The sequence below is a fragment of the Pelmatolapia mariae genome, linkage group LG4 (assembly GCF_036321145.2).
Source record: "Pelmatolapia mariae isolate MD_Pm_ZW linkage group LG4, Pm_UMD_F_2, whole genome shotgun sequence".
NCBI lineage: Eukaryota > Metazoa > Chordata > Actinopteri > Cichliformes > Cichlidae > Pelmatolapia > Pelmatolapia mariae.
This window is the reverse complement of record NC_086230.1, coordinates 6,183,085-6,255,173: the sequence shown is the minus strand read 5'-3', so window position 1 is coordinate 6,255,173 and position 72,089 is coordinate 6,183,085. Positions and strand designations below refer to the sequence as shown.

Sequence of the window (72,089 nt, the reverse complement as noted above, 5' to 3'; positions counted from 1 at the left end):
TCAGGCCTATGCAGAACAGCAGTGGGGACAGAGCATCTCCTTGGTAGATCCCGCACTTGATGGTGACTTGTGCTATGGGCTTGGAGTTGGCCTCTAGTGTTGTACGCCACATCCCCATTGAGTTCCTGATGAAGGCTCTTAGGGTCCAGTTGATCTTGTACAATTCTAGGCATTCCAGTATCCAGCTGTGGGGCATTGAGTCATAGGCCTTCTTGTAATCAATCCAGGCAGTGCACAGGTTGGTCAGCCTGGTCTTGCAGTCTCGACTGACTGTTCTGTCTACCAGTAGCTGGTGTTTTGCGCCTCTGGTATTCTTTGCGCCTCTGGTATTCTTGCCAATCAATATATATATATATATATATATATATATATACACACACACACATATATATATATAATACAATATGACAGAAATGAAATAAATACCACAGAATGTACTTAAGGAACAGCAGTTGGAGTCTAGCAGTGTGAGCACAGTGGTAGTTCAACTGTTTAGAGGGAAATGGTGAGGGGAAAGAAACTTCCTATGTCGGGTGGTCCTGGTCTGCAGTCTTCTGCACCGTCTGAAAGGTCAAAAAGTCTGTGTCCAGGGTGTGAAAGGTCTGTCTGATTTTCTGTTAGGTCTGCACTCGCAGGCCCCGCTGGTTCAGAGACTTAATCCCGGTGAAAAAAGCAAGACAATTCCTCTCAGTCAGTTTTTACTTTCTGCGCAAGGGAAGCCTGGTCAGCTCTTGGAGCGTGTGTGCGTGACTTCCTGCTGATCACAAAAGGGTCATCTCCCCTCACCCCTGTATATGGCTCAACTCCTTTAACGGTCCACCATATACAAGCACAGGTGAGCCCATAAATGGCAGGAAGTAAACATTTCCTTACCAAATAAGGAAACCAGAACCTCACATAGAATGTACCTGCAGTTAAACACTATAGCTAATAGCATCCCCCACCATCCTAGATGTGTAGGGGAGGAACAGAAAAATATCTGAACATGCACTTCAGGACAAGGTTTACAATTTTAAGTACAACAATGACATCTTTTATCACAATCACCCTAACATTTTCGCTGCCAGTTTCCTGGTTCTTGAGGGATACAGGTGCTGGATGGAGGGCAGGAGGGTGCCGATGACCTTTTCTGCTGCTCGTACAGTCTGCTGCAGTCTTCTTCTGTCCTGTTTAGTGGCTGTACCATACCAGACTGTGATGGAGGAGCACAGGACAGACTCAATGACTGCAGTGTAGAACTGGATCAGCAGCTCCTGTGGAAGACTGTACTTCCCCAGTTGTCTCAGGAAGTACATCCTCTGCTGGGTCTTTTTGAGGATGGAGGAGATGTTGGTCTCCCACTTCAGGTCCTGGGAGATGGTAATACCCAGGAACTTGAAGATCTCCACAGTCGACACCGGGCTGTCTGATATGGTGAGGGGCAGCAGTGTTGAGGGATGTCTCCTGAAGTCCACTGTCATCTGCACCAGAGTACCAGCCTCTCAACTTCCTGCTGGTATGCAGACTCATCACAAACACAGTCATAGTGATTGTGGGCAAGAGTCCGTATGCAAGTGGGGGTGGGGCAGTCAGTGAAAAGGCAATAGCGGGGGAGTTCAGAAGGAAGAGGTGAATGCAGGTTTGGAGTTTGTGTGTGAGAGCAGGGAGTGAATTCAGCATCCTGACAACCTGATGGACGAAGCTGTCTCCTAGTCTGCTGGTTCTAGCCCAGTCTCCTTCCCGATGGCAGCTGTGGGGAGACAACGTCAGTCTCTCTCCGATTCTTTTTGTCGTGGTAAAGATCACGCAGAGATGTTTCCACGTTTCACACAGTCCATTTATTACCCATTTCCTTACAATTGCATCTGGAGATCAGCACACTGCATCCTATGCAGTCCTATTCTAAAGGCTGATCTAAAGAATTCCACACAACAGTTACAGTTATTACCTCTGGTCTCCTACCCCCTACAGTAAACACCCCCACAATGGAAATACACTGGTACAGTGGCCAGGGGTGCAACACTCTGACCCCCATCTCCTTTTAAGGTAGTGTCCATTGGCAATTGTCTGCCCCTCACCCTCAGGAACTCTTGCTACTGTCCTGGGGGTGGGGGTTAGTTGTCCTCCTGCTCTGCACCCCAGTTCCTTGTTCACATTCCAGGCCTATTTTCTATTTGTATTCTTACACCCATTAACCGCCATATTGTAATACTGCAAGCAATCCCAAACTATATTCTCTTTAACTCTGATGTATATTAAGCAATCTATTATTCTCAATACAGCGAACTGAAATACGCTGTTGGACGGATGAGTGGAGTCACCTGTAATGCAGATTGCTTTCCGGATGAGGCGTGTGCAGTAGATGTCCTGGAGGGAGGGAAGAGAGGTACCCACGATCCTCTCCGCTGCTCTCACTACCCATTGTAACTTTATGCGGCAGGACCCAGTGCAGGAGCCAATCGGCACAGCGATGCAGCTGGTGAGGATACTCGGTGCCTCTGTAGAAGATGCTCATAATGGGGGTTGAGGCAGAGGAAGTAACCCATGACTACGGCACATGATTTTGCCTTAGTGATCTCGTTTTATGTGACATCGTTTGGTGATTAATAAATGAATATTACTCCCTTCATGTGTTACTGTTAAGGCTTGAAACGGTTTGATGTTTGAAGGCTTGCAGTGACGAAATAATAACTCGACCCAAATGCCTTAAACCAAAAGTAACAGCATGTTTTGAAAATGTAAGAAGTAGAACTACTTAAGTAAAATACAGATACCTGAAAATTCTACTTAAATACACTAACAAAGTATTCGTACTTCGTTACTTCCCACCTCTCCAATGTGGTGTACCTCTTTACTGTGGCGTGTCCAGCGGGGTGTCCTGGGGGGGCACAGGCCACTCCCCCAACCAGACTGGCCACCCCGAAGCTAAAACAATAAAATTCAATCAAATATCAAATGTACGATTATGTTTTCACAGTGAAGCTCAGGGATTCGAGTGTAAGTGAATGCAGCATCGGCTTCTGCGCTATGCAAGAGCACCTGGCTGCAGCCACTGGGGAGCGCCATATTGCGACCTCCACACTAACCGGAAACACGTGACCTCCACACTAACCGGAAACACGTAACTTCATTTAGATCGACTTTGACAGCGAAAACTAAATTGTATTTTTGTTACCATTGATGCTGCTGATAAATAAATTTGATTCTAAGTGTTTTAACCCAGATTGTTAAAGAAGCTTAGAATTTATTTATCAGCACTTTTCGCGGACTCGCTGTTTCGCTGATCTTTTTTTTTACTTAACAGCACATTGTTTTGTGCGTTCTGATTGCTGTAGACCATTGTCAATCAATCTAGTGCCGTGTCTTCTGCACAGCAGCGGTCCCCAACACCCGGGCCCGTTTGGTACCAGGCCGCGAGAGTTGAGGCTCGTGTGTGAAGTGTATGGTTTTCAGGGTTTTTAATCGTTAAGTCGGGTTCCCTGGGTCTTTTCCCGTGTTGTAGTCGTGTGTCTTATTTTGAAAGAACTATTTACGCGTTACCATAGAGACCAGAGAGCCTCAAGAAGCAGAGAGGAGGATGTTACTCTCAATGTTGTTGGTGCATTTCAGGAGGACACTACTAATAAAGTTACACAATTACACAGCTGAATTCGTGTTTATTATTATATTTACAAAATACCACCGTTTTTGTCTTTGTCTGTATCATTTTATTTTGTTGTATTTATCCGCGACACCTTAAAGGCCGGTCCGTGAAAATATTTTCTGACATTAAACTGGTCTGTGGTGCAAAAAAGGTTGGAGACCGCTGCTGTACAGTACATAATGAGTTTAGTTTGTCGAATTTCTATAAATCTTCGATCGGTAGCAGTGTAACTCTGAAGTGCTGCAGTGTATGTTTGTAAGTTTTCTCCCCGACAAACACAACAATGCCGACGAAACGTTTTCCATGGTTTCATTTTATAATGGACTTGTGTTTCTACGAAGGTTTGAACTTTAAGAGTGTTTAAACAAAAGAAAAAAAGTGTGAAAATGTTCGCGCCTGTCTGAGGAAAGTGTATAAAGCATGTAGTGAGGGGTTTTACAGCCTTAAAACAGCTACGATAATTGTAAAAAATAAAGTTGGCTACTTCGCAGATCCGCGGGTTATTTTTTAGAACGTAACTCCTGCGATAAACGAGGGACCACTGTATCATTAATAGTAGAGTCTGGGGCATCTAATTGATTAACATCAACATTGATTATTATGCACTATTATTTTTGTTCAAGGACAGCAAAAAATATGTGATGTGTCATAATTTTTTCCAGTCTATCATGCAAATACATATTTGCTTTGCAATGTCATGCACAAACACACACAACTATTAGATCCTTAAGATCAAACCTGTGTCATTCTTTTGGTCCACTGCAATTTTTACTATTAGTATGGACATGGAAACAAGTGAACAACGTTTTATAATAAGCTTAACTGGAATTCTGTACACTGAAAAACAAACAACACATAAAAAACACAAACAAACAGCCAGGGCCTTCATCTGTCCATTAAATGTCAAACATCGCATTGACCCGTAGTCCCTGCTCGTCAGCACATGCTTTTAAAAAGAGCTCCATGTCCTCTGCAAACTGAAAAACAAAGAGGAAGAAGTCCCTCTACACAAAAACACTGCAGATGACAGGCCAGGGAAACATCTATTGATCTGCTTGAATGCCTCCTCATCATGTGAGCCTTGAAGTTTTTTTTGTAAGAAGACTAAGACCACAGTGAGGGCATTTCATTTTCATGGACTTTCCACAAGCCACAGTTTCATTTAGCGCAGAGGGTAGAGCACATGAATGTTCTACCGAAGATTCAGAAAATGGTCTAGATGCTGGAGACAAGACATGGAGAGGGAGATGGGGCTCCACGGAGAGTGCAGCGGGAGAGAGGCGGGGCTCTGCTGAGAGTTCAGTGGGGAGCAGACATGACAACAATTGCCTTGCCATATCCTCACGCTGTATGACTGTCATGTTACAGACAGTGCAGTGAAAGTGCACCGGCATATCATTTTGTCTGTAAGAGAGAGAAAAAAAAGAAAAACAACAACAACAACATGTAATTTAAATGTAGTTGTATAGAATGCAATCAGTTTATCTAACAATCAGATTGTACATATTAACAAAAATATCCAAGCCATGCTCAATAATGAAAGCAAAATGGTATGGATCACAAGAGCTGTCAAGAAATGTGGTGAACAGGAAAAAATATTTAATGAAAACACACTTTATTCTCTTGCTGATAAATGCACTGAACTGTACAATGTGAAAAGCAACTTTTAAGTCAACAGAGAGACTGCAGAAGTGCTGAAAAGAAGTGGATATTTATAACTTTAACTATGAGGTATATTTAATACCAACATACCTTTGAAAGGCAAAGCATTTTTAATGTGTCCATTTGTATGCTCCTCAATCTTTGCCCTGACAGTAGAGCTGAAAGTGGGCAGTGAGCCCACATGTCAGCCAACATGTTGTGCATTCCTGCAATTCTGGCTTGGAGGCAGAATTCCAATTTGATATGTGCATCTAAAACAGAGAGAAAAACATATAAACACCATATACACATTTAAGTTCAGGTTTTAGCAGAAATAACACGTTACAGTTAGCATGTAAGAGATTTGGGTAGAAAGTTCTTTACAAAAACATAATTTACAAGACACTTATTTGTGACATACGTATATATTGACATATAACAGACAATTCAACAAAGGCTAACTAAAATCTGGGCAATAAAAAAGCAGAACAGAATGGAATAGAGAATAATAGTATTTATAAATGTATATATCTCTTTGTGAAAAACTTTACAATGTTGATGCAGGTGGAATGAGAGACATGAATAAAGCAGAATATGTAGTAAATGGAACAATGTGCATTGATGTCAGATAGTGAAAAGCAGTGAAGTGAATTTGTTCATAACAAGCAAAAATCAAATATGTCCGAAACTGACCACTAAATGCTAACCAGAGGTGTCAAAAGTACACACATTCCTTACTAAAGTTTAGATACCTGGGGGGTATGACAGTTGTTGTAACACTAACAAAGTGCCAACGTAATCAGTGTAAGCAAAGTACATGATTCCTAGAGTTATATAATTATTAACAGCGAATTTATACATGGAAGACTCTGTACCAACCTTTACGATCGATTTGCAAGGTTAATGATCCATGCAGGAACGAGAAAAAAAAAGAAAAAAAGATCCATGCAGGAATGTATTTCCGACTACTGTGGAGGTCACGTGTTTCCGGTTACTGTGGCGGTCCCAATATGGCGCTCCCCAGTGGCTGCAGCCAGACCCTTCTCGCGCTATGAGCATGACGTTAGCAAAGGAAGGAGAGCCAAGCACGAAAGATTGCACCGCAGAAAACAATTTTTCGGTGAAAGAAAATGAGGAGAGAATAAATGTCCCGGTAAGTAATATTAAGTTTGTTGAGTTTAGTAAACTTCGGTGAAATTAGAATACCAAGGAAAAAATAACACTTAAAAAATTATTGCAACCGTCGAATATTTCAGACAATAGGCTACTGGGGGGAGCTAGCATAAGAGTTATGAGTTATAAGATATAATCCAAGTTGTAACATAGACATAGACATATCTGTATGGAGCTGCAGATTTGGTTGCAGGTTAATACTGGCAGTGTCACCATGCCAGCTGACTGTACTTCATCATCAGCCAGTGTTGTTCTTTATACATCAATATTACCAAAGTTTACCATAAGGCAGCACTTACACTACACTGTGCGGCCTAGCTAATTTCTCTCATTGCTTTTCCTATCTGCCAGCTCCATGCTATGAATAGAGTGTAAATCACCCCATGAAATGGCTGTGCCATGTTCAATGCAAGGATGTGCAGTTCTGGTTCTCAAGGCTCCTGTCCTCCCAGTTTCAGATGTTTCCATACTTCAACACAGCTGATTTAAAGAATCATTTACAGACTTGTGCATAACTAGGTGTTTGGGGATTATTAGGGCCCGAGCACTGAGAGTGCGAAGGCCCTATTGTATCTGCTCCATTTATTATTATTATTATTATTATTATTAGGGCCCGAGCACTGAGAGTGCGAAGGCCCTATTGTATCTGCTCCGTTTCTTCTTCTTCTTCTTCTTCTTCTTCTTCTTCTTCTTATTATTACGGCAAATGAATCGGCCTTTTGAGGGCCTAAACATGCTCAAAAACTCATGAAATTTTGCACACGCGTCAGGTCTGGTGAAAATTTACGTATTTTAATGTCCTCAGAAATATCAAGGGAAAATTGGCTCAGTAGCGCCACCTAGAAAAATGAAAAACGCGAGCCCCCGGTGTGGATATGACCTACATGTATGAAACTCGGAACACACATCTAATGTAAGGAGACGCACAAAAAAGTCTGTTATGGCCATGTCCTAAACCCAACAGGAAGTCCGCCATTTGGAAGTGAAGGTGACATTTTGGCTCTAATTTTGCCATTTCCATGCCTCGAACTTTTTCGAACTCCTCCTTGGGATTTGGTCGTATAAGCTTCATCTTTGGTCAGTTTCAACTACACACCTGGGCCATGTTAAATTGCGGAGCTTTTGAGTTTTCGCGATACGGTGAGCCCGTGGCGCCATGGCGAATTTCGATGACTCGCCATGAAAATCTTATTGTCTCTCATTCTGTCATATATGGTCTGACCTGGACCAAAGCGCACAGATATGATAAGGCTCCACCCCTGAACATATTTCAACTGCCATATTTGACACCAGGGACAGCGCCACCTAGTGGGAACAGGAAATGTCATGTTTTACACTTTGGTGTACAGTATTGTGATGGGTGACATCTGCAGCCTCAAATTTTTCCAGGAAAGCCTTAAGGAGTTGGTCTTGGGTTACAGTGAAAACTGTGAGTTTTCGCGAAAGGGTGTGACCCCAGCAGCATGGCGAACATTGATGTCTCACCATGAAGAAACAAATTAGTGTAACTCAATGAAATCCAATCTGATCAGTACCAGACTTTACAGGCATGATGTCAGACCCGCCCTGAACACATTGATGTGCCCATTGTCAGGAATACCTAGAGCGCCACCTAGTGGCAACAGGAAATGTCATGTCTTATATTTTGTTGCACTGATTTTCACAGGTTCATTGTGGCCACTTCAAAAGCGGTGAATATCACCATCAGTCCCTCATGATGCTTCAGTGTGAAAATTGTGACTTTAAACTGAACGGCGCACCCTGGTGGCAACGCGGTTCACCATGAATAATGAAGTGGCTTTTGAGGGGCTTGGAAAGTTTAAAAAGTCTTGAAATTTGGCGCACCCCTCCAATGTGATGAGCGCTTTCTTGTTATTTTACCATCTTCATTGAATAGCGCAAAATGGCTCCACAGCGCCCCCTACAAAATTTCAAAACATCAGCCCCTGCTCTATGTTTTATGTATGAGTCTGAAACCTGGTAAGCTTATAGGAGATATCAAGATGTACAAAAAAGTCTCTTGGAGCAATATCCCAAATCCAACAGGAAGTCAGCCATTTTAAAATTAATGTGTAATTTTGGCGACATTTTCCTCTCCTTTAAGGCCTCATACTTTGACGAACTCCTCCAAGGGATTTCATCATATTGAACCAATCTCCAGTGCGTGTAATCTAAAGACCTTTGTGATGTTAAATTGCGAAGCCTTTTACGTTCAGGGAAACGGGGTGGTCATGGCGGCACGTGGCGTTTCAATCACTCGCCAAAAAGCAGTAATCTGCTATCACTCAAGGACACAATGTCCAATCTCTCATAAAGGTCGCAGGTGTGATGAGACTCGAGCTTGGAAATGTTTGTTGTGTATGTATGTTTGTCAGTAATGGTTAGAGCGCCACCTAGTGGGACGACTATAATCATGATTGAATGAGATGAAATGTTAGCTGGTGGTTAAATGCATGAATTCCATCGATGTGACATCAGATCGGACGTGCTGGTTGTAGGAGTTGGGCGTGGCTCGACGCGCCGGGGGTGCGAGGGCCCTCATATCGCTGCTTGCAGCTTTAATTAGGGCCCGAGCACCGAGAGTGCGAAGGCCCTATTGTATCTGCTCCGTTTCTTATTAGGGCCCGAGCACCGAGAGTGCGAAGGCCCTATTGTATCTGCTCCGTTTCTTCTTCTTCTTCTTCTTCTTCTTCTTCTTCTGCTTATTATTATTATTATTATTATTATTCAGGCAAAACAAGGGCCTTTTTGAGGGCCTAAACATGCTCAAAAACTCATGAAATTTTGCACACATGCCAGGTCTGGTGAAAAATTTTGTATTTTAATGCTTTTACACATGAGCACTTGGAAATGGCTCTGTAGCGCCACCTAGGTGTTGTTAAATGCAGCCCTACGAACACATCGTTGTAGCTGCATGTATGAAATTTGGCACACATGTGTATCATGCGAAGACCAACAAAAAAGCCTGTGGGCCCATTGACGCAAACCCAACAGGAAGTCCGCCATTTTGGATTGAAGGTGACATTTTGGCTCTAATTTTGCCATTTCCATGCCTCGAACTTTTTCGAACTCCTCCTTGGGATTTGGTCGTATAAGCTTCATATTTGGTCAGTGTCAACTACACAGCTGGGCCATGTTAAATTGCGGAGCTTTTGAGTTTTCGCGACACGGTGTAGCGGTGGCGCCACGGCGAATTTCAATGACTCGCCAAGAAAATCTTATTGCCTCTCATTCTGTCATACATGGGCCGACCTGGACCAAAGAGCACACATATGATAAGGCTCCACCCCTGAACATATTTCAACTGCCATATGTGAAAATAAGGACAGCGCCACCTAGTGGGAACAGGAAATGTCATGTTTTACACTTCGGGGTACAGTATTGTGATCGATGACATCTGCGGCCTCAAATTTCTTCCAGGAAAGCCTTAAGGAGTTGGTCTTGGGTTACCGTGAAAACTGTGACTTTTCGTCAGAGGGTGTGACCCCTGCAGAATGGCGAACATTGATGTCTTGCCATGAAGAAACAAATTAATATAACTCAATGAAATCCAGTCTGATTAGTACCAGACTTTACAGGGATGATGTCAGACCCGCCCTGAACTGATTGATGTGCCTATTGTCAGGAATACGTAGAGCGCCACCTAGTGGGAAGAGGAAATGTCATGTCTTACATTTTGTTGTACTGATTTTCACAGGTACATCGTAGCCACCTCAAAAGCGGTGAATATCACGATCAGTCCCTCGTGATGCTTCAGTGAGAAAATTGTGACTTTAAACTGAACGGCGCACCCTGGTGACAACGCGGTTCACCATGAACAATGAAGTGGCTTTTGAGGGGCTTGGAAAGTTTAAAATGTCGTGAAATTTGGCGCACCCCTCCAATGTGATGAGCGCTTTCTTGTTATTTTACCATTTTCATTGAATAGCGCAAAATGGCTCCACAGCGCCCCCTACAAAATTTCAAAACAACAGCCCCTGCTCTGTGTTTTATGTATGAGTCTGAAACCTGGTAAGCTTATGGGAGATATCAAGATGTACAAAAAAGTCTCTTGGAGCAATATCCCAAATCCAACAGGAAGTCAGCCATTTTGAAATTAATGTCTAATTTTCGCGACATTTTCCCCTCTTTTCAGGCGTCATACTTTGACGAACTCCTCCAAGGGGATTCATTAGATTTACGCGATCTCCAGTGCGTGGAATCCAAAGACCTTTGTGATGTTAAATTGCGAAGCCTTTTACGTTCAGGGAAACGGGGTGGTCATGGCGGCACGTGGCGTTTCAATCACTCGCCAAAAAGCAGTAATCTGCTGTCACTCAAAAACACAATGTCCAATCTCTCCCAAAGGTCGCAGGCGTGATGAGACTCGACCTCGGAAATGTTTGTTATGCCATTTGTCATTAATGGTTAGAGCGCCACCTAGTGGGACGACTATAATAATGGTTGAATTAGATGAAATGTTAGCTGGTGGTTAAATGCATGAATTCCATCAATGTCACATCAGATTGGACGCAGTGGTTTTAGGTGTTGGGCTTGGCTCAACGTGCTGGGGTGCGAGGGCCCTCATATCGCTGCTTGCAGCTTTAATTAGGGCCCGAGCACCGAGAGTGCGAAGGCCCTATTGTATCTGCTCCGTTTCTTCTTCTTCTTCTTCTTCTTCTTCTTCTTCTTCTTCTTATTATTATTATTCAGGCAAAACAAGGGCCTTTTTGAGGGCCTAAACATGCTCAAAAACTCTTGAAATTTTGCTCATATGCCAGGTCTGGTGAAAAATTTTGTATTTTAATGGTTTTACATATGAGCACTGGGAAATGGCTCTGTAGCGCCACCTATGCCTTGTTAAATGCAGCCCTACAAACACATCGTTTGAGCTACATGTATGAAATTTGGCACACATGTGTATCATGTGAAGACGAACAAAAAAGTCAGTGGGACCATTGTCGCAAACCCAACAGGAAGTCCGCAATTTAGAGGTGAAGGTGACATTTTGGCTCTAATTTTGCCATTTCCATGCCTCGAACTTTTTCGAACTCCTCCTTGGGATTTGGTCGTATAAGCTTCATATTTGGTCAGTGTCAACTACACACCTGGGCCATGTTAAATTGCGGAGCTTTTGAGTTTTCGCGATACGGTGAAGCGGCGGCGCCACGGCGAATTTCGATGACTCGCCATGAAAATCTTATTGCCTCTCATTCTGTCATACATTGTCCGACCTGGACCAAAGAGCACACATATGATAAGGCTCCACCCCTGAACAGATTTCAACTGCCATATTTGACACCAGGGACAGCTCCACCTAGTGGGAACAGGAAATGTCATGTTTTACACTTTGGGGTACAGTATAGTGATGGGTTACATCTGCAGCCTCAAATTTCTCCAGGAAAGCCTTAAGGAGTTGGTCTTGGGTTACAGTGAAAACTGTGAGTTTTCGCAGAAGGGTGTGACCCCTGCAGCATGGCGAACATTGATGTCTCGCCATGAAGAAACAGATTAGTGTAACTGAATGAAATCCAGTCTGATAAGTACCAGACTTTAAAGGCATGATGTCAGACCCGCCCTGAACAGCTTGATGTGCCCATTGTCAGGACTAGGTAGAGCGCCACCTAGTGGGAACAGGAAATGTCATGTCTTATATTTTGTTGCACTGATTTTCACAGGTTCATCGTGGCCACCTCAAAAGCCGTGAATATCACCATCAGTCCCTCATGATGCTTCAGTGAGAAAATTGTGACTTTAAACTGAATGGCGCACCCTGGTGGCAATGCGGTTCACCATGAACAATGAAGTGGCTTTTGAGGGGCTTCAAAAGTTTAAAATGTCTTGAAATGTGGCGCACACCTCCAATGTGATGAGCGCTTTCTTGTTATTTTACCATTTTCATTGAATAGCACAAAATGGCGCCACAGCGCCCCCTACATAATTTCAAAACAACAGCCCCTGCTCTGTGTTTTATGTATGAGTCTGAAACCTGGTAGGCTTATGGAAGATATCAAGATGTACAAAAAAGTCTCTTGGAGCAATATCCCAAATCCAACAGGAAGTCAGCCATTTTGAAATTAATGTGTAATTTTGGCGACAATTTCCCTTCTTTTCAGCCACCGTTCTTTGATGAACTCCTCAATGGGATTTCATCATATTGACCCAATCTCCAGCGCGTGTAATCTAAAGACCTTTGTGATGCTAAATTGCGAAGCTTTTTACGTTCAGGGAAATGGGGTGGTCATGGCGGCACGTGGCGTTTCAATCACTCGCCAAAAAGCAGTAATCTGCTGTCACTCAAAAACACGATGTCCAATCTCTCCCTAAGGTCACAGGCGTGATGAGACTCGAGCTCGGAAATGTTTGTTATGACATTTGTCAGTAATGGTTAGAGCGCCACCTAGTGGGACGACTATAACAAATGGTTGAATTAGATGAAATGTTAGCTGGTGGTTAAATGCATGAATTCCATCAATGTGCCATCAGATCGTACGCACTGGTTTTAGGTGTTGGGCTTGGCTCGACATCCTGGGGTGCGAGGGCCCTCATATCGCTGCTTGCAGCTTTAATTATTAGGGCCCGAGCACCGAGAGTGCGAAGGCCCTATTGTATCTGCTCCGTTTCTTCTTCTTCTTATTATTATTATTATTAGGGCCCGAGCACCGAGAGTGCGAAGGCCCTATTGTATCTGCTCCGTTTCTTCTTCTTCTTATTATTATTATTATTATTCAGGCAAAACAAGGGCCTTTTTGAGGGCCTAAACATGCTCAAAAACTCATGAAATTTTGCACACATGCCAGGTCTGGTGAAAAATTTTGTATTTTAATGGTTTTACACATGAGCACTTGGAAATGGCTCTGTAGCGCCACCTATGCCTTGTTAAATGCAGCCCTACGAACACATCGTTTGAGCTACATGTATGAAATTTGGCACACATGTGTATCATGCCAAGACGAACAAAAAAGTCACTGGGCCCATTGACGCAAACCCAACAGGAAGTCCGCAATTTAGAAGTGAAGGTGACATTTTGACTCTAATTTTGCCATTTCCATGCCTCGAACTTTTTCGAACTCCTCCTTGGGATTTGGATGTATAAGCTTCATATTTGGTCAGTGTCAACTACACACCTGGGCGATGTTAAATTGCGGAGCTTTTGAGTTTTCGTGATACGGTGAGCCCGTGGCGCCATGGCGAATTTCGATGACTCGCCATGAAAATCTTATTGCCTCTCAAACTGTCATACATGGTCCGACCTGGACCAAAGAGCAGATATATGATAAGGCTCCACCCCTGAACATATTTCAACTGCCATATTTGACACAAGGGACAGCGCCACCTAGTGGGAACAGGAAATGTCATGTTTTACACTTTGGTGTACAGTATTGTTATGGGTGACATCTGAAGCCTGAAATTTCTCCAGGAAAGCCTTAAGGAGTTGGTCTTGGTTTACAGTGAAAACTGTGAGTTTTCGCGAAAGGGTGTGACCCCAGCAGCATTGTGAACATTGATGTCTCGCCATGAAGAAACAAATTAGTGTAACTCAATGAAATCCAATCTGATCAGAACCAGACTTTACAGGCATGATGTCAGACCCGCCCTGAACAGATTGATGTGCCCATTGTCAGGAATACGTAGAGCGCCACCTAGTGGCAACAGGAAATGTCATGTCTTTCATTTTGTTGTACTGATTTTCACAGGTTCATCGTGGCCACCTGAAAAGTGGTGAATATCACCATCAGCCCCTCTTGATGCTTCAGTGAGAAAATTGTGACTTTAAACTGAACGGCGCACCCTGGTGGCAACGCTGTTCACCATGACCATTGAAGTGGCTTTTGAGAGGCTTGGAAAGTTTGAAAAGTCTTCAAATTTGGCGCACACCTCCAATGTGATGAGCGCTTTCTTGTTATTTTACCATTTTCATTGAATAGCCCAAAATGGCTCCACTGCGCCCCCTACAAAATTTCAAAACAACAGCCCCTGCTCTGTGTTTTATGTATGAGTCTGAAACCTGGTAAGCTTATGGGAGATATCAAGATGTACAAAAAAGTCTCTTGGAGCAATATCCCAAATCCAACAGGAAGTCAGCCATTTTGATATTAGTGTCTAATTTTGGCCACATTTTCCCCTCTTTTCAGGCCTCATACTTTGACGAACTCCTCCAAGGGGTTTCATTAGATTTACGCGATCTCCTATGCGTGGAATCCAAAGACCTTTGTGATGTTAAATTGCGAAGCTTTTTACGTTCAGGGAAAAGGGGTGGTCATGGCGGCACGTGGAGTTTCAATCGCTCGCCAAAAAGCAGTAATCTGCTGTCACTCAAAAACACAATGTTCAATCTCTCCCAAAGGTCGTAGGCATGATGGGACTCGAGCTCGGAAATGTTTGTTATGCCATTTGTCAGTAATGATTAGAGCGCCACCTAGTGGGAGGACTATAATGACGATTGAATGAGATGAAATGTTAGCTGGTGGTTAAATGCATGAATTCCATCAATGTGACATCAGATCGGGACGTGCTGGTTTTAGGTGTAAGGCGTGGCTCGATGCGCTAGGGGTGCGAGGGCCCTCATAATGCTGCTTGCAGCTTTAATTAGGGCCCGAGCACCGAGAGTGCGAAGGCCCTATTGTATCTGCTCCGTTTCTTATTATTATTATTATTATTATTATTATTATTATTATTATTATTATTATTATTATTCAGGCAAAACAAGGGCCTTTTTGAGGGCCTAAACATGCTCAAAAACTCATGAAATTTTGCACACATGCCAGGTCTGGTGAAAAATTTTGTATTTTAATGGTTTTACATATGAGCACTGGGAAATGGCTCTAGAGCGCCACCTATGCCTTGTTAAATGCAGCCCTACGAGCACATCGTTTGAGCTACATGTATGAAATTTGGCACACATGTGTATCATGCCAAGACGAACAAAAAAGTCAATGGGCCCATTGACGCAATCCCAACAGGAAGTCCGCCATTTAGAAGTGAAGGTGACATTTTGGCTCTAATTTTGCCATTTCCATGCCTCGAACTTTTTCGAACTCCTCCTTGGGATTTGGTCGTGTAAGCTTCATATTTGGTCAGTGTCAACTACACACCTGGGCCATGTTAAATTGCGGAGCTTTTGAGTTTTCGCGATACGGTGAGGCCGTGGCGCCATGGCGAATTTTGATGACTCGCCATGAAAATCTTATTGCCTCTCATTCTGTCATACATTGTCCGACCTGGACCAAAGAGCACACATATGATAAGGCTCCACCCCTGAACATATTTCAACTGCCATATTTGACACCAGGGACAGCGCCACCTAGTGGGAACAGGAAATGTCATGTTTTACACTTTGGGGTCCAGTATTGTAATGGGTGACATCTGCAGCCTGAAATTTCTCCAGGAAAGCCTTAAGGAGTTGTTCTTTTGTTACAGTGAAAACTGTGAGTTTTCGCAGAAGGGTGTGACCCCAGCAGCATGGCGAACATTGATGTCTCGCCATGAAGAAACAAATGAGTGTAACTCAATGAAATCCAGTCTGATCAGAACCAGACTTTACAGGGATGATGTCAGACCCGCCCTGAACAGATTGATATGCCCATTGTCAGGAATACGCAGAGCGCCACCTAGTGGGAACAGGAAATGTCATGTCTTATATTTTCTTGCACTGATTTTCACAGGTTCATTGTGACCACTTAAAAAGCGGTGAATATCACCATCAGTCCCTCATGATGCTTCAGTGAGAAAATTGTGACTTTAAACTGAACGGCGCACCCTGGTGGCAACGCAGTTCACCATGAACAATGAAGTGGCTTTTGAGGGGCTTGGAAAGTTTAAAAAGTCTTGAAATTTGGCGCACACCTCCAATGTCATGAAGGCTTTGTAGTTATGTTATCATTTTCCTTGAATAGTGCAAAATGGCTCCACAGCGCCCCCTACAAAATTTCAAAACAACAGCCCCTGCTCTGTGTTTTATGTATGAGTCTGAAACCTGGTAAGCTTATAGCAGATATCAAGATGTACAAAAAAGTCTCTTGGAGCAATATCCCAAATCCCACAGGAAGTCAGCCATTTTAAAATTAATGTGTAATTTTGGCGACATTTTCCCCTCTTTTCAGGCCTCATACTTTGACGAACTCCTCCAAGGGATTTTATCACATTGCCGCGATCTCCTGTGTGTGGAATCTAAAGACCTCTGTGATGTTAAATTGCGAAGCTTTTTACGTTCAGGGAAACGGGGTAGTCATGGCGGCACGTGGAGTTTCAATCACTCGCCAAAAAGCAGTAATCTGCTATCACTCAAAAACACAATGTCCAATCTCTCCCAAAGGTTGTAGTTATGATGAGACTCGAGCTCGGAAATGTTTGTTATGCCTTTTGTCAGTAATGGTTAGAGCGCCACCTAGTGGGACGACTATAATCATGATTGAATGAGATGAAATTTTAGCTGGTGGTTAAATGCATGAATTCCATCAACGTGACATCAGATCGGACGTGCTGGTTTTAGGTGTTGGGCGTGGTTCGACGTGATGGGGTGCGAGGGCCCTCATAACGCTGCTTGCAGCTTTAATTATTATTATTATTATTATTATTATTCAGGCAAAACAAGGGCCTTTTTGAGGGCTTTAACATGCTCAAAAACTCTTGAAATTTTGCACACATGCCAGGTCTGGTGAAAAATTTTGTATTTTAATGGTTTTACATATGAGCACTGGGAAATGGCTCTAGAGCGCCACCTATGCCTTGTTAAATGCAGCCCTACGAACACATCGTTTGAGCTACATGTATGAAATCTGGCACACATGTGTATCATGCCAAGACGAACAAAAAAGTCACTGGGCCCATTGTCACAAACCCAACAGGAAGTCCGCCATTTGCAAGTGAAGGTGACATTTTGGCTCTAATTTTGCCATTTCCATGCCTCGAACTTTTTCGAACTCCTCCTTGGGATTTGGTCGTATAAGCTTCATCTTTGGTCAGTTTCAACTACACACCTGGGCCATGTTAAATTGCGGAGCTTTTGAGTTTTTGCGATACGGTGAGCCCGTGGCGCCACGGCGAATTTCGATGACTCGCCATGAAAATCTTATTGCCTCTCAAACTGTCATACATGGTCCGACCTGGACCAAAGAGCACACATATGATAAGGCTCCACCCCTGAACAGATTTCAACTGCCATATTTGACATGAGGGACAGCGCCACCTAGTGGGAACAGGAAATGTCATGTTTCACACTTTGGTGTACAGTATTGTTATGGGTGACATCTGAAGCCTGAAATTTCTCCAGGAAAGCCTTAAGGAGTTGGTCTTGGTTTACAGTGAAAACTGTGAGTTTTCGCGAAAGGGTGTGACCCCAGCAGCATGGCGAACATTGATGTCTTGCCATGAAGAAACAAATTAGTATAACTCAATGAAATCCAATCTGATCAGAACCAGACTTTACAGGGATGATGTCAGACCCGCCCTGAACAGATTGATGTGCCCATTGTCAAGAACACATAGAGCGCCACCTAGTGGCAACAGGAAATGTCATGTCTTTCATTTTGTTGTACTGATTTTCACAGGTTCATCGTGGCCACCTGAAAAGTGGTGAATATCACCATCAGCCCCTCTTGATGCTTCAGTGAGAAAATTGTGACTTTAAACTGAACGGCGCACCCTGGTGGCAACGCTGTTCACCATGACCATTGAAGTGGCTTTTGAGAGGCTTGGAAAGTTTGAAAAGTCTTCAAATTTGGCGCACACCTCCAATGTGATGAGCGCTTTCTTGTTATTTTACCATTTTCATTGAATAGCCCAAAATGGCTCCACTGCGCCCCCTACAAAATTTCAAAACAACAGCCCCTGCTCTGTGTTTAATGTATGAGTCTGAAACCTGGTAAGCTTATGGAAGATATCAAGATGTACAAAAAAGTCTCTTGGAGCAATATCACAAATCCAACAGGAAGTCAGCCATTTTGAAATTAATGTGTAATTTTGGCGACAATTTTCCTTCTTTTCATTGACCGTTCTTTGACAAACTCCTCCAAGGGATTTCATCATATTGACCCAATCTCCAGTGTGTAGAATCTAAAGACCTTTGTGATGTTAAATTGCGAAGCTTTTTACGTTCAGGGAAACGGGGTGGTCATGGCGGCACGTGGCGTTTCAATCACTCGCCAAAAAGCAGTAATCTGCTATCACTCAAAAATACAATGTCCAATCTCGCCCAAAGGTCGCTGTTATGATGAGACTCGAGCTCGAAAATGTTTGTTATGCTATTTGTCAGTAATGGTTAGAGCGCCACCTAGTGGGATGACTATAATAATTGTTGAATGAGATGAAATTTTAGCTGGTGGTTAAATTCAAATGCATGAATTCCATCAATGTGACATCAGATCGGAAGCGCTGGTTTTAGGTGTTGGGCTTGGCTCGACGTGCTGGGGTGCGAGGGCCCTCATATCGCTGCTTGCAGCTTTAATTTGATTTGAATTGGCTATGTTGGTATAGGTAACATCTAAAACGTGCAGGATAGGGGCCCATGAGGGCCAGAATTTGACATCCCTGACTTCTAGTCAAGGTCATACATCAGGAAAGTTGTTGTTTGTGACATAAGTTTTTGCTTTATTACTTCAGGGCCAACCAGCAGAGATAAAAGAATAGAAGAGATCTCAAAATATTGAGAATTTCTTCCTTAAGAAGGCTAAAATACAACCAGAAGCAGAGAGCTTCTTTTTTCCTGTTTCAAAATCAAACACCAGTTTGTGAGAAGATTATCTTCTTTTTTTTAATAGGCAGATAAAGTTTTGCATTGGCATTGGCTAATTTGCCAACTGTATGTTAAAAATGTTCGTATTTTAATATTCAAAAATGTCTTTGCCCAAAACATATGTGCACTATATGTCAGTAAAAATACTATGCAAATATTGCTGTCCTTGAATGCCGAATAAATACTGACAACGCACTGATTGTATCTCTTGTACTTTATCAACACAGTATCTAAAAATTTTGCACTGTTGTGGTTAAAATCTCATTCTAATAAGAGTTATAAGCGTATTCGGTTATTAGGTTTATAGGGTTATTGAATTATGGTTAACGGTTGGTAGAATTCTTTTTTTTAACATTATCTGCCAATTACATCTGCCACCCTTCTCCAAATCTGTGCCCCTACCTGGCCCCCCCCAACAAAAATTTTCTAGCCTCTTTAAGCAGCTGGCCAAAGCTATAATATTTGTTTGGCAGTTTCCAAGGCCTCAAGTATGGCCAGCTTGCTGTTGTCGTGGTCCTGGGTCATTTTGACCCAGCAATTTGAGTTTCCTGTGTTTTGGTCATTTTTGTATTTTGTTTAGTCTATTTGGTTATGTTAACGATTATTCTATAATACCTGAATTGTTCTGTTCAATATTGTTTAGTAGATTTCTACTTGTATCTTTGCGCCTCTGTGTCCTCCCCTGGGTGTCTGTGTTTATACAGTGTTGTGAGTCCTTGTGTTTTGTTTCCCTCTTTGTGTTTTATTCCTTCATGTTTCCCCAGCCGATCATGTCTGCTCTCTCTCCCCCCCTCATGTTTCCACGCTCCATCTCGGCTGCCTCTCCTCCCTTATCATGTTTCCTGTTTTACTCTGATAGTCTCCCATGTGTCATGTTGTGTTTGCTATTCCTCTATCTCATTATGGCTATTTGTGTCAGCTGTGCTCTCCATGTCTTCTCAGTTCCCTCACGATCCTTCTGTGTATTTATGTTCGAAATTCCCTCATGGCTGTTTCCACGAGTGTATTATTATTAGTTTAGTTTTGTATCACCTTTCATCCAGCAAATAAAGTTGTAATTTTTTTAGTTCACGTTTCGTCTCAGTGAGTTTGTGTTTAGGTCGTTTTCCTGCCTGCACACAGCTGTTTCATGACACCTGTACTTCTTAGGCATCTCTTTCTTCATCACACCTTTCTGAAGCGCCGATAGTTGGCTAACATTCACCTTCTTAAATCACAAATTAATATGAATTATGATTAGCCGCATTTTTGGAAAGCTGAGTTCAGTTTCGCTCGCTACACACAGGACACGATTACTGTCAGATCTGCTGAATCAAGAAATAACTTTTTCAGCTCTGACAAACACACTCTATGATACCTGCAGGTGGATGGTTTTACACGTAATGTTCTAGCAACAGAATTTGCTTGTTTATTAAGCCATTTAATATTGATCTATGAATCCTTTCACTCCTCGCTGCACTGCACAGAATACTTTACTTTCCTGAGTTTTGTCCTTTGCGGTGAACCACTTTTTGTCTGCAGCTGTGGCTGGGTTTGAAGTGCACTGTGATCCCGTCCTTGGGAAAAAGTACTCCCAAGTTTCTCAGACAAACCTGCTACATAAGGAATGCCAATGTTGCTGTTATTCTGCTTCTTCCTAGTTGCTGTCTGACCTTCTTTCTGTGCATCCTCCTTTATTTGATGAAGGTTCAGTTGGGATAATCAAGTTTTGAGAGCTTTCTTGACATGTTTATGCTCCTCTTCATTCCTTTCTGGCTTAGAGAGAAAGTTTTCTGCCTGACAGCACAACGCAAAGTTGAAAACCAGCTCAGTGATTCTATTTTAGAAACACGAGCAGGAGGAAAGAGAGGAAGCACTGTGACTGCTCATCACTGCCTTTGTTACCTGCTGAAGTTCAGGGTCTGGCTGTGGGGCTGGAGTTAACATTCATTGAGTTTTATCATCACTCTGGCTTCTTCTCTAACTTTGTGTTAGCCTGCGATCTCTGCAGATCCTTTGCAAGGGGTCAAGGTTGTGTTAGCAGTATAATGTGGTTGTTTCTGCCTGGACATTTTTCACTGTACCATCGTGCTGTTGCCGTTTTGTGCAATAAAAATAACAGTAATGTCCATATTGCCACTGCTGAAAAGCTGTATCACTGCACCAATCCACAATTGTCGTCCACACAAACTAAAAGGAGCTGTTTGTTTTAGTTTTTTCTTTTTATATACGCCCGGCATTCAGAAAACTGAAGAGCCTTTGTAACAAGTAACATAAGTGTAATGTTATTACTGAATCTAGTACAGTAAGGTGTTACTTTATTGCATTACTAAAAAAAATTATTTGATTACACCCAACACTGATGAGACTGAAGTGCTAATCAGTGAAATCATGAACACAGAAAAGTAGTGTCAGATTGAGATCCACCATTTGGAAAGTGTCTGATTGGCAACAGCTTCATTTCATTTATTAACATGATATCTGGATTGCAAAAGAAAACACACACACAGACACACACACACACAATGGAACACCATTAACAACAAACAAAGCAAGACCAAATTTCCTGTCATTTAATGCATGTGACATGGAGTGTCTTTGTTAGAAGGCCGATTTCTTTTTAGTCTTTATTTTGATAAGTTTATTTGCCACATAATGCTTTGGACATGTCAGACCTGTGTTGAGAGGACTCAGAAGTACAATACAAAAGCAAAGTTTTTAAAGCCGAAAAGGTCCTTTATTTGCAAAAACCAGGCACCAAAAAGACATCTGTGAAATGAAGATCTGGAAAGAAAAATGCAAGTGCAAGGGATAGTGATACGTTGTAGGTTAATTTATATTAACGTCTCGCTGAAGCATTCTTCCACAAATACCATGAGAACACACTGATTATTTAACTCAGCAATTCAACACAGTGTTTTTTACCTGGCAAATTTATATATTTTTTCACATTATACAAAATACAGACAATACCAAAAAAAGGACTGAAGTAGACAAGCAGAGGTCACCATTAGCTTAGCTGCTCAGGCTCCTGTTAACGACATGAAATATTGCCACAATATCTTCCTTCCACAAGCAGGTCCTCCCAGTGTCCAATGCTGGTATTATAATGTATGTCAGACAACAAAGATATATATATATATATATATATATATATATAGAGAGAGAGAGAGAGAGAGAGAGAGATACATATACATATATAGATAGATGATAGATAGATACATATATATCGATAGACAGATAGATATATAGTGATAAATACACCAATACACTTCACCTTCAAAGGCACTGGTGCGAAACAGACAAAACCAGTCTAGTACAGTCAGTGAAAATGTGACATGCAGATGGTAAAACTGTGTAGATGATTCTTTTAATGTGACTGTCTTCATTTAAAGAAGTGTTTTTCACTTTTATTTCTTTCTTATTTATTTGTTGGTTTTAAATATAGCGTTTTATAAACTTTAAAAGTCTGGCCTACTTAGCATCAGTTTGGACCGTCAGTTTGCGGCTCCTGTGCTCAGATATGTTCACCAGGTCCGTTGTGCCAGTTGTGCCAACCAATGACGTTATTATCCCCTTACATTTTTTCCTTTTCCTCTTTTCAGTCATTTTTGTTCCACACCAAGGAGTATGTACGGCAATCATAGATGCTTGTCTAAACTCACATCTACACATTCAAAAAAAATACTCCCACTCAGTCTGTCACAAACACAATAAATAAACTGGTTGGCTTAAAAAAAATATATAAAAAATTAATTTATACATATACAAAAACTAAAATGTATTCCACAAATCCATCAAAAGGCAAACACTCAAAACACAGAACCATGTCTACATTCTTCCATATGTGAGGGACAGTCAAGATATTATTTTGGGTTACTTACATAAATGTGCAAGTGAAATAACGTGACACTATGAAAATGAAAAAGGGCAGAGGAGACAGTTCTTTTCACATCTGTTTGTTTTTGCGGTGATTTGTGAATATAATAAATGCATTGTGGTAGGGAATTTTCTATTTATGCTTCCATGAAACATAAACACAGTAGAAATGCATGTGTGAAGATTCTATGGTGAGAACTTCTCTAGAACAACTGTTCACAGATAAGATCACATTTTAGGGGTAAAGCTAGCACAGCTGGCTTTAATTTAGAAAAGGTAAAAAGATCAATTCTCTTACGGTGGCTTAGCTAAATGTGCATTATGCAATTAAAAAGAAAATAATATTTCAATTATTTTTAGGCACCTTTAGCTTTTCCCTTGAAACTTTATCACAATATACTTAATATATACATGGAAAAGAAAACTAGCTACCGAACTTTTTTCCAAATATGTACACATAAACAAAGAGAATTACTCCATCAGCTATATAAACATTACAACTTTTTTTTGCAGTCACACCAAATATAGTTTTCTGCACACTTCTACAACACTTTAACACACTTTATACGTTCACAGACCACATGGGTAATCTGTGTTTTTGTGTCTCAAATTATTCTTAATATGACCAAAAAGACCCAACTCTTTATTGCCTGTGTTAAAACAGACTCCCTCATCAGCAACAACATTCTTAATGTAACTAGCCCGGTGTAGTTCTTCTGGCAAGACCTTGGTCACTTAAAACCAGCACAGCAGTAAAACATTTTACATGAGGCGGAAAGTTTATTGCTTGGACGTGGTGCTGGGGTAATCCACAAAACCTTCTTGATTTGTGACTGCAGAGCAGTTACATGAATAGGCATGCTGCGGCTTGTTCGGTCTCACTCTTCTTCACATTCTTCACAAGTTTATCCTCCTTTGGGCTCAGAAGCATTCACAGACCACCTTTACTTCATCTGGAGTGTTAACAAGCTGTGTAGAGCAGATCCCCGTACCCAGATTCTGCGATGGCCAAATTTAGAAAAGATTTTCTCATCAGTCCAGAACTTCTAAAGATGTGTTCTGTGTGGGCAAGGGCTTTCAATTATGGTGGTTTCAGGTGAATTTATGATGATGGAACTTTCAGGTGTCTGTATGATAAAGAGAAAGAGAGAAGTGTTTAGTCTGTGCATTACCAAGTCAAGTGTTTGCTTGACTCGTGAAACAAACAAACTGAGACTGGACACTTGTCGATGGACAAGGGGGGTGACGGCTAAGCTGGGTTAGAACAGATCTAAACCAGACAGCTGAAAAATCAAGCCACTGTTGCAGTCCCTAATCTGCAGTTGCTCTAATCAGGTCCCTTGAGCATGTTTACAGCCTGTTGGAGAAAATGCCCAGGGTCTCTGTGGCAGAATGAATGGCTGTAATAAGCTCTTATCAGTCCCAAAGTTATAGCTGAGTAGTCCATATCTTTGGGTAAGTTTTCAAATGAAGCGTTGTAAAGCTGGCTTTACATCCTGGGCTGTGTATTTGAACTGTGATCTTTTCCAAAACCTAAGTAGTTTTGTTGCTTAGACCTCCATGTATCAGACAATACAATAGAAATAGAGGTAGTCAGTAAGTGAAAGTACATTTAAAATCCATGCGTCAAACAAAATGTCTGTGTTGAAAGTCATGTGGCCTAAATCTTTTTTTGCATCGTTGTGGAAATTTGGGGCTTTTAATGATTTCTTGGGACTGTTATAAAAGCATACATCTTTTATAACTTTACGAAAACAAGAATTTGGTGCAAAAGTTTGAATTTTGGATTTTCTCTAATCTGCACCGTGTCAGAATTATACATGCATGCTCCAACATATAGATCAACCCAACCCTATTAATATTAATGTAAATGTCCTTTAGCCCTTTGCATATCAACCAGGTGCTTTTCATAGCCAAGAACCGTCTTATGGCTGGATATTTGAACCCTCTTCTTGGCTGAACTGGTAGAGAGTCATTCGTCTCAAATTCTGTAGAATTTTAGCTTTAAATATCACACATATTTACATACTACATACTGACATTTTCAGTGGCCTTTCTTACCATCAAAATAAACCAGGATCTGTAATTTGGGACAGGTATATTAAAAAAATGTCTGCGTGCTGACAAGTTAAAAATATATTTTTTTAAAAACTGTCCCATATTTGAATAGACACTAGTAAAAAACTTGCAAAAGTCAGCTAGTGATCATTTCTGAATGGTGTATTACTGAATTTCACAATGCAAAAACATGTAGATTACTTTTCAACATAAAATTGTTAGCCACAAAAAAAAAGAAAAGAAAATGCTACTTTTGTTTAACTTTTATCACTTTTCTTTTCAGCTCCTCGCAAAAGAAACGTAACCCAGTGAACAGTGCGTTTCTTCCCAGCAGTGAGAAGTCCAGTATCGAGCACATAAACAGACCTGGATTTTTTTTTTTCTAGAGCTGTTGGAAAAGAACATTTTAGTAGCTACAACTTGATGCCTTCTGGCAAAAAAGCAAGCTTATTATTAAATCAGTCAAGGAAACCACATGTGTGAAACATTAAGTCTTTTAAAGGCACCATTTACGAAAGTAGTAGTACAGTAAAAATTACCATTAATAAAATGGAACCCTCTCCAATGTCGCTGTGAAATGTGTTACGCTAAAAAGAGAAGAAAATAATACTGTTAAAGTACAAACACTCTGACCAGAGTTTGACACAAAATGGACTCTCCACAAATGTTAAGAAATAGACAAATCACTTCTGTTGTTCTTATCACTGAAATTCATTAGCAAGTAAGACTATAATAAAGAATTAAGAATCAGTCACAAATAGCTGAGTTGAAAACATTTCAAAGTATATTAAGAATTATATTAAAAAAGAGACAATGTCCTAAGTAAACACGAGCTGTTACACTGTGGTTGGAAGGTTTGTCACTGAAATCTGAGTTTTTTTGCACCTTTTGTTCCCATTATCTGCATTTGTCATTCAAAATCTAGTTTAAACTTCATTCCATCTAGCACAGGTATATGATGTGATATTCAGATCCCCCCCCCCCCTTATAATAGAGGAGACATGCATGAGCCCACCCCTCTCACTTCATGCTATCAAATAACTGCAACTTTAATTGGATCCTAATTCTCCGAGCTTCAGTCACAGTGAGTTAGCATCCACAGTCTACAAAAATATCTGTACCACTGTCATTGTCTCTTCTTCTGTTCTTTGGAATCAGAATCAAAAAATGAGACAAAAGCCAAAGTCAAAGTTAATTTCCTCATCAAAGTGACAAATTTGTGCTATTACTTAAAGTTTAACACATACTCTGTCATACTCATGTTCTCACAGAAATTATACAGGAATTGATCTTCTGATTCTGATGATTAACAATATGTCTGGGTACATGCTGCTATACCCTTGTATTCTTTAAGCCACAGGTATCACACACATGGAGAAGTTTCAGATTTCTGACGTTTCACTGTATTGTCATAGCTTTTCACAGTTTTTTATACTGATAAAGACCTTGCTATCATAATACACAAAACAAAGTAATTAAATAACAACCATTAAAAAAAACATCAAATTTCCTCCTTTTCAGTATTACTGTAAATTTCAATTCCACAAAGGAAGACAGGTTATTTGAAAAACAGGAATTTTTTGTGAATTTATGGGAATTACTCTCCTTTTTTCTGTAATTTTACACATTTATTTATCCATGCTGGAAGATTTCTTTCATGTACTACAGCAACATTTGTTTATGATTTAGAAAAACTGAGAGAATACTGTTGAAACTGCACTACCTTTCTATATTAAATATGGATTAAATGTGTAGTTGAACTTCCTTACATCACTGCTTTAAGCAACAATTACATCTGAGTTCCCACTCACCTCGTTACTCCTTTGAAGTCTCTGCGTGTACATGTAAAAAGCCACCGCCCAAAGGAAGTTGGTGAAGATAAGGACACCTATTATAATCTGTAAGTCTGTTTAAGAAGAGATTGAATATCTATTATGTTCAAAATAACAGTCCCTTGATAACACATATTTATGCATGAATACAAATTGTTGGGCTATTAAGAAACTTGTGCTCTAACAGAAAAGGCTCCAAAAAGGGCCCAGAAAACTTTTTATATTTAACTATACTATATCTATATTTAATAGATATAGTACACACTGTACAGTTGTGCTTTTTTAAAGCTTTAAAATATGGTGCAAAATGTCCAAAAGTTGATTCTGTTCATCTGGACGTAGCGTTTGTGGGAGAAACGTTTCGTCACTTATCCAAGTGACTTCTTCAGTCTCAGCTGACTGCAGGTTTCCCCAATCTTATAAACAGTACATTTGCATAATGACTGAAACCAGCCCAGTGAAGGAACAATGGGCTGGGAGGTCAGTTCCTTAATCTTAATTATGCAAATTCTCATGACCATTGATCAACAACGACTGATCAATGGCCATGAGTACCATTCACAGAGAGTTGGGGAATGGCTGCAATCACAACATTGTAAGATGGTGAAAGATGTACCCTTAGGCCCCCTCCTTGATTCAGAGATGGTCTTTCCCTTTTCACGTAAATGGCCTCCTTGACTCCGCGCTCAAATCAGCGTTCCTCCTTGTCCAGGATGTGTACATCCTCATTATTGAAAGAGTGTCCACTGGCCTGTAGGTGTAAATAGACTGCAGAGTCCTGGCCTGACGAGGTAGCTCTTCTGTGTTGTGCCATCCGCTTTGCCAGAGGTTGTTTGGTTTCCCAGATGTATAAATCCTGGCAATCCTCCTGGCACTTAACAGCGTACACTATGTTACTCTGTTTGTGTCGGGGGACCCGATCCTTGGGGTGGACCAATTTTTGGCGCAGCATATTTTGGGGTTTAAAAGCCACAGAGACCCGGTGTTTAGAAAACTGCTCCGATACTCCTGACATGTACGAGATCACTACAGGTTTTCGCTTAGGCAGGACGCTACGTCCAGATGAACAGAATAAACTTTTGGTGATTTACTTACCTGGATGATTGAGCATGCATCAAGTGCAAAATTCTGTAATTAGTTTTATTATTTAAAAACTTATTTTTAGTTTAAGAATTTGAATTTTTTTTTTCAAACATTGGGGCATGGCTTGGGCCCTTTTTGAATTCACCAGTTTCATTAAAGCATGTTTGGTACTACAACAAAATTGTCCATATACATTTTACTGAAGTAAGAAAAAAGTTTATGAATAAAACAAGCTTACTTCTCACTTTTTCGGAATCTATGGAAGAAAGGAAAGACTGTATGAGAACAATGCAATTGAACACATTACATCAGAGCAAAAACAAACAAAAAGTCAGGAAAAACTATACTAGTAATATAGTATAACTATAAGCTACATTCTTTGTTTATTTCAGTATCAAAAGTATTTTTTAAAAAAACTTACTTGTGCCCTTGAATTGATCTGTGGAAGAAAGGAAAGACTGTATAAGTACAATAGCAAAAAACCCTTTTTAGTCTGAGTACAGCATCAAGACAGTTAAACTTGTGGGACATTGTTGTGGTCAGGAAAGTAGCAGAGGAGGTTGTTAGTCATTTTCAGCTGCTTTGGAGTTAATGAAATCAACAATGCACTAGAGGGGCAACAATGAGACAACCCCCAAAATGGAATGGTTTTACAGCTGGAAGATACTGACATTTTTCCCTCCTTATCTTTTCTGACTGTTTTTCGCTAGTTTTGCATTTGGCTAGGACCAGTGTCATTACTGGTAGCGTGATGGGATGCCTGAACCCTACAGAGGTCACACAGATAGTCCAGAAGGTTTACTGTCTCTACCAGCACAGTTTCAAGAGCATAGAGGAGATTCTAGGACAGGTAGTCACTCTGAGAGAGCTTGACAGGATTTTGGAAGGTCCTTAACCAATCAGTGTGACCGGTATCTACTCCTTTGTGCAAGGAGGAACAAGATGATCACTGCCAGGCTACAAAATGATCTCGAGCAGGCCACTGGTGTGAATGTCTCTGACCAAACAATCAGAAACAGACTTCATGGTCTGAGGGCCTGAATTTGCCATATTATACCAGAACTGGCAGGTTCACCACTGGCACCCTGTATTTTTCACCAATGAGAGCAGGTTTTAGGGTCTTGTTCACAAGTGAGTGGAGAGGAAACTGAGAGATTGACAAACGCATTGGGGTGGTGTCCACAGTGATGCAGACGCTGTACCAGTCTGTCATGGTGAGAGACAACAGAGAGCTGAGCACAAAAACGAAGCTGTCAATTTACCCGCCAATCTACGTTCCCACCCTCACCTCCAGTCACGAGCTCTGGGTAGTGACCGTAAGAACTAAACTGCAGATACAAGTGGCAGAAATGGCCTTTCTCTGGAGGGTGGCTGGCCACTCAGTGTAGAGCCACTATTCCTCCATGTCGAAAGGAGCCAGTAGAGATGGTTTGGGTATCTGATTAGGATGCCTCCTGGGTGCCTCCTGGGTGAGGTATTCCAGGCATGTCCCACTGGAAGTAGGCCCCGGGGCAGACCCAGGACACACTGCAGAGATTATTTCTCTTGGTGGCCTGGTAACACCTCTGTGTTCCCTGGATAAAACGGAGGAGGTGACTGTGGAGAGGGATGTCTGGGGCTCTCTCCATAGGCTGTTGTCCCTGTGACTGGCACCTACACTGGTGCAGTGGGCCTGGGTTCTTCCTGATGCAAAACAATACCTGCCTTTGTCAGGTATGTTACTGTATACTCCTTAGTACCATTTTGAGGTGCTGAAATGAAATTTCAGCAAAATGGACTGCTGTATCATATTTTACTTTGATTTTCAGGCCTACTTTGAATTCAGCTCTCTGTAAGTTGTTAATTTTTTGTGTGGCATCCATTCATTCCTGACACATTATTCAGTTCTTGTCAGTATAAATTTCCAACAAAAATTTTCCCCTTTGTGATCTTAAGGAAAAAATCATATATTGCTAAAGTTTTTTCAGCAGTGTATGATAGTCAGAATTTTTAGTTGTTGTTGTTTTTAAACTTTGAGACATTCTAACAGTCAAGAAAGACAACACAATAGATTGGTGCAGCATAGAGTTTTGCATAGCAGATTTCTGGTGCTGCCAGGGGCAGTGTGAACAAAAAAAAGTGCAACAAAGTGCTTTTAACTCGCATTCATTGCAATGGCCAAGAGCATAAGGTATGAAACTGCTGGTCTTTCAAATTAAAGAGACTTTCCAATAAAAGTAATTTCATTAGCAAAATTCTGGAAAATATTTTTTTATAATGAAGAACAAAGCATTATGGGTATCCTAACTAGTAGTGCGATATCTTTTCACAAAAGTAAAAATGCAGGCTCATGCATCTATGAGTTATTGGTGGGGACAACAATAGATCCATATATGTTTTCTCACAATTTAAGCATTATTGCACTATTTCAAGAGGGAGACTCAGTGGAGGTAAAGTGAGTGGAGAAAACATGTTGGTTAGACTCAAAGTTTTTATTATAATTACCCTTACCAGGACATTAGCTATACATGCTATGTAATTCTATTTACTGGATGGGTGGGTGATTCAGCTGCAGCTGAATACGTTGTCAGAATGATCATTAATCACTGACGTAACTTACCATCCTTCTGTTGTAAATTCAATGGGGATGATAGAGTTGTTATTGAAACTGCTGCTGATACTTGTGGTTTTTTTGTTGTTGCTTCTGTGGTTGTTGCTGTTGTTGCAAAAGGTCTTGATGTTGTCTCTTTTTTGTTGTTGTTTCTGTGGTTGTTGTTGTTGTAGAAGGTGTCGATGTTGTCTTTTTTTGTTGTTGCAGGTCTCGATGTTGTCTTTTTTTTGTTGCTTCTGTGGTTGTTGCTGTTGCTGCAGAAGGTCTCGATGTTGTCCTATTTTTGTTGCAGAAAGTCTCGATGTTGTCTTTTTTTTGTTGCAGAAGGTCTCGATGTTGTCTTATTTGGTTTTTTTTGTGGTTGTTGTTGTAGAAGGTCTCGATGTTGTCCTTTTTTTTGTTGCTTCTGTGGTTGTTATTGTTGCTGCAGAAAGTCTCGATGTTGTCTTTTTTTTGTTGCTTCTGTGGTTGTTGTTGTTGCTGCAGAAGGAATCGATGTTGTCTTTTTTTTGTTGCTTCTGCAGCAACAGCGATAAACACAGAAAGTCTTGATGTTGTCTTTTTTTTGTTGCTTCTGTGGTTGTTGTTGTTGCTGCAGAAGGTCTCAATGTTGTCTTTTTTTTGTTGCTTCTGCAGCAACAGCGATAAACACAGAAAGTCTTGATGTTGTCTTTTTTTTTGTTGCTTCTGTGGTTGGTGTTGTTGTTGCAGAAGGTCTCGATGTTGTCTTATTTGTTGTTGCTGTGGTTGGTGTTGTTGTTGCAGAAGGTCTCGATGTTGTCTTATTTGTTGCTTTTGTGGTTGCTGTTGCTGCAGAAGGTCTCGATGTTGTCTTTTTTTTGTTGCTTCTGTGGTTGTTGTTGTTGCTGCAGAAGGTCTCGATGTTGTCTTTTTTTTGTTGCTTCTGCAGCAACAGCGATAAACACAGAAAGTCTTGATGTTGTATTTTTTTTTGTTGCTGTGGTTGGTGTTGTTGTTGCAGAAGGTTTCGATGTTGTCTTATTTGTTGTTGCTTCTGTGGTTGGTGTTGTTGTTGCAGAAGGTCTCGATGTTGTCTTATTTGTTGCTTCTGTGGTTGTTGTTGCTTCAGAAGGTCTCGATGTTGTCTTTTTTTGTTGCTTCTGTGGTTGTTGTTGTTGCTGCAGAAAGTCTTGATGTTGTCTTTTTTTTGTTGCTTTTGTGGTTGTTGCTGTTGCTGCAGAAGGTCTCGAAGTTGTCTTTTTTTTTGTTGCTTCTGCAGCAACAGCGATAAACACAGAAAGTCTTGATGTTGTCTTTTTTTTTGTTGCTGTGGTTGGTGTTGTTGTTGCAGAAGGTCTCGATGTTGTCTTATTTGTTGTTGCTGTGGTTGGTGTTGTTGTTGCAGAAGGTCTCGATGTTGTCTTATTTGTTGCTTCTGTGGTTGTTGTTGTTGCTTCAAAAGGTCTTGATGTTGTCTTTTTTTGTTGCTTCTGTGGTTGTTGTTGTTGCTGCAGAAGGTCTCGATGTTGTCTTTTTTTTTGTTGCTTCTGTGATTTTCACTGTTGCTGCAGAAGGAATCGATGTTGTCTTTTTTTTTGTTGCTTCTGTGATTTTCACTGTTGCTGCAGAAGGTCTCGATGTTGTCTTTTTTTTTGTTGCTTCTGCAGCAACAGCGATAAACACAGAAAGTCTTGATGTTGTCTTTTTTTTGTTGCTGTGGTTGGTGTTGTTGTTGCAGAAGGTCTCGATGTTGTCTTATTTGTTGCTTCTGTGGTTGTTGTTGTTGCTTCAGAAGGTCTCGATGTTGTCTTTTTTTGTTGCTTCTGTGGTTGTTGTTGTTGCTGCAGAAAGTCTTGATGTTGTCTTTTTTTTGTTGCTTTTGTGGTTGTTGCTGTTGCTGCAGAAGGTCTCGATGTTGTCTTATTTGTTGTTGCTGTGGTTGGTGTTGTTGTTGCAGAAGGTCTCGATGTTGTCTTATTTGTTGCTTCTGTGGTTGTTGTTGTTGCTTCAGAAGGTCTCGATGTTGTCTTTTTTTTTGTTGCTTCTGTGGTTGTTGTTGTTGCTGCAGAAAGTCTTGATGTTGTCTTTTTTTGTTGCTTTTGTGGTTGTTGTTGTTGCTGCAGAAGGTCTCAATGTTGTCTTTTCTTTTGTTGCTTCTGTGATTTTCGCTGTTGCTGCAGAAGGTCTCGATGTTGGCTTTTTTTGTTGCTTCTGCAGCAACAGCGATAAACACAGAAAGTCTTGATGTTGTCTTTTTTGTTGTTGCTTCTGCAGTAACAGCGATAAACACAGAAGGTCGCGATGTTGTCTTTTTTTTGTTGCTTCTGTGGTTGTTGTTGTTGTTGTAGAAGGTCTCGATGTTGTCTTTTTTTTTTGTTGCTTCTGTGGTTGTTGTTGTAGAAGGTCTCGATGTTGTCTTATTTGTTGTTGCTTCTGTGGTTGGTGTTGTTGTTGTAGAAGGTCTCGATGTTGTCTTATTTGTTGTTGCTTCTGTGGTTGGTGTTGTTGTTGTAGGTCTTGATGTTGTATTATTTGTTGTTGCTGTGCTTGGTGTTGTTGCTGCAGAAGGTCTCGATGTTGTCTTATTTGTTGTTGCTGTGGTTGGTGGTGTTGTTGCAGAAGGTCTCGATGTTGTCTTTTTTTTGTTGCTTCTGTGGTTGGTGTTGTTGCTGCAGAAGGTCTCAATGTTGTCTTTTCTTTTGTTGCTTCTGTGATTTTCGCTGTTGCTGCAGAAGGAATCGATGTTGTCTTATTTGTTGTTGCTGTGGTTGGTGGTGTTGTTGCAGAAGGTCTCGATGTTGTCTTATTTGTTGTTGCTGTGGTTGGTGTTGTTGTTGCAGAAGGTCTCGATGTTGTCTTTTTTTTGTTGCTTCTGTGGTTGTTGTTGTTGCTGCAGAAGGTCTCGATGTTGTCTTTTTTTTGTTGCTTCTGTGGTTGTTGTTGTTGCTGCAGAAGGTCTCGATGTTGTCTTTTTTTTGTTGCTTCTGTGGTTGTTGTTGCTGCAGAAGGTCTCGATGTTGTCTTTTCTTTTGTTGCTTCTGTGATTTTCGCTGTTGCTGCAGAAGGTCTCGATGTTGTCTTATTTGTTGTTTTTTGTGGTTGTTGTTGTTGTTGTTGTAGAAGGTCTCGATGTTGTCTTTTTTATTGTTGCTTCTGCAGCAACAGCGATAAACACAGAAAGTCTTGATGTTGTCTTTTTTTTTGTTGCTTCTGCAGCAACAGCGATAAACACAGAAGGTCTTGATGTTGTCTTTTTTTTTGTTGCTTCTGCAGCAACAGCGATAAACACAGAAAGTCTTGATGTTGTCTTTTGTTTTGTTGCTTTTGCAGCAACAGCGATAAACACAGAAGGTCTCGATGTTGTCTTTTTTTTTGTTGCTCCTGTGGTTGTTGTTGTTGTAGAAGGTCTCGATGTTGTCTTATTTGTTGTTGCTGTGCTTGGTGTTGTTGCTGCAGAAGGTCTCGATGTTGTCTTATTTGTTGTTGCTGTGGTTGGTGTTGTTGTTGCAGAAGGTCTCGATGTTGTCTTATTTGTTGTTGCTGTAGTTGGTGTTGTTGTTGCAGAAGGTCTCGATGTTGTCTTATTTGTTGTTGCTTCTGTGGTTGTTGTTGTTGCAGAAGGTGTCGATGTTGTCTTATTTGTTGTTGCTGTGGTTGGTGTTGTAGTAGTACAAGCTGTTGATGTTGTCGTTTTTGCTGCTGATGTTGGCGGAGGTGGATTGAGTAAACATAAAGGTGGTTTAATAAATGTAATTACAGGGATTTTAAAGGTACAGAAAACTTAAGTATTTAGAGTTTTTCATGCGTTAATTATGTTAGCGGTCATAAAAATAAATTTTTGGGAAAATTCCAGACTGTTTCCAAATTAATTATTAAAATTCTAAATCACAGGGTAATTTAACAGGTTGGTGTGAGAACTTCAGAAACGGCTGACCTCCTGAGATTTTCCTGTATACCCGTCTGTAGGGACCACACAGAGGACCTTTCTGTGAAGGGCTGCACACTGACCAGTACATTTAAAACATGACACTGTTTTGCAAATGACTATTCTGCACTTGTAAAGACCAGAGTCTTGACTTAAAAAACTAGAATTTTCTGTAACAAAATGTTTATTTAGCTATTTGACAACAGTTTGGTGTTCTCTAGTGCAACACAAAGAAAAGCTTACTTGCAAAATATTGAAATGTGTCAAAATGTTAATCTTAACAGATAATACTTAGTAAATGTGATCAAATGTATTTTGTATTCTTAAAGTTTCTTTAAAGTCAGGATTTTTACACAAAAACAAAAACAAAACAAAAAACAAACAAAAAACCTTGGAGGTTTCTTTAAACATTTTTTCTTGAATATACCTCCATTGGATGGAGTCTGACTGCTTTTAATCTCATTTTTGGGCAAAGAATAGAAAGACAGCCCCACCTGCCAAGCATTGAAAAAAATGTCATTTTTTTCCACACTGTAAAATCTAATATTGTGTTTAATTAAAAATATTAAGTAGGCTGAACTCAATTTTTATCAATTTGTTATTAGAACTCAATTTAAGTAAGTTACCAGTATTTTTTATGCAAAAACGCTGATCAACTCAATTTATTTGAGTTGTCTTAACTTAGAAAAACTAAGTAAGCTGGAAATTTTGTTTCTCAGTGTGGAAGGATGAAAGATGTGTTTTGAAAATGCCGCGTCACTACCGTCCTCCTCCCTAGCACGGATCAGTCCGCATGTTCATGGTGCTGTGGAGGTAAGCACAGACGACACGAGAGCTCTCGATTAACACTCCTCGTTTATTCTCATCACCACACAACTGAATACTTTTCCCTCCAAAACACAGCAACAACACTTCCTGAGAAGTGGGTGTGAGTGGAGCCCTCCAGTGGTCCACCACACATGCCCCCCCCCCCCCGAACACCCAGTAGGGTCATCCCCTAGTCCAGAACCCTTGCTTTAACCCTTTAAGACCTACCATAGAATCAAGTCCGCCAGAGCTTATATTATATTTTTACATGCTGTAGTGCCATTTTTGGGAGCATTTCAAGTTGATATACATCAATACAACCATTATAGCCCAAATTTTAATAATATGTATGCATTAAGTGCATAGTAAGTACATAAATTGCAAAAAAGTTCAATAAACTACAAAAAATTTGAAAATCGTTTTTGTTTTTTTAACATATATTTCTAGTTAGAGAAATTTAAGAGGCTTATCCCTCAAAACTGTAAATACAAAAAAGTTGCACAAACTAGTTTCCCACCACAGGAAATTTATTTTAAGTGTCTTCATAGTTTTATTTTTGAAATACACCAATTTACATATACTGCAGGAAAAACGAAAATAAATATTATAATGCAAATTTGCAAAAAAGCAGCATATGCATCAAAATAAAGTATTTCCAGCAGTGCAATATGAGTCCTAAGCATCCCAGAAACGACACAGAAAGTCATAAAGTCAAACATAACTTTTAAAAACACCAGTATAGGCTCATGAGGCCCTGGTGGTAAAAAACTACATTTCCGCAAAATGACGTCACTTCCGGTTCCGGGCAGGTCATGGCGGACATGCGAGAGTTCACGCTGATGGACGTAGGAAGTGTTACGAACAGCTGATCGGATCGGCAAAGCATGTTTCTGGAATATTATGTTTTTGTTGCTGCAAGCGCTTTTTATGCAGTTTTTGCAAAGCTATATGTGGAAGGAAACTGTGACCTAGGACAAGCTGATGGCATAAGATGTAAGTACAACTCCTCCGGTTTCATATGCAAAAAAAAATATCGCGCTAGCTTACGTGGTTGCAGTGCTACAGGGATTTAAAAATAGTTACGCAAAATGGAGCGTGTCCGCTCCGACCGGCTTTAATCGTTAATCAAACGTCCAGAACGGCTGAACCGGGGAGGTGGGGAGCTGGCTGAGGGGAAACAAGCCTGAGGACCAGGCTGGCATGAGCGGTCAGGAAAAGCTGAAGATAGCTCGGGTACCGCCAGGTGGGGGGCGCTCCCAGAGGAAGAAGCAGGGTTGTCCAGTCCAGTGGAAGGCGGGCGGCCATGGCGGGGGGCCTGAGCCGGCACCACCTGATCATCCAGAAGCACATGTGCCGGTTTAAGTCTGTCAATAGAAACAGCCTCCTGCCGACCCCCAAAGTCCAAAAGGAAATGCTTCCGGCCTGGTTGAATAACCCTAAAGGGGCCATCATACAGTGGACGCAGCGGAGGCCTATGAGCGTCATGCCTGACGAAAACAAACTGCGAAGAGTCCAACGACCTCGGAACAAAGGTGTCGGGCAGACAATGGTGCACTGGGCCAGGAAGAGAAAACGAGTCTCTTGGGGGACGGAGAGACAGCACAGAGGGAGCGAAGCACGGGGGTGGGCTCTCGGGCAAGAATTCCCCGGGAACCCGGAGGGGCTGACCGAGGACAAGTTCAGCCGGGGAAACCCCAAGGTCTTCTTTAACCGCGTAGCGCAACCCCAGTAAAACCCATGGAAGGCGGTCAACCCAGTTGCCATCTGTGAGAGAAGCACGGAATGCGGCCTTAAGCGACCGGTGGAAACGCTCACACATCCCGTTGGCCTGCGGGTGGTACGCAGTGGCTCGGTGGACCTTGACCTTGACCCCCAGACCGTCAGCCATGGCAGACCAAAGCTCGGAAACGAACTGGGGGCCCCTGTCTGAGGTGATGTCAGCGGGGGGACCAAAACGCGAAACCCACGTTGACAAAAATGCCCTGGCCACTGCTGCTGCTGTAGTGGACGCCAGAGGCACTGCCTCGGGCCAGCGGGTTGTACGGTCCACTACAGTCAAAAGGTGCGTGAAACCTTGTGACTGCGGCAGAGGACCAACCAGATCCACATGCACATGATCAAAACGCCTCCCTGGAACGCGGAAGGATTCGAGGGGCGCCTGTGTGTGCCTATGGATCTTAGCGTGTTGGCATGGAATGCACGCCGCTGCCCAGTCTTTCACCGATTTACGAAGGCCTGGCCAAACGAACCTAGAGCTGACCAGCTTGACCGAGGCCCGGACGCCTGGATGAGAGAGGGCGTGTACGGAGTCGAAAATGCGGCGACGCCACAAAAGGGGAACTACAGGGCGTGGACGGCCGGTGGAAACATCACAAAGCAGGCTAGGCCCGCCATTCCACACGGGTCTGTCCTCCAGTACAAGGCCCGTTTGGCTCTTCTGGGAGCCGGAGTCGACCAGGAAACGTCTCCCGGAGCGCGAGTCTTCTATGAAGAGCAGTTTTTCTTTGTCGCCAGCGGTCGCGGCCGCTGCCAGGGTCGGAAAAGCGCAAGGCAGCAGGCAGCGGCGCGCTCCGGGGCCAAAACACTGATGGTAGAAACAGAGGTCCCGTCCGCGATGTCGCTGTGCCGCGATCTTTGCCATCAGCGAAGGATCGGATACGTCGGGGCAGGTCAGCGGGGAAGTCGAAGGCGCCGCCGGCGAGGCTGGAACTAGGTTGTGATCGTGGAAAGCGCGGGTAGCCAAGAGAATACGATCTGCTTCCTCAGCCAGGGAGCGATAATCCTTCGTGCCCAGAAGCGGAGAGTTGGCGAGGCCGGCTCTCACGGCCGCCGGCAGCTGTCGGAGGAAGATGTGGGCGAAGAGGAATCCCCCGTCGTCCGGTCCGAGAACGGATAGCATGTGCTCCATCAGTTCAAGAGCTGTACCGCCACCCAGGCCTGAGAGGGAGAGGAGCTTCTCGGCTCGCTCTGCGTCGGAGAGGGCATAGCGCCGAAGAAGCAGCTCCTTAAGGGCGGCGTACTTCCCTCGGGTGGGTGGGTCCCGGAGGAGAGTCAACGCACGACGGGTGGCTAGCGGGTTGAGAGAGGCCACCACATGGTGATATTTCATGTCGTCAGCCGAGATGCCACGAAGGGCGAACTGAGCCTCCATGTGCACGAACCACGACGGGGGATCGTGAAGCCAAAAGTCCGGCAGCTCAAGCGCCACAGCAAACGCAGCTGCAGCCGGAGGCAGAGGGCTGGCGGCTGCTGATGCATCCAGGGCAGAGTCGGTGCCACCATCGGACTGCAGCATGTTCGAGTCAGGGGTCACCAATGTGGAGGTAAACACAGACGACACGAGAGCTCTCGGTTAACACTCCTCGTTTATTCTCATCACCACACAACTGAATACTTTTCCCTCCAAAACACAGCAACAACACTTCATGAGAACTGGGTGTGAGTGGAGCCCTCCAGTGGTCCACCACAGTGCCAGCATTTTTTTCTGGAATATGTTGAGCAAACCCGGAGAAGCTTCAGCTCAAGATATTATTGTTGTCATTGCTGTGGATCTTTACCTGATACGCTGACTTGGTGAGTAAATGTTTACTTTCATTCAAACTGATTTTGTGGCTTCTCTTAGTTTAGCACCAGGTTTATAATCTTGCTAGCTAGTTAGTGTTAGCCTAGCGTTGCTGCTGCCACTGGGCTCATGTTACTTAAAAATTAACACCACAGCCTTAAAAACCCTATATAAAAATATGTCTGTGAAATTTTCTGTTGATTGTTTGAAATAAAAAAGTGAGATAAGAGCCCAGAAAAAATTTTTCGGGAGGTGCAGCCATTAGGGGTGGGGTGTGGGGGGTATTTTCAATTCATAGCCATAACTAACGAACTATATATAGCATGTTTAACCTGAGTAGCAAAAGACCGCAGGGGGGTTGAAAATGATACGCCAGGAGTTAGCTGTGCTCGCCAGCTCTATCGAGCCTTGACCTCCCGGTCAGCAATCGCGCTGGTGGATAACAGAGCTCTCCGAAAATGTCGAAGCACTTTTGCAAATATGTGATATTTTGATAAATTAAGTAGATATTTGAGCATTACACAGCTACATTCTTGCCCGAAAATATCTTAAAAGTTTATTTTGTGACCCAGAAATGGTAATCTGGGGAAAAGGAGGATCGCATTTGTCGGCCGCAGTTGTCGGAGCCTATGTATGCTTACTTGTGTGTACTTGTGGTCTCGTGGACTTGTGATACGTCAGAGACCAAGTACTGTTCCAATTCAAAGTACACATGAAGCCAAGAACTCGAAAAATTCCGGGATGTGTTTTTGCTCCTCCGGTTTTATCGAGCATGTATCGGTGGTGACTTGTGTGGACTTCAAGGTACTTGGTACAGCTAAATATCCCAGAATGCATTTCGTCCAAAACTCAAACGCGGCAATGGCGGAGGAGGGCAGCTAACAAACTTTTAAATATTACTTTTTCTGGGTCACAAAATAAACTTTTAAGATATTTTCAGGCAAGAATGTAGCTGTGTAAAGTTCAAATATCTACTCGATTTATCAAGACATCACATATTTGCAAAACTGCTCCGATGTTTTCGGAGACGTCTATGTTTTTTTAATGCAGCTTTTGAAGATCTGTGGCATCTATTAATGTTAAATCTAGCCTTTCTTTAACAACATAAGCAAACTGCTTTTATATTTAACCGACTTTTCTGTTTAATTACATTTTAAATAATAATAATAATAACAATAGTATTTGTTTTGTTAAAAAATGTGTTTAAAAACAAGCCACTAATCTGGAAAGCCACTAATCTGGAAAGCTATAATGCAGATTAGTGGCTTGTTAAATGGTTAAAGTCTAGGTTGGCTTTTTAATTGAGAATAAAGTAATATAGCTTGTCCTTCTAAAGAATTAAGTTAAATTCCACAGTTAAATCATAAGAAACATTATGTTACATATAAACCCTGACATATGTTAGATCTGGTCATTTTGCTTATTAGAAACTTTATATATTGGAAGTTAGCTTTTAACAAGCATGTAATGATTATATTTAAATTAGGTGGTCTTTTTTGTAAACACATATCTCTTTAGGCCTAAACTGACAGTGCCAATACCACACATTCAGACACAGTAGTAGATGGTGTTTTTAATACTATATATGTTAGTCTAATTTGGTTGTATGGGGTCTACATTGACCTTCTGTGTTGTAAGTTATAATGATTGCACAGCCATTAAGGATCAAATCAGCTTCTAAAACATTTTCTGTTTTTTCTCCCTCTGCTTGCTTCTTACTGTCTTTGAGACTCGGGACCAGCACTCCTGCTGTTGGACAGAAAGACATCAACTCAGTGGTAAGTATTTTGGTTTTTCAATATATTAGCAATTGTCAGTGACATTTATATTAATCAGGCTGAACTTTAATCATACTTTAGATCAGCCTGTTTTACTTCTTGTTTTCTTCTGTTATTAGACTTGAGATATGACTGCACTATGCTGTTGCTGGTGACTCCAGTTAATTCTACAAGACATGCTGTGTAAGTAAACAAACAACAACAGTTTGGTCTGCATTTCTTGAAAGATCACATCCCCCAAACTTAGTTTAGAGGGTCTACACTGTATATAGTGAAGTCTGCAAGTTTTCTAACAACAAAATTTGTTTTGTGCCCAAATCATTTTGCACATCATTAGAATGAAAGTTATTGACCATGTTTGCATAGCCTTTTTTAAAATGATGCTTTCATGACATTATTGTATGTTGGGTGGTGGTCAGGGCTATCCAGACTGACAAGTGGGACATTGAATGTCACCTCTCCGGTGGGGAGGGGGCCTGAGATTGTCTAAATTGGAGTCTGTTCTATACCAAATGCAGAAAAAAATATTTTAAGAAAGCAATTAAGTTCATGTTCCAAAAAATATGACTGTTTGCTTGCAGGACACCAGGAGAGATGAGTCCTCTGTCACAGATGGTGTGGTCAGTGAAGATGGTTGCCTGCAGGTTCAAGTTCATTGCATCTCCAACCCACATCCACTGCCACTGTACTTAAGGGAAGTTAAAGACTTTCTTCTGCACTTGGATCACCTCGATCCATGACAGTCATTCAGGCAGTAATGCCTGGACTGGAAACAAGCCATCCTTAAAATATTACAACATTCCAGCTCCTGTGTTGGAATGAAAAACAAATGTGTTGTTTAAATTAGAGACTGCACTTGTGACAGAACAATAAATATATTTTATTTTGATTATATAAGTAATGTAAGTACAAAACAAACTTGTGGTAGACCTAAACTTATTTTCAGAATAATTAAATCTGAGACTTTGTTTCATTGTAAGATTATAACAGTGATGGCAATATAATTGTTTGTTGTTCAAGAGAACAGTGTCCAGTATGTTGGCTGTTATACTGTTGTGCATTTGAAAATAAAAGTTGGGCTCATTTTAACATCATTACAAAAATTGTTGTTAATTATTTTTAATCATATTCAGGTTACCACAAATTGTTTTTTCATTTAGTTGAACTTGAAATGTTTGTCAGTAGGTAAACAATTAGTATTGTCCTGTCAGAAATATCAAGTTATTCTTAATACTGCATACTTGCAATGAATAAGTTGTCCTAACATTCATCTTAAGTAAGCTTTACTTAGTTTTTTTGAGTCAACAAGTTTGCATAGTTTTTTTTTAGTTCTAGAAACTAAATAGGTTTTTACTCTGTACTCAAAGTGAATAAGTTGCCTTAACTTTGTCATCTTAAGTAAACTTTACTCAAATTTTTTGAGGCAACGAGTTTGCATAGTTTTTTTGAGTTCAGGGAACTAACGAGGTTGTACAGTGTACTCAAAATAAGTAAGTTGCCCTAACTTAATTATCTTAAGTAAACTTTACTCAATTTTTTGAGTTCTGGGAACTAATGAGGCTGTACAGTGTACTCAGAATGGGTAAGTTGCCCTAGCTTAATCATCTTAAGTAAAACTTTACTCAATTTTTTTGAGGCAACGAGTTTGCATAGCTTTTTTGAGTTCTGTGAACTAATTCGATTTTACAGTGCATCTGCTAAACAGCAATTTCTAAAGAGAAAAAAAATATTTGTCTTTTGCAATAAAATGGAAAATATAAGTCGCACTGTATGTGTGTGCATCCTCTTTTAGAAGTGAAAAGAAATTTCTTGTTCAGTCAAACATGAAGAACCCGCTTTGTTGTTGTTGTTTTTCTGCTTTTAATGGCTAATCTTGATCAAATATAAAGTTTATGGCTGTTTGATGGTCAACTGGGTTTTTTTAAGGATTTTTTTTAAAGTAAATTGCCCTGACTCCCTTCAGAAAACATCTCTCTACATATCTGCATAACGGTTCTAAATCTTCTTCCCTGTACCTTTAAAGTGATATTTACCTGAAAAGCTGCAAAAAGAACAGCAGTCTGTCCATAACGCATGAAGTAACAAAAAATGTTTAGTGAAAGCCTGATTCAAACAAGTGGGGAAATAAATATTAATAAAAATGGTAATTAAATGAAAAGAGCTGGAGTAGCTTTTAAGATGGTGAACAGCAGCAGTGCAGCAGTCAGTGTGATTTCTAGGATCTGACATCAGCTAGAAGCAAAACACACACATGCACTGTTTCAGAATTAATAAATAAAATGTGTTTCCTACCTGGGTTGGGAGAATCTCGCTTACACACTTTTTCTAAAGAAAAAAGAAAAAAAGAGAAAAATATGGAGACAAGCAAGGTTGTGAATTTTAAAGTCAACACACTGTAAAACATCCCAGTCACACATTGTTTAAAACCGAAACAAAACAACAGAAAATGTGGATGTAGGTTTCAGTACCTGTACATACATCTCCACACTGACAGACACAATAGCAGCATGGATACACATGCTTACAATGACGTAAACACAAAGCGCCGACCCAACGCATCAGAATCTGTCAGATGTCGGCTTTCTCATCCGACAGCATGAACGCAGACACGCTGTCGGGGCTGAAAGCCGACATGTCACAGATTCTGATGCTGTAGGTTTTGTCTCTCTGCAACCAAAATTCACTGAACCAGCAGCAAAAGAAGATCAAAACTATGCTTCACATTTGGTAAACATCGTCATTATTCCCTCTGACTTTTTTGCTTCCACAATAAAAATCACACTTCCTGCACAGCTCTCTCTCTCTCTCTCTCTCTCTCTCTCTCAGTGTACTTCAATGACAGTTTCCCATCTCAAATCTCTGTTTTCTGCATTATTCACTTGCTTATTATGCACTAGTCTACTGTTGTGTACAGCACTGCACTGCTGTTTTGTTTTGTTTGTTTGTTTTTCCAAAAATTACCTTTGACAAGAAAGTCTCATTTCTGCAGTTCAATACCGAAGAAATTTAAACTTTTTAAAATTATACCAAATTGCAAAATGCTTAGCTGTGTCTCTGATAAAACCTCTGTAACTTTGCTCTGCTTCAGCAGCATCAGGTAATGTTCATATGCTGATTTCAGTTTTTGATCTACTGCAGAATATTTTTAAGGTTATCTGCTATAAAATGCCAGGTCAGGAAAATCTCCTTCATGATTTTCTGTGTTTTATCCTCAGTTACTTTGACACAAAGGCATCTGCTGTGATGCTCACAATTCTGATGAAGTCTCACAAGTGTCAGTACTGATAAATGATCAAAATTATAATATTTCTGACTGTGTGAGGCAAAATTTCCCCGAATCGAATCAAATCGGGACCTTGTGAATCGGAATTGAATCGATTATAAAAATCAGTGACGTTACCCAGACCTGTGTGTGTGTACTTACCATACACGTTACAGACTTCTTCTGCAGTTAGGTTTGGTTGTCTTCCTTTTGTTTTGTCTTTGGTGAAAAAGAAGAAAAACGTTAGCAGTAAGAACCAGAAGTTAATTTTAGGTTTATTGTAGGAGATCCACATTTGAGAACATCATCAGAATGTTTTACGGTTTGAAAAAGACCTGCTCCTTTACTTTCTCTGAATTTCTAAAATGTCTAAGCTCATTACAACAGTCGGTGTCACAGTGTTGCTTCTCACAAAGACATTCAAGCAGCAAGTCTTTAAACTAACCACAGCTGAATGTTAGACAAGTATCAAAATGAGGTGATACCTCGTAGACCCTTGGCTATATCTGTCAAGCACATGAAGTGGTAGAAAGGGACACTGATGTTCTTATCCGTCTCGTTACATGGCGGTTCATAGTCCTGCAGGACAAACAACATGTTTATCAGATATAATCCTTGTTTAACCTGACCAGGAGTAGAAAACAACAAACAAAACTTCGAGGAGATGAGATTTTTGTTTCCTTGCCTCAAAACACTCCCGTAGAAAACAGGTTTCTTCTTTGTTTTCACAGTCTTTGCCTTTCATTAAACTACATACAACGATGTCCTGCAATGAAAGAAGGGCACATTTACCATTAACCAAATATAAGTCACTCCAACATAAATTTAAATACATTTTCACATTTTCTAGTTTTTAAACAATGTTTCACAAAGTTACCTCAGACTTGTTCATTATTTTGACAGGAATATTCTCTGGGAGCTTGTCTATTGTAGTTTTCTTCTAAACATAGAGAAATGGTAAAGAAGCAAAAGACATCATTGGTTATGTTTATTTTTAGTGAGTGATCATCACAACTGAAACTGCAACATGTCCAAAGAGAGTCAAATATACTGGCTGCTAGAACACAAATCTGCTGGGGTTGGAAGCTCCCAGAGGGCTGCAGGTTGTCTAAAACCTGATCCCAACACCCAAATCTGATTGTTTGGTTTGTCTGTCATTTCATTGTTTTAAAAAAAACTTGAAATGTAATCATTCAGAATTACAAGAAAATAGAAACAAAAAAATGTCACCAAAGGCACCAGGAAATTTTTGTATTATATATCTTTACTTTCAAAAAAAAAGAAAGAAGTTAAGTTAATGTACAATTTATGATGACACTGATCCCTTGTTGTTTTACACTCTCAACACATTGCATGCAAAGCTTACAATTTCTGACCTTGAGCCCACTACAAGTCCTTAAAAATGTCTTTTTTCCATCACTGACAACAAGTAAAAACTGTTAACTTGGAGCTCACACGTGTGTTACACACTGAAATAGACACAGACTTCCACACTTGACACTTTCTTTACAGACCATTTCAATATGGGGCAACTTTTAAAGTAGCCTATTAGCTTCTAAGATGTAGATAACAGCATAATGCAGTTAAACAGAAGAAAACACTCATTACAGTCACTGAATATTTGTTGTTTTGGGGCCTGATTTATATCATCCCTCATATTACCTTTTATCTTAGCAGCCTTGTCATCCAGCATTAGAGATCAGCCTATTAAGAAATTTAATAATAAGGGAAAAGAACATATTTTTTCTTACCCAGTCTGCTTTTTTGAAGTGGTTCATACAACCTGCTTCTGATGGCTCGATCAGGATTACCTGGTAGACAAAAGGTTGTTTAATTAGATGGACAAAATTACCACCATATGATGAACATAACATGTATAATACTATATAAACTACACTAATGCAGATCTAAATTTAAGAAGGACAGGCTACCAAAAAAATTACAAATGAGTACTTTGGGTCTCATAGCTTTTTAATAAAATCGGAAGTTACAGTAATCAACAAAACATTACATCTAAAAATATTCGAGCTCCTCTTGAAACTAGCACTAGCAAATCAAGTAAAACTGCAAAGGAACACTCACGCTTAAAAGCAACAGGCAGAGATAACAGCCGTGTGACGTCATGATGCCCTCTGTGATCTTTGCAAACTACAGTGAAATTAAAAAAGCAGGAGAAAGGTATATTATGGACACATAGACACACAGAAGATTTAAAAAGATTTAAATATTAATAAAACAAAACCCATAAAATTTGTTTCCCTGGCCAGTGCTGGCCAATGCACACGTTCACATTTTAAACATCATCTTGATGACATTTTAAGGCTTTAGGGTTAGATCAGTGTTGCAACGACTTCCATTTAGAAAGTTGTTGAGAGAAGAAGTAGGATTTGATGTGCCATACGAAGGCCATTATGAAAACTAGCTGTCTTTGAGGATGCTGATTTCATGAAAGTAAAATGTCAGCAGTTAATAGACAAAAGCTCAGATGACACGATCAACAGGCAGGTCAGCAATATCTGACACCTTCTCCCTCTCCCACCATCCCATCGCAGGGGGGATCTCCGCTGGTCTTGCACATGATAAATATTGTTTATTAAAAGAAGCGCTTTGACCAAGTAGCTACAATAACACTGAATATAATCTCTAAATATGTCCCATGATGTTATCACCACAGCTTTTCTCCAAATTGCTTTCTCTTTTTGTGAACAGCAAGTGACCCTGAGTGCTCTGCAAGAGCATCTTTTAAGTATACACTGTGATAGCTATGCACTGCAGACATTTCTTGTTTTAGCGCAGACAGCTGACTGTCACACTCTGAGAATGGCTTAAAGATAAGTGTAGTCAGCTCCACAAATCATGAAAAATAGCATTTACATTTATCTGCAAGAAGGGGAGAGAAACAATCAGTTCATGTGTATCATTTCACGTTGTATTGGGCTGTAGTATAGGCTGAAACCTGCGGTTAACATCCAAAACTAAATCATATAATCATTTAATCATACAAGACATAAAACACGTTCAATCTGAATTCATCATGGTGGAGGGCGGCATCACGGGCATCGGCAAAAAAACCCCCAAAAAAGTTGCTCATACTCATGCTGCCCTGACATCATGCCAGCGCATTTTGGGGATGGCATGATGGTTTCCTATAGCTCATTTGCAGGGAGTAAGGGCGCCCTCCGTTTGCGAGGTGCGCCTGCTGCACAGGGAGGAGAGGGCGGGGCGGCGGGGGATCCACCGGGTGGCTGGAGCAGCATCTAATAACCAACCCGCAAAATAAAACAAAATAAAAACAAAACAACAAACACGAAAACACCAGAAATTATGATACAGACTTATAATTTGCACCGATGTTTTTTCGAAATTCTGTACGCGAAAAGCGAGCGCGAGAGCCCTCGGTGCGCCTGCTCGCTGCTGAAGTCAAAGTAAACTTTATTGTCATCTCCGCTACATACAGTCCAGTATATAGAGACACGAGATGACGAGGCTCCAGTTACAGCAGTGCAAGTAAACAAACAATAAATATAAGAAGAGTAAGAAAATAAATATACACTTTAGGACTTGGGGTAAAGGGATCAATAACAATTTAAAATTTATAATTTACAGTTTGATGATTTAAAGTCTCACACACAACCCGTCGAAACGGGAGGGAGACCTGCTGCTTCCAAATAGAGCACATTTGATTCATAATATTGTCAATCCAAGTCCGTTATGTATTCATGATTTGAATCCTGGGTTGTGTGAAATCCCAGAAATAAACCCTAGACAAAGCGAATCTGTGAACTAAGGTGTAGGTCTATTAGGTTATGTTGTGGTGATCCTTGAGTTGGGGGATGGGTGTTCATACTGGAGTGCAAAATTAAAAACAATGGAAGACGGACAAGAAAAGTTCAAAGCCATCAGGTCCTCAGTTTAGAAAAAAGAGAAAAGAAGAGGAGGAGAAACGAGCAAAAGATACAGGTAAGCAGATGTGTCACTGGATAATGGCAGGTCATCCTGAAACAATCAGAATCAGAATACTTTATTAATCCCTAAAGAAATTATGTGGGTTACAGTTGGTCCAAGAAGAAATTGTAAAAATAGTAACAGTAACAGACTAAAGTCCAAACAATACATTATGTTACAGATTTTTGACATTTAAGAAATAGCACTAATATATACACATCACTCAGTTATGAATATCAAGGATTAACAGAGGTGATTATAAATAATTATCAAGAATATTGACAAGAATATGAAAGAGTAGAAAAGGAGGGATGGAGTGTTCACCCAGGGTGCCAAACAGGCAAGGACCGCCACTGACTGTAATGTCAGCAGTTAATAAACATGAGAGATTAAAAACAAGCTAAGATGACACAGTCAATATCTGAGGCCTTCTTACCCTCCCAGCATACCATCTCAGGGCAGATCTAGCTACAATAACACTGACTATGAATTCTAAATATGTCCCATAGGCTGTGTCCCAATTCAGGGGCCGCAGCATTCGCAGTCTACATGGGCCGGGTTGTCCAAAGACCGAGAGGGCTGGAAGTGCGAGGCTGTGAAATGGGACTGTTCAGCCTTCAGATTCGGTGGAGTTTATTAAACGTAGCCATCTGCTCCTTGCTCCCTAAAATATAACAGGACATTGGAGTCCATCTCACACTTCAGTTCAATCAGTTTTCTGTTTGACGTTTATTCAGCTGTGTAAAAACTATAACTTTAATCTTAGCCAAACCGATTTACTCAGTTTTATTTACTTACAAATTAAAACACAGAAAAAAGCCAAACAATAACATTTTTGTTACTTATATATCGTGCTTAACCCGAGTAGTGAAAGACCACGGAGGTCTGAAAACAATGTGCCAGGAGTCTGGTGTTCTCAGCGGCTCTAGTGAGCCTTAAACCCCGGGTCAGCTATCGAGCTGCCCAGCCAACATGTATATATGGGCCCCACCTGGTTTTTGCTCGGGCTGGATGGGTACCATGTGGGCATGGGTTCAAACTGGGCTTTTTGTATGGGGCCTACATGGGTTTTTCACATTAAACCCATATGCGCAAAACCAAGTGGGCACTTTTAGTAGGTCCTAGCTGGGTCAAACATGGGAAACACTTAACTTGGTCCAAAATGGGAAACACACGTAGGACCCACTTGGGTTTTCTACCTGGAATAGACATGGGCAAACACAGTCATGTAAGGATAGGCTGTTGTTGTGTGCCCCAAGTGGGGCAAAGTGAGGTAATCAATATATGTTTTAATATCGATGACACAGGTGGGGACCACCTGGTCAAACTATATGGGTCGCACATGGGTAAATGCAAGTCAGACCCTGAAAACATGTCTATGTGGGCCCCATATGGGTTATGTTAAGTTAATATGGGCATATATTTTATGTGGGCTCAAGATTGTTTAGTATATATGGGACCCAATTGGGTTTCTCACATTAAAGCCGACTTTCATATATTGTTTTAGTAAGTATCCAAAACATACAAGTTTCATTTATATAATTTTTCAAGGGATCTTATATCTGTTTTCACTCTTGTATTCTTTTAATACAAGTTTCACACAAGACAGATACAAACTTTATAAGATTTATATATATCTTTTCCGTATGGGTAAATCTGCAAAAAAAAAAACTGCAGCTACAAGTTGTGGAACTATTTCAGACAAACGTTTCCATCTCATCATCTGCAATACATCTAATCGAAACACTCAGCCAATTTCGACATTATATGCAGGGGTGCACATAAGTGGTCCGCAGATGCGCATGCGCTGTCAAAATAAAAGACGCGCACCAGATAAGAAGTTGCAACGCGCGTTTGTGTACATAAGATTTTCTGGAGGAGGACAGACATTTATTTAGAACTCTTAAAGATGTCGAAGAAGCAAGCTCCTTTAAGCAATTACTTTGGTGTTCCTCCACCTCCAAAGAAATGTCAGAAGAAGTCCGAAAGGCAAAAGAAGTGCGTATTCTCGGAAAAGTGGTTGCAGGAGGTGAGCTGGCTTCAAACAAATGATGAACGCACAGAGATGTGGTGCAGAATATGCCGTGAAAATCCCACTCTAGCGGACAAAAACAGTGCCTTTTATATGTACACAAACACGCATTGCAACTTCTTATCTGGTGCGCATCTTTTATTTTGGCAGCGAATGCGCACCTGCGGACCACTTATGTGCACCCCTGATTATAGACTTGTTTTTAATGGAAAAGTCTGAAAGTTAGTTGATCCTGTAATGGAAATCAGTGCATGGACTCGGCACCACACTTCGAGAGATCACTATCTGTGAACACTGTTCACTGTGTGATCCGCATCTGCACTGAGGATGTTTCTCTGAGCCAAAGTTCATTTAAAATGAAAAATCTAAATTTGAAATTTCTTTTCTTTTAACTTCAAGACATGTTGATGATGTCATTTAGCCATTTAAATCAGCTGTGTTGGATCAAGATATATCTAAAACCCTGCAGGACCCCAGCCATGAGGCCTGGAGCTTCCCAACCCTGTTTTAAAGCAACATCTGCTCCCATCCAGATGACACCTCTTGAATATAGCACAAAAATAGCAAGACGATACTAAAACACACACTGTAGTAGAAGAAAAGCCTGCCTGCCATGCAGACCTTTTATCAACTCAAACATTTAAAGTGTCATGAAACAAAAAAAGGAAAAAGTAGACCCGGACTGCTGAGCAGATAGAATCCTCCAGGATAACACTCCTCTCCAAACTTGACACTATCCAGATGGTTTTGAGACATGCTGTAGTTATCAACATTATTATTAAACAACAACATGTCTGTTGTGTAAATCAGATCAGTAACAGGCAAAGATTAGTCCCAACTTTGGTTTGAGGGTTTTAATCGATCATCACACAAACTTTTGTTCCTAAACAAGCAACAGATCAGCTGAAGAATCCTTATTGACACCTAGAAATTTACCTGGGACAGAATTTCAAAATTCAACTTTTAATTGTTTCACAATTGTTGCGCTTTATTTTGAAATTCTTACTTGGTAAAAGGTTTAAATGTAACTGAGATGCTCACTATAGGAAGGAATTATCAAAAATTTTTAAAAGTAAGCACTTTTAATACGTTTTACTTTTCAGAGTGAATATCAAATCATCTTTTCCATGTCTTTTGTTGGGTTGCATCACATTTTATTCTCTAACTGCTGATTCACATTTTGCAATCCTTCTCTCTGTGGAATTGTTTACTTGAGAGTTACACTGTAAGAAAAAGTCCTAATATAAAAGTATTTTACTGTGTATTTTACAGTTTTGTTCTGTTCTTCTAGAATATCATTCAATTTACATAAATAGACTGTGATTTCACATTTCAAATGTAAATTAACATAAAATCACTGTAATGTAATAAAACATAATTGTCTTGTTTTTTAAATATATCTGTCTGTACATATGCATATTTAGATTGTTAAAATACATTCACAAATGTATCATAATTTCACAAATATTTGTCCGTTATTTGAAAGATTGAACTGTTAAATTCAAATGTACTGCTATGGACAAATATATGACATGATTCTTATAAACTTTTTTAACATCAAATAATTATTACTATTACAGCTATTTAGGACGATCGTGGCTCAAGAGTTGGCAGTTCACCTTATAATCAGAAGGTTGCCGGTTCGAGCACCGGCTCGGACACTCTCGGTCGTTGTGTCCTTGGTCAAGAAACTTCACCTACCGCCTACTGGTGATGGCCAGAGGGGCCGATGGAGCGATATGGCAGCCTTGCCTCTGTCAGTCTGTCCCAGGGCATGCAATCCATTATTATTTAAACCAACTGTTAACTGTATATTTCTGTACATTTAAGTATTATTATACATATTGCCACATTCATTGACCTTGTTTATAGGTAATTTCATTGTTTAATCACATTAAAATGTTCCTAATTGAATGTTTAAAAGCACTTGAAAAAGGCAAAATCCCATGTAAAATTAGGGCAACAAACTGTATTGTCATTACTGAAAATAACCGTATTTTTATGAGAAAGTTATTTTCTGTTATTTTATGGTATTATTTTGGCGCCCCAGCTGCCGGAATATTACTGTTTTTCTAGGATTTTTTTTTTAACAGTGTAGAAAAAAGCAAAGTTGGGGGATATAAAGAACAGAAAACAGCAGTCTCTTTTACAGCTCAGGCTTAGTGTTGTGTGGTGATGTTTGTAGTCATGGGGTCACTGCATAACTGAAATCTAAACCCCCCTTTTTTCCCACCGGCATAGCCTGCACTTCCTCTACATGGTGAACTAAGACCTTTTGCTGATAACTAAAGATGGTCTTCACTGTGCTTTTCTACAGATAATCAAATAAATCCACACAGAGTAGTCGTGGAGTCTTGCGCTTAGCACATTATACAACAGAGCTCTCTGTAAACAGCAGGGGTTACTTCCCACAAGGCTTTAAATTAACAGAAAGAAAAACTGTGTGTGTGCTGTTTGTGAATGACACAGACCGCACCATAACGAAAGGCGGGGCTGGCGTTACCCTGGACATGCAAGATGTCTCTCTAAAGACAATTTCCATTCAAAAAGGGGGAAAAATCAGCTGTTAAATAAATATTATTATAAATAATAAAGGAAATGTTTGTTCTGCAAATATCTTTATGACTCTGTGTTAATACACCTACTCCGTGTTCTACACTGTAATCAATCCAATCCTTTCTGTTCACTTAAAATATTTTTATTACTGATGTGTTAGATTCCTAGCAATTTGTGCTGCTGGCCACATCACTCATTGCCAAAAGGAACTGCAGCTACCTTGTGACAGGAATGTTTTCTCTGGCTCAAAATGACTGTATACGGACTATTTGACAAATTCTACCACCACCTGTTTTACCACCAATTTGGCTGATGAACAAGTTTTGGCAATAAAAAAGTACTTTTTCCTGCATGTTTTTAATTCATCACCGAGTGATTGTTAATCATTGCCTCGACATTGAGGACTCAAAGCTGTCAGCAAACTCCTCGAGGAAGACAGCTGAAACTATCAGAAGGCAGAAGGACGTGGGGAAAGTCGCGGGACAAGCATGGGTGAGATCCCAGGATTTTACTGTTTTAAAAGCGTGAACATGACCCCAAACTGATTGGTCTAACGCGAGAAACATGCAGCAGAAGCATGAATGCTGGTGACCAAGTTCGCCACGTACGTAGGTCACGTCGAAGGTGATAGTCATGCAGGTATGATACCCACGAATCCGCTCTTTGTACGTGTTTCGATCGTTAACGGTGAACGGCGACGGGATTAAAACACTCTGAAGTCGGATGATTGTTTCTGATTTACCCCCTCCTCCTCCCCCTCGGATGTGTGCGTGTAGCGACAGATCGATAACACGGATGAAACAGCTGACCTAGAACACAAACATCGTCTTTATTCTGAAAACGCGCTCTGCTCAAGGCGCACACATTATATGCCTGAACCAACTTTGCACAAATTTCACATTATTTTCGCTCGTCACACTGCGCACAAGATAACTTGAAAGGCGTCACAGCGCCACTGCTCAGCCACATTTCTATGTCCAGTTAACGCAACACCTATTTCGCAGAAAAGCTAAAGATGACCCAATTTCAGCGACACACACTGAACACACAGTTAGAATGCAGAATGCTCTTTGCAGCCTACCTTGGAGAGGTGCTGATCCATTCTGGCACCTTTACTTTCACTTTCAGCTTTTGTAGTGTTGCATGTCGTCATCCCCAGGAGTTTCCAGACCACTGCCCGGGGCCTATTTAAATAGACTACCGAATTATTTTTGTCACAAAAGTAATGAGGATTTTGGAAAGTTGTGGAAGTTCCGAATGTTTACTTGGCTGCATTTCATCGCTTTTTAATTCGGTCACTGTTCCTATAGGATCATGACCTGAACATGACATTTCATACAAATCCACTCTTCTAAGTTTGCCGTTTTCCCTTCTGACCAGACGCAGCTCTCTGCACCATATTGATCACCACACTGTGCTTATGTGCTGAAAGAGAAATGTCCTTGTCACCAAAACTGATTCTGAAGTATGATTTCACTAACTCAGAGGTTATATCACCCGTGGCAGTATATATTGAAACAACAACTGTAATCCCTACGTTTCGATTTTTTTCTTGAAACACAATTATGACTTCAATCTCGAAATGATCTATAATAATTTATAATAATTAATGCAATATCCTTCCATCCTTTTTAGCAAAACATTATTTGTGTGTGTTTATACTTTTATATTTGCTATTTTATTATATTGTTATTTGATTCTGTGGAATGAATGATGAGTTATTAAGAAGGAGATTTTAATGCATGTTGAACACCATCTTGACCCCTTTCAGTTTGCCTATAGAGCAGGAAGAGGTGTGGAGGATGCTGTTGTCACACTCCTGCATCTCTTGTACAAGCATCTTGAGGCCCCCCACACCCATGCAAGATTATTATTTGCTGACTTTTCATCGGCATTCAATACAATTCATCCCTTCTTACTTGCTGACAAGCTTTACAATCATTTTAAGCTTGACACTAGTCTGGTCGGCTGGGTGACAGACTTTCTGACTAATAGGTCACAATGTGTGAGGGTGAATCATATATTTTCTGATGTGCTCTCCTCCTCTACTGGATCACCCTAGGGATGCTGCCTCTCTCCCCTTCTGTTAATTCTGTACACGAATGAGTGTCGCAGCAATTTCACGTACAGACACGTCCTGAAGTTTGCTGATGACACAGTGATCGTCAGTCTTCTGGTGGGGGATGAGTCAGGCCATGGGCAGGTTGTAGATGATTTTGTGGATTGGTGTGATGAGTCCTTCCTTTCACTAAATGTGTCAAAAACTAAAGACATGATTATTGATTTTAGGAAGTCCTCTTATAGCTCATCACCCAATATCATTAAAACTGCTGATATTGGGATCGTTGAGAGTTACAAATATCTAGGTGTGGTACTTGACCATAAACTATGTTTTGAATCTCATGCCGATGCCACTACTATAAAAGTTCAAGAAAGACTGTTCTTTTTAAGGAAAATGAGATCTTTTAATGTCTCATCTGAGATGTTGTCTTTGTTTTATAGAAGTTTTATCAAATCTGTGATGTCCTTTTGTATCGCTGCCTGGTTTGGTAACCTGACGGTGAAGAATAAGAATCGGTTGGATCTTTTGGTAAAAACGGCTGGCAAAATTTCAGGGCGCTGGCAAGATGGACTTTTGGCCATTTACAATAAAAATGTGCTTAGAAAGGCTGATTCTATTGTTAATTGTGCGAACCATCCACTTCAAGGTGAGTTTGAGTTGTTGCCTTCCAGCTGCCGTTTTAGAGTACCTCTGAGGAAGACCAAAAGACTCCAGGCTTCTTTTATCCCTACTGCATCCTGTCTCCTAAATGGCATATAACCGTTCTGGGATTTTCTACTACTATTATTCAGAATCAGAATCAGAAAGACTTTATTTATCCCCAAGGGGCAATTAACATACAACAGAGCAGCATGACGTTGAAGATAAGGACAGGGCATAAACAGGCAATAAGAGTGAAATAATAAATACACAGAATATACAATATATACACAAATTACACAGTCTTAAAATTAAAGTGACTGAAGGGTGAATAAATAACTGTAAGTGAGTAAAGTGTCGGCAGTATAAATAGAGTGTAGTTTATGTTTATAGGTGTGGGAAATGGTCGTATTGGCTGGAGTTAAAAAGCACGGTGGCTTTGGGCACAAAGCTGGCTCTCCTCGTCTCAGTCCTGCAGGAGATGCAGCGGAGGCATCGCCCAAAGGGGAGCCATTGAAATGTGGGGTGAAGAATGTGAGAGGGGTCGCTGATGATTTTGGCTGCCTGTGTAAGGGCCTGTTGGCTGAAAACCTGTGCCAGAGTTCTGACAGGCAGTCCATTGATTTTAGAGCACACTGATGCAGTGTGCAGAGTGCAGCACACTGCAACAGTGTCCTTTAAAATCATTGGACTGCCTGTTTGTTTGTTTTTTGGTTTTGTTTACTTTTATCCTGTTGCTAAACAGATTTCCCTTTTGGGACAATAAAGAATTTGAAATGAATTGAGTGAAAGCATATGAGAATGTGTATATGCTAGTCTGCTCTACTCTAATTTCAATGTACAACTACAGCAACAATAAAGACATTTTTTAAATCTTTATAATAAATCACTTATATCGAGGATAAATATGTTGAATACTTACTGTAGTGAAGTAAGTACATATTAATGCACATTTTAGCTGTACACATAGACAGCATGCTTGAGACAAATATTTTAAATATGCAAATTAACCTTTAATGTCATAATACTTGTATTTTACAGAGAAAAGTTATGCTTGGTTTTCTCAGAAGAAAACTCAACATTGAATTGCAATTCAAAATGGATTAAATGTAACTTTTGAAAATAAAAATGCATGATTGTAAAATTTACCACAAATTAGCATCCATACCCCCCACCCCAAATGTTATGAACTGATTGACAGTCATTTGATATTTTTATTCAAAAGCATCAGTGCACTTGACGATAGAAGGGCAACTGAGGGGAGAGAAATGGAAAAAATGATGGAGGAACACCACCAACAACAGAAATACAAATTTTATCAGAGACCACCTTGTTTTTGAAACAGCGAGACAGTGAGTCATTATGGCTACGGGCTATGGCGTGCATAGCTGTGGCCAAATAGACCCCCCCCCCCCCCCCCCCCCCCAAAAAAAAAAAAAATAAATAGCTTATTTGACTTGATACAGTCATGTAAGTCCTGTGTGTGTGTTTATAAACTGTTTATTTTCCCACTTTGAGGTTAAAAGATGTAGCTCAGACCCTCCACCTACACCCACTACCAGCACCCACCCACCTACTCACTCATGTCTCACATTTAGAAGTCAATGTGAGACGTGCCTAAACCTGTGAGGATGGGTTTTTTGTTCACTTATGCTTTCTTATTCCAATAGCCCACTTGTCTTGACTCAGTCAGTGACAGGCTCAGGTAGCCTGCCAGGAAAAACATGCATCCTTACTAGATGTCAATCCTAGGTACAAGATCTGAAATCTGGTCAGTACACTGTCTGAACTTGGGCTCTCATATCTTCTTGTGGAACAAACACTTTCTCACAACTCTCTACAATATGTCAAGTATGGCTCCTGTTACTCTTCTGCCCTCGACCTCAGTACTGTCTCCAAATAGGGCTGTGTGCTTTAACCAACACATACATACAACTGCAGCTCAATCCATTCCACTGACACAGTTATAAAGTTGGTTGCTCATGGTGCTCATATATGGGAGAGATGAGGTCGGTGCAAGAGCTAATCAGATAGAGCTCAGCAAACAATCTGACATTGAATATGAGGAAGACAAAATTCATCGTAGACTTCAAGCAGAGCAGAGCCTCCCCTGATCATCAATGGAGGCTCTATTGAGAAGGTCCGTGATTTTATAGGATCATTATTTCTGACCACCCCAGTCTGCCAACACCAGACCTACAGTTAAGGTAGCTTAGCAGCACCTGTATTACCTGAGGTTGCTGAAGAGGAACTGTCGGGATGAGAATCTGCTGTGGCCTATCGTTCCAATGGGAATTGATACGAATTGATTAATTGTTGTGATCAATGTTGAGGTTGTTATTCAAAAAAAGTAAAGTAAAAAAGTTGTTACACATATGACACAGAACACTTTTCTTAAAAGTCATGCAGTATGTTATCAGGAGAAAGACATTCATTATACTACCTGTTCTCTAGAATATCTCTCTACACCATTACATATTCCATATGTACGGGGTACGACCCCCCCCCAGTCGTGGCACATGGATACTTCTTTAAGACACTCCGGCTTGCCTGGCCGCGCCCCACAGCTCATGTATAAAACAGCTGTGCCTGCCATATTGCGACCTCCACAGTAATCGGATTCATGTAAATTCAGTTAAATCGACTTTGACAGCGAAAACTAAATTGTGTTTTTGTTACTATTGATGCTGCTGATAAATAAATTTGGTTCTAAGCATTTTTTTAACACTCTAGTTTGTTAAAAAGAATCACCATCCCTTCAGCTTGTTCATGGCCAAAAGTGTCCATGTGTTATGTTTTTGTTTCTTTGCTACTTTTTCTGCATAAAGTTTTTTTCATAAATATAAAATAGTCATTACTTTTTACATTTTTAATCCTTCAAACACCTTTTTCTAGTATAATGCACTTGTTTGAAGACAACCTCAAACCTCACCATTTCATATATCAGCAGTGCTACTGGAAATTATTGTACAGTGGTCCCTCGCTATAACGCGGTTCACCTTTTGCGGACTTGCTGTTTCGCTGATTTTTTTTTTTTTTTTTTTTACAGCACATTGTGTTGTGCGTTCTGATTGCTGTAGACCATTGTCAATCAATCAATCTGCCGTGTCTCCTGTACAGCAGCAGTCCCCAACACCCGGGCCACGGACCGGTACCGGTCCGTGAGTCGTTTGGTACCGGGCCGCAAGAGTTGAGGCTCAGGTGTGAAATGTATGGTTTTCAGGGTTTTTATTGTTTCCCTGGGTCTTTTCCCGTGTTGTAGTCGTGTGTCTTATTTTGAAAGAACTATTTACTCGTTACCATAGCGACCAGAGAGTATCAAGAAGCAGAGAGGAGGATGTTACTCTCAATGTTGTTGGCGCATTTCAGGAGGACACTACTAATAAAGTTACACAATTACACAGCTGAATTCGCGTTTATTATTATATTTACAAAATACCACAGTTTTTGTCTTTGTCTGTATCATTTTATTTTGTTGTATTTATCCGCGACACCTTAAAGGCCGGTCCGTGAAAATATTGTCTGACATTAAACTGGTCCGTGGTGCAAAAAAGGTTAGGGACCGCTGCTGTACAGTACAGAGTTTGTCGAATTTACATAAATCTTCGATCGCTAGCAGTGTAACTCTGAAGTGCGGTACTGTATGTTTGTAAGTTTCCTCCCCAACAAACACAGCAATGCCAATAAAATGTTTTGCACGGTTTCATTTTATAATGCTGGACTTATGTTTCTATGAAGGTTTGAACTTTAAGAGTGTTTAAACATTAAGACAACAGTCTTAAAACATCTATAATAATTGTAAAAAATAAAGTTGGCCACTTCGCGGATTTTACCTACCGCGGGGTATTTTTATTCAATTCAAATATTTATTGTCATTGTCAGAAAAACAATGAAATTGCGTTTGGAGCTTCCATACACCCGTGAATAAAATAATGATAAGTGTAAATATGACTCCAGTGCAATAAAACAGTCCTTAGCAACAACATACAACATGACAAGTAATATTTAGAAGTTGGATATGGTTATTGTCGAGCCCGTTCTCACTCCCGAGGCGTAACATCCCGACGTTTTGTCACGTCCTGCGGCGTTCCTGAGGAACGCGAAAGGTGACCTTCCACGTTGTTATGGTACGCGGCGGTTTCCAGCCCTGTACTGCAGCCCTAAACTTAACCTTATCACTAAGCCTAACCATAACCTTATGCCTAACCTTAACCATAACCTTATGCCTAACCATAACCTTATTCCTAACCTTAACCATAACCGTATCCCTACGCCTAAACCTAACCTTATCCCTAAACCTAACCATAACCTTATGCCTAAACCTAACCATAACCGTATACCTAAGCCTAAACCTAACCTTATCGCTAAACCTAACCATAACCTTATTCCTAACCTTAACCAGCACTTTAATGAGGTGAAATAGTGTTTTCTAAAGCGATTTTAAGGGAAAAAGCGAAGATGTGTAGATTGAGTCCAAACGGTTCTCATGTGTCCGCAGTTTTCCGATGTCGTGACGTAGGAACGCCTTGGGTGCCCGAAAACGTAATATGTTGACGATTTGTCACCTAACGTAATATGTTGACGATTTGTCACCTAGCGTAAAATGTTACGATTTGGGAGTGAGAACGGGTTGGTATTGTCCGTGAGAGAGAGGGGACAAAGAGTTCAGAAGCCTCACAGCCTGTGGATACAGGCTGTTGGCCAATCTGGATGTTCTGGCCTGTATGGACCTGTACCTTCTCCCTAAGGGCAGCAGATGGAAAAGGTGGCGCGCAGGATGATATTGGTCCCGCAGGATACTGTGCACCCTCCTCAAACAGCGAGTGCGGAAGATATTACTAATCTCTGGCAGAGTTGTTCCAATAATTCTGCCAGCTTCTTTCACCACCCGCTGTAGTGCTTGCTGATCGGCCTTGGTGCAGCTGGGGAACCACACTAACAATCCATACATCAGAACGCTGCTAATGGCACAATTATAAAAGTTCAGCATCAGAGGTCTGGGAATGTGTGCACTCCGCAGTCTCCTCAGGTAGTAGAGGCGCTGTTGGGCCTTCCGTGCAGCTAAGGTAGTATGGTTGCCCCAGGACAGGTCCTCGGTCACCGTTACCCCCAAGAATTTAAAACTGCTCACCCTCTCCACCTCCCCACCGCCAATAAAGAGAGGCAGATGGTTGCTGTGACCCTTCCTCCGGAAGTCCACAATGATCTCCTTGGTCTTTTTGGCATTCAAGACCAAGTTATTTTCGTGGCACCATGACTCTAGAGACATAACACCAGCGATAAACGAGGGACCACTGTATTATTAATAGTAGAGTCTGGGACATCTAATTGATTAATATCAACATTGATTATTATGCACTATTATTTTTGTTCAAGGAGAGCAAAAAATATAAAACTCTCTCTCAGCTTGTTCGTTGCCAAAAATGGCCACCTTTTATGTATGTTCGCAAAATGCTGTAAAATCTATATTTATTAAAACATTTATCTACTTTTACCGACTCGACTCTTAAAATTAGCACCAGTCCTTTTCATCAAAACCAAAATTTTATCTACATTTCTTTTTTTTACTCTTTAAATGCCAGTTAGGCTATATATGTTACCAGTAACTTTTCAGATAAAAAGGTGATAAAGTCCTAATGGTTTCATAAATCTTCCTATGTATTTATTTTTTTCATATAAGCATCGGGGACAAGGCTGTCTTGCAATTGCTGAGGTCACTAGAGTATTTCTTCAAGGATCACTCTTCATTTGTAGGTTTTAGTGGACTCCTAGTACTGTGAAGTAGTTTTCATGGGACAAAGGAATTGTATTCCAAGATCTGGGAGATTGTAGAAAAGAGCAGTAATGCCCTTCTTGCCATCTTTCCAGAAAAATAAGTGATCTGGAAGCTGTTAGGCTTATTACAGCAGCAGCACTTTCTGCACCTGCATAAACTCCAGGACACATTTACTAACAGTGTTTGTTGATGTGTGTGCTGCAGCTTTGAATTATTTTTTTTTAAGAGTTAATATTTTGGCTATGGTGTCTTGTTATGTAATGTACAAGAGTAAAAGTGTTTTTAGCATGTGCTTCAAAGCTAAGTTTGACTGGGAAACTCAAAGCTCAATAGTCTGTATCAACAAAAATTCACTGCAGCCTGTATAATATTTGATGTGTCATAATTTATTCCAGTCTATCTTGCAAATACATATTTGCGTTGCAATGTCATGCACAAACACACACAACTATTAGATCCTTAAGATCAAACCTGTGTCATTTGGTCCACTGCAGTGTAGTAGTCAAAAAAAAAAAAGAAGTGAAGTGGCCACAAATGGCCAGGATAGAGCCCAGAGGGTTAATGCGTAAAATGTATAAAAATATTATTGATTACAGGGTAATACATTAATGTTAATAGCAACTGTAAGCTTTTTACTTTGAAGTTACAAGTATAAACAATGCTGTTACATTTACACTTAAATTTTTTACTAGAAGTATGGACATTGAAACAAGGGAACGACATTTTATAATAATCGGAATTCTGTACACTGAAAAAAAACCCACCCAACAACACATAAAAAACACAAACAAACAGCCAGGGCCTTCATCTGTCCATTAAATGTCAAACATCGCATTGACCCGTAGTCCCTGCTCGTCAGCACATGCTTTCAAAAAGAGCTCCATGTCCTCTGCAAACTGAAAAACAAAGAGGAAGAAGTCCCTCTACACAAAAACACTGCAGATGACAGGCCAGGCAAACATCTATTGATCTGTTTGAATGCCTCCTCATCATGTGAGCCTTGAAGTTTTTTTTGTAAGAAGACTAAGACCACAGTGCTGCTTCTTTCAGTTAAGACAGCTAGCCAAGGTAAAGCCATACCTCCCGGCTAACGTCTTTGAACGTGTTATTCACCTTTTCCTTACTTGCAGATTGGACTACTGCAATTCATTGTATTATGGTCTAGACCAGGCCACCATCCATCGTCTTCAGATGGTCCAAAATGCAGCTGCTCACCTGCTAACTGGTACCAAACGGAGAGAGCATATAACCCCAGTTTTAGCTTCTTTACATTGGCTTCCTGTCTCCTACAGGATCCAATTTAAACTTTTACTTTTTGTTTTTAAGTCACTTAACGCCCGAGCCCCTCCTTACCTTTCTGAGCTCCTCTCTGCTTATGCTCCAGGAAAAACCATGAGGTCTAGCTCAAAATTAATGCTGTCCATCCCACGGACTTATCTCAAATCTCGTGGTGATAGAGCCTTCTCTGTGGCAGGTCCCAGACTTTGGAATAGTCTCCCCCTAAATATTAGATCTGCACAAACACTTTAAATTTAAATTTAAATCACTACTAAAGACACATTTTTATGCCCTGGCTTTTAACACACTATGACCCAAGCATTCTGGTCTTATTTTAAATAGTTTTAGTTATTGTTTTAATCATTTTATTGTCCTATTATTGTTTTATATTGTTATTATTGTATTACATTGTTGTTTTTTAATGCCATTTTTATATTGTTAAGCACTTTGTGCAGCATTGGCTGTTTGAAATGTGCTATATAATGTTGAAATCTCAATTCTTTGATCTTTGGGCTGAAGGAAGAACAACACTCGGTGTATAAATGCTCAATCAACAATCTCTTTATTCCATACAATTCTCATTATTCCATACAACACGTTTGAGCATTAATCATCCGGATGGGGAGATGTGCATGAAGAGGGTAACAGCAGATCTCGACGTGTCTGACCATTTCTCACATTCTTATAGCTTCAGCCCCCCTCCAAAGTCATAAAACCTAAACATCCACATTCTTTCTCTCTCTCAGTGAGCCTAAGTTATGACCTTGGCTTCCTGTGCAGTATGTTCTGTTCTTTTCTAATCAGACAAATAAGGCCATGATTCTCTGAAAACAGTATTTCTTATAACGCAGCAGTATCATGCATCATAAAACAATATCATTCATTCACAATAAATCAGCAGTCTAATGTAATACAAATCAGTTTAATAAATGTAATAGTTATCCCGTTCTTCTAAGTCGGGAGAATAATGCAAACTAAAACTACATAATAATTTCACAATCTTTAATTAGGGGTATAACGTGGCATAAGATGATATAATAATCTCACAATAAATAAACTTGACCTTGACCGTGAGGGCATTTCATTTTCATGGACTTTCCACAAGCCCCAGTTTCATTTAGCACAGGGGGTAGAGCACATGAATGTTCTACCGAAGATTCAGAAAATGGTTTAGATGCTGGAGACAAGACATCGAGAAAGAGATGGGGCTCCATGGAGTGGGCAGCGGGAGAGAGGCGGGGCACCTCGGAGAGTTCAGTGGGAAGCAGTCCTGAATGCTGACATGACAATAATTGCCTTGCCATATCCCCACACTGTATGACTGTCATGTTACAGACAGGGCAGTGAAAGTGCACCGGCATATCATTTTGTCTGTAAGAGAGAAAACAACAACAACAACATGTAATTTAAATGTAGTTGTACAGAATGCAATCAGTTTATCTAACAATCAGATTGTACATATTAACAAAAATATCCAAGCCATCCTCAATAATGAAAGCAAAATGGTATGGATCACAAGAGCCGTCAAGAAATGTGGTGAACAGGAAAAAAAATTTTTTTAATGGAAACACACTTTTTTCTCTTGCTGATGAATGCACTGAACTGTACAATGTGAAAAGCAACTTTTAAGTCAACAAAGAGACTGCAGAAGTGCTGAAAAGAAGTGCATATCTCACTAAGAGAACCCAGGTTACACAGTAACCGTACGTTACGTTAGTTTCACGTTACTCTGTAATATGATCAGTTAACCATGTGAACCTATAGGCTACAGCCCCACACGACAACACAAAACCCTATCCAAATGAGCACACACGTTTCTCTTAGCATTTTGGTGTAAACACAAAGCCGACAACACAAATCAAAGATGAAAACTTTCATTAATGAATTCATTTTTTAAATAATTTCATTTATTCAAACATTACTAAAGTCATTTATTATATAATAATTTAATTTTAAACAAAAACACTATTTTAAATCTATTATTCAAACTGAATTATTAATCCATCAATAAATACTTCAAATCGACAATGAATTTCACAAAAAAAGAATTAAACTCTCAATAAAGACCTCATTTCAAAAACCATTTTGGGATTCCAAATTTAAAAAACAGATTTTCAAAAACGTTTTTCAAACAGAATTAAAAAAAAGAGAGAAATAAGCAAATGGATTCAAAATCAAAGATTTATTTCTGATATTTAAAATGGCAATTCCACTCCTCATTTGAAAATCCTTTTCCCTTTCCTGTTAGCTATTGGAATAACTATCTCATTTCTGAACTCCTGATGTCTGTAAACACTCAGTCCAGATGTTAGCGCGTTACGCTCGTGGGGCAATCGTGGCTCAAGAGTTGGCAGTTCGTCTTGTAATTGGAAGGTTGCCGGTTCGAGCCCCGGCTCCGACAGTCTCAGTCGTTGTGTCCTTGGGCAAGACACTTCACCCGTTGCCTACTGGTGGTCAGAGTGCCTGGTGGCGCCAGTGTCCGGTAGCCTCGCTTCTGTCAGTGGCTACAATGTAGCTTGCCATCACCAGTGTGTGTGAATGGGTGAATGACTGTATGTAGTGTAAAGCGCTTTGGGGTCCTTAGGAACTAAGTAAAGCGCTATACAAATACAGGCCATTTACCATTACTTTCTGATACTTAGAGTTAAAAGAACTGAGACAGGGTGATTAAAATAACAGCTGTCAGTTCCTTATATCACTGCTCTCTGCTAAAACTGGAGATGATTGATTTCAGTTCATTAAATTTAATATGTGAGTGCACACATTCATTCATTTCATCCCTGGTGATGCTCTGCCAGGCCTCTACTGCAACAGTCTTCAGTTCCTGCTTGTTCTTGGGGTATTTTCCCTTCAGTTTTGTCTTCAGCAAGTGAAATACATGCTCAATCGGATTCAGGTCAGGTGATTGACTTGGCCATTGCAAAACAGTCCACTTCTTTCCCTTCAAAAACTCTTTGGTTGCTTTTGCAGTATGCTTTGGGTCGTTGTCCACCTGCACTGTGAAGCGCCGTCCAATGAGTTTTGAAGCATTTGTCTGAATATGAGCAGATAATATTGCCCGAAACACTTCAGAATTCATTGTGCTGCTTTTGTCAGCAGTCACATCATCAATAAATACAAGAGAACAAGTTCCACTGGCAGCCATACATGCCCACGCCATGACACTTCCACCCCAATGCTTCACTGATGAGGTGGTATGCTTAGGATCATGAGCAGTTCATTTCCTTCTCCATACTCTTCTCTTCCCATCACTCTGGTACAAGTTGATGTTGGTCTCATCTGTCCATAGGATGTTGTTCCAGAACTGCGACGGCTTTTTCAGATGTCGTTTGGCAAACTCTAATCTGGCCTGCCTGTTTTTGGGGCTCACCAAAGGTTTACATCTTGTGGTGAACCCTCTGTATTCACACTGGTGGAGTCTTCTCTTGATTGTTGACTCTGACGCACATACACCTGCCTCCTAGAGAGTGTTCTTGATCTGGCCAACTGTTGTGAAGGGTGTTTTCTTCACCAGGGAAAGGATTCTTTGGTCATCCACCACAGTTGTGTCCCGTGGTCTTCCTAGTCTTTTGGTGTTGCTGAGCTCACCAGTGCGTTCCTTCTTTTTGGGAATGTTCTAAACAGTTGTTTTGGCCACGCCTGATGTTTTTGCAATCTCTCTGATGGGTTTGTTTTGTTTTTTCAGCCTAATGATGGCTTGCTTCACTGGTAGTGACAGCTCTTTGGATCTCATCCTGGCAGTTGACAGCAACAGGTTCAAAAAGCAAACAGCACACTTGAAATGAACTCTGGACCTTTTATTTGTTCATTGTAATTGGGGTAATGAGGGAATAACACACACCTGGCCATGGAACAGCTGAGAAGCCAATTGTCCCATTACTTTTGGTCCCTCAAGAAGTGGGAGGCACATATACAAACTGTCATGATTCCTATACTGTTCACCTGATTTGGATGTAAATACCCTCAAATAAAAGCTGACAGTCTGCAGTTAAAGCATGTCTTGTTCGTTTCATTTGGAATCCATTGTGGTTGTGTATAGAGCCAAAAATGTTAGAATTGTGTCGATGTCCCAATATTTATGGACCTGACTGTATAAGTATATATGATGAATTAATCAAATTCCAGCCTCTAACACAGTGCGCTGTATCTTAGCATTGAATGTCCAGTATATTCTAATCAGTAAAATTTAAGCATTCACTGCACCTACAGTATCTACACCTGTGTGGCAAATGTGTGGTAAAGATACAGATAATGAAATGTAGTTATTACTAAAATATACATAATAAAAGAACAAAAGCTGACATTGTTTCAGTTCAGCACTTTTCTCTGTATGTCTGTGTTTATAAAGGACCTGAATTCTGTGATATATACTGTACTACACTGTAAAATATAACTTGTTGTTTCAACTTAAAAATATGAGGTAAAGGTCTGCCTTAAAATTTTAAGTTAAGTCAAGAAATAGAGTTTGTTCTTATAACACAACCAATTGTTATCTTAATGAAAAATCACATGTTGTCTAAACTTTCATCTTAGTTTAGTTGACTGAGATTTATTAGTCAGTTCAACTCCTTTAATTGTCATCTTTACTTGGGAAAACCCTTTCAGCTAAATTAAAATAATCTATTGTTTAAACTCTTGTCCTAGTTCAGTTGACTTGGGTTTTTTAGTTAATTCAAATACTTTAGTAGTTCTTTTAACTTAGGAATCTATTTTAGCTTAACTAACATAATCTGTTAGCTAAGTTGATTTAAGTTTATTAATTAACTGAGCTCCTTAAGGTAGCCGAGTGAACTTGTAAATCAGTTTCATTTTAATTATCAGAGTTGATTGACTGGATGTAAAGAAAAATGTGTATTAAACATCTTAAGTTTTGTTTTGTTTTTTTTTGGCTTTCTAACATCCATTTCAGCAAAACTACCTGTTAGGTTTATCTTAGATCTCAGGTTTAAATATCTACATTCCTTTAAATTAATTTTCTGTTGTTTACAGAAAAAAAATAAAACCCCACAGATTCCATTAAAGTCTATCTGATCATTTCATACAGAAAGTTTGTTTTAAGAACATGACAAGACAATTACTCATGAGCACCCAACATTCACCATTTATTGTGCCATCTTAGTCATCTGAGAAACAGAAAAATCAGTGACGTAGCTCATCAGGCTCACAATCCATCAAAACTCAAAGGCTGCTCCCTGTGAAACAATAAATTTGAACTTGGTCTTGAGCCCAGTTTGGGTGAAGATGAAATTCTGACCAATACTCTAGGAGCAGTAGTGATTCTTGTGAAGTAACAACATAAAGTCTGCATTAATGTAATGTATCAACGGGACACTTGCTATTTTAGAAAAGTTATTTTTTACATTTACAAAATTTTTAAACTTCATTGTGCTCAGTCACACCTGTTAGCATAAAACTTGAAATATTAAAATAGTACAAAACCTTTGATAAGTGACAGTAAAGATCAGTTTATAACAACTAAGACATCAAACTCTTGTATTTGTCTTCGTTTACAATTGCAACAAATTCCACAGAACCAATATCTCTGAAAATGACTGCATGCTTCTGAAACATTTGATAATATGGATATTTCAGAAACATTAGTTTGAGTCTGCTCAATTGCAAAACAAAGGAAAAACTACTGACTTGCATGAGATAAGCATCTGCAAAGTCCAGCATTATATTGTTGTTCACATAAGTTTCTTAAACCATGAACAAATGAGTAATTGTCTAATCTGGAATGTAAAGTGTAGTCATTTAGTGACATACAAAAGTGAGAATGAGAACTTGCAAGAATAAAAAAACAAACAGTAAAATAAAAACTGTCCTTAACACTAAGGATCATACAATTACAGTTCTGCATGGCTTTCTGCAAGAGTCTGTTTCTTAGACCATGCACTAGTGAGATGCACTGCCTTCCACCAATGTTCATTAGGATGTTCTGAATGACTTCAAAGATGTCCTTAAGTTCCTTTGGATAGTCTATGTTGAGGGCAAAAAGAAGGCCCATCAGCATGGAAATGGCACTTGAGACATCCCTCAGATTAGACAGGATTACTGCTGCCTCAAGGACAACCAACACATCGATGTCTTCTTCTTTCACCATCGCAATGCCAACTTTCATCCTCTTAGAAAACGTGTCTTCAATACCTGTCGGCTATAAAAGGGTTCAAAGACAAAAAAAATAAAAAAATTACACAATTACAATTACACAATATCCCGTGTGATTAACAATTCATGTCTTTCCAAAGAAGAGCCATACTGATGCTTTGGATGATGGTGATTGGCTTTGGGTAACACTTATTAGTTGTTAAAGTTTTTTCAGAATGAGATATGCACCCCCATGTTACAAATCCATTTCTTGCTTTAAACAAAGACCATGTTCATAAATAACTGAGCATGTCTTCAATTGCAGAATTCAAACAAAATTTTCAATTTAAATGGTAAATGGCCTGTATTTGTATAGCGCTTTACTAGTCCCCTAAGGACTCCAAAGTGCTTTACACATTCAGTCATTCACACACATGGGTGGATGACTGAATCGTGACTCAAGAGTTGACAGTTCGTCTTATAATTGGAAGGTTGCCGGTTCGAGCCCTGGCTCCGACAGTTTCAGTCGTTGTGTCCTTGGGCAAGACACTTCACCTGTTGCCTACTGGTGGTGGTCAGAGGGCCCGGTGGTGCCGGTGTCCGGCAGCCTCGCCGCTGTCAGTGCGCCCCAGGGTGGCTGTGGCTACAATGTAGCTTGCCATCACCAGTGTGTGAATTTAAATCTACTTATGCTAAATATTGGCTGTACTCTAAACCAAATCTGGCTGAGAATACATGAAATGTGCAAACTGCAGCTACACTACAGGATCAGATTATGGCTCCATAGACAATGCTTCTTTAATCAGTTTATTGATTAAAGTTTATTTTTCCCCCTATATTAACAGCATGAAAAAAGAGCATATAGACATGGCTGAACAGGTTGCATAATTGGCACTGAATATCAACATCCACCTTTACCCAGCTGCCCAATGACTCTCGGCCAGTAACCTTTAATTGCTTACCCAGTCTACACAGTCTCTTTTCCAGGGTCCAGGACATTTCACCAAAGTATTGCCCCCCACAGCTGTAGCAGCCACTGCAGCCCCTTAAATATCCTAATATCTCTGCCATTACAATATACAATGTGAGAAATCAAACGTAAAGCTGAAGTGAACAGTACAGCAGCGAAATGTCAAAGACCCTGGTGAAGACATGAATATACACAAGACACTAATAATATCAATGCTAGCTTGCCAGTTAGTTTCTCTGAAACCCAGACCAAATCCAGTGTCAAAGATCTTGTAATAATACATTTGGTGAGGAAGAAGTACACATGTACTTTTTAATTTAAAATCCACTGTGGTGCTGTCATTATTAAATTTACTAAAAGAAACAATGCTAACCTTCACAGTCTTGAAAGTGTGTGAGGGATCTTCCTTTAGAAAATGAGGTCCTCTGTCCTCTTCCTTTGTGTAGGGCTCTGGTCAAAGAAGTCAAAAAGAAAACAAAAACACTTTTTAAACAGTGTTTATGAAGCATGTAGACAGCTCCAAATTCACAGCTTTTTGATGCATAATTCCATCAATATATGATTATCATTGGAGATTTTGAATCAGGCTTATCAGGACATTCAAGTAGAATATGATATCCAACCTACCACCAATATACATAGATTCTGTAAAAGTTACCACACTAAATGTCCAGTTGTGAAATATGATGACAGACTTTACTTATCAGCTTTCTTTCAATGAGTTCATCAGTTGAACTGGATAACCTAAAACTTAAACAAAGGATTAGATTTCGCAGTTGAACACTTACATCATCTCCGAAGCATCTTATGAGCCTAGTTAGCCCTCCTATGCCACTCTTGATTTTGTACAGCTCCACGAACCTCTCCATAATGGTCAAGCACAGCAAAAAGGAACCCTTTCAGGTCAACAGATGTAAGACGGGCAAATTCTGCTTCAACCTGAGCAATAGAAGAAGAGGGGTGGAGAGTACAGGCAGAATTAAAAAAAGATTCTTTGAGACCCAAATTTAAGCAAACAGTCATCTGAGGCCCATTAGAGAAAACACAAACACACAAAAGCAAACAAACAAAAAGATGCACTTTACCTGCCGTTCAGCAAACAAGGAAGTTCAGAGAACAATAAGCTCTGTCTTGAAATCTTTTAAAGTAGAATGATTGTGAAAATGACTTATGTGATGTAAAACTTTAGTAAACGTGCGATTAAAAGAACACTGAGTAAAAGGACAAGTAACAGTTTCCTTATTCCTCAGATGTTTACCTTGATGAGCAATACTGTTTTAGTCCAACTGCCTCATTAAAGTTACACAACAGGCTTTTTACATTAAAGCCAGCAAGTCCATTACATACTCCCTTTTTAGATCTGAAATACTGTGCAGATTCTGTGTATATGTAGTGGACAGCAATTTACCCCAAAGAGCGCAAAGTTTGCAAGTCCACCTCATTTAAATGACAAAGTCAAATGTGATCATCTAGACCTGTGAAAATAAATTAATGACAAACTAGCAGTTATGGATGTTATTACAACCACAAGAACCTAAACAGTCTGCTCCATTGCTTTTGTTAATGAATCATTTGTTGGTAACACGTCTGAATATTTAGTTTATGCCACCTGCATGTGATCATCAATAGTGCCATATTACTTCTTAAGAAGTACCCTGACACTACAATCTTTATATCATTTGTTCTACAGAGCTATTAAATTACAATATAATCTGAGGTGTTTCCAGTATGACAAAATGCACAAATTGTAACTTACCATTTGACTCCACTGACAAAAATAAATCCCCAGCATCAAGTTTGGCTTCACAGACCTAAAATAAGTAAAATAAAAATATATGTTATAATTATATTGTTTTCGCCATTTATTCATGTTTGCTAATTTTCTGACATATAAACAATGTTAGTTTTGTTACAATACAGAGAATGCAGTTTAATTAAAAGGTAAATTATGCAACAAAAAAAAAACTTCTGCAGTATACCATGCCAAAAATCAGTGTCTCTGATGCCAATTATTTTATCACTACAGCTCGTTTAGTATGGAAACTCACACAATCTAGTCATACTGATCACAAGAGTTCAAAAATAAGTCAAAATAGTGAACTGTTGTTAAGCATAAAGCATTTCAGGGTAACAAATAACTGCACAATATAATTAAAGCAAAAAATAAGCACACTGGAGGACTATCTGATAAAAACTAATATAATGCTGGTTTGTAGACCATATTTTGTCTCTGTCCTCAGTGCACTCTTGCAGCTTAGCATGCAGCAGTTAATAACACCTTAAGTGATTACATAGGGATAAACAGATGACAACAAGCATCCGAGTCCTGCCAAAAAGGTCTTTTTGAACCCAGCCAGTTATTGGAAATATTGCCAAAATGAACTTCCACCAAAATACAACAGCCTGTGAACTTGAAAGGAATTTACAAGTACAGAGACAATATGAAATAAGCTTTATTAATTAGCTGAGTTAGCTTGCTAATATCGCAACAGTGGTTGAGTGCACAACCTTAAAGCTAGCGGCACAATACTTGTGATTTGCTCAGCGCCACATTAAACCCATAAAAAAGGCCATATGTCAGTTTATTAGGTCAAGTTTGGTCATGACACACAAGCTGGACCTTGTCGGCTAAAGTTACATTAGCTAAAGCAAACATTTCGGTAAAAGAGAAAAACACACGTCATGCCATAAATTCAAAACATGTTCCAACTTTTGTAGCTCTCTTTCCTTATAGTTATAACCAATGTTACTCACCTTGAAAGCATATTCCAAAGAAGACGATTAGAAAACGTCCAAGTAAAGTGAGCATGTCGTTAACCGCCAATTCCCCATGATGCACCTCGGTAGCAGTCACGTGAGGCAGTTTTGAATCCTGCTGTG

The 72,089-nt window shown here is 40.2% G+C and overlaps 1 protein-coding gene across 1 annotated transcript; it reads right to left on the bottom strand.

The window, feature by feature from the left end:
• Window positions 1-23,487: 23,487 nt before the first annotated feature.
• On the bottom strand, window positions 23,488-53,550 carry LOC135932781 (uncharacterized). Its single transcript, XM_065470423.1, has 12 exons — window positions 53,479-53,550; window positions 45,947-46,012; window positions 45,616-45,675; window positions 44,742-44,804; window positions 44,550-44,630; window positions 44,350-44,443; window positions 44,027-44,083; window positions 42,895-42,927; window positions 28,401-28,418; window positions 28,218-28,235; window positions 26,876-26,970; window positions 23,488-24,133 (listed from the first exon to the last, which is right to left on the bottom strand). Exons 1-12 carry the CDS (start codon window positions 53,548-53,550, stop codon window positions 24,053-24,055), a joined length of 738 nt encoding a protein of 245 aa, XP_065326495.1. The 3' UTR covers window positions 23,488-24,052.
• Between the last annotated feature and the right edge of the window lie 18,539 nt (window positions 53,551-72,089).

Bases quoted from the DNA above. Each gene is read 5' to 3' on its own strand.
- LOC135932781 (XM_065470423.1), bottom strand. From the start codon at position 53,550: ATGACGACATGCAACACTACAAAAGCTGAAAGTGAAAGTAAAGGTGCC. The intron at 44,631-44,741 runs GTAACTTTGTGA...CTTTCATTGCAG, and splicing joins AAATAATGAACAAGTCTGAG to GACATCGTTGTATGTAGTTT. The intron at 24,134-26,875 runs GTGAGTGGGAAC...TTTATCATACAG, and splicing joins GACTTCAAAGGAGTAACGAG to ACACCTGAAAGTTCCATCAT.